The sequence below is a fragment of the Falco biarmicus genome, chromosome 2, assembly GCF_023638135.1.
Source record: "Falco biarmicus isolate bFalBia1 chromosome 2, bFalBia1.pri, whole genome shotgun sequence".
Lineage (NCBI taxonomy): Eukaryota > Metazoa > Chordata > Aves > Falconiformes > Falconidae > Falco > Falco biarmicus.
Genome location: NC_079289.1, coordinates 99729167 through 99801255, shown reverse-complemented (window position 1 = coordinate 99801255; position 72089 = coordinate 99729167). Strand labels below are relative to the sequence as shown.

The following is a 72089-nucleotide window of genomic DNA, read 5'->3' as shown; positions in this document are numbered from 1 at the left end:
CTCCCAAATGAATGTCTAATTATTAAGCAACAGGCTAAACTGGTTATGTAACACAGCTGTTAAAACCTACAGGCAACAATAATTCCTATTGCTGTTGTGGCCCCAGATCTGATGGGTTTTTTTGCTCACTGACCTTTTCAAAAAAGCTTTTTACAGCAAATCTGGGCTAAAGATCTGATAAGACAGGATTCCTCACAAGTCAAAACCAGCAGTTTGGTAAGACTTTGGTAAATGTCTAGTTAGTGCATGGGTGCATGTAAGACTGTGAGAATAAACAGCAACACATTTATAGGATCAAAGTGGAATCTTATTTGAGTGTCAAATACATATTACTATTGAGACATTTAGATTGTACTATGGTGGGTCCAGAGCCCACTGAAAGGCCAGAATTCTTAGCAACAAAAAGGGAATGGTTATAAAAATCTATATCTGGATCAAGTATGAAAAGAGTACGGAGGACTGGACTTGAGATTTCATTGATGAAAAGTTAAGAAGCACATTTGACGAGTTAAACAGCAAAATAAGCAACAAGTAATGAAAAGATTACTTCCATCTTTTTGCTTTTATGGTAGAATAAACACATCAGGCAGTGGAAATAGTGTGCATAGATATATTTAGATACATATATTGTTGGATTTTCTCTTTTTGTAAAAAGAATGGACCTCATTGCTAAAACACTGGTATAGCAGCTTTGACTTCAAATGGTAATTGTGAGGAAACCCCTGTATTAAATTTAAGAAGGTGATAGTGCCAGAGTACATTTTTGTACAAAATTTTTAGTGCCAAAGTGAATTCTTGTAAGAGATTGCTTTCTGGGAAAAACAAAACAAAACAAAACAAAACAAAATTAGATAAAGGTTTGAAGAATTAAAAATAGTTTCAACAAATAGAGCAGTTAAAAGTGCAAGATTAAAGTACTCAATCATAGGGGTGTTTTGGATTTAGTTTAGTATTCAGCTGCATATACGGGATCTAATGCACAGACAAGTGAGGAATATTATGAATGCCATAAAAATGTATCACAATATTTACTGGTTTCATCACTCTTTGCATTAAATGGAACTGAAGGATATTAAAAGAAGTCAGTATTTGAGATTACATATAAAGGCTGAGGAATTTGTGGGTTTTATACTTTTAGAAGTGAAAGCATTGGAAGTACTGATGTATCACAGCTCATACTTTACTGTACTAAGCACTATCATGTCTTTGCATTATTTGTTAAAATAAGCATAGAGCTTCTAATTTTGTTTAAGAAGAGTGAAAGATACTCCTTTTTGTGTTTTAAGTCTTCTGAAGACCTGTCTGACCAGCCAGCCTCCCAGAGACAAAACCAGACCCCCCCAGTGCTTCTGTCTCTCCACCTCTCCAGTCCAACCCTGCCAGCCTCCTGCCCTGCCTTCTCCCTGCCCTGGCTGTCCAGGAAGCAAATGAGGCTAGAGTAGGAACTGAAGTGTAAATTGAGATCTAAGCTTTCTCATGGCTGAATTGCTCCTTCCATCTGAACACAGAGAACCCACAAGTTAACAACAACATACTAAAATCTGAAATCTCTCTTCATTTGTAGATGGAAACCCCATCTACATGGATTTCATACCCTGCAATCCAGCACACAAGTTATAAAAGGAAAATGAAGCTATAACACACAGATGGCATTTTTTTCATTCCTGTAGCGTTTTGGCTAGGTTCTGAACATTAGAATCTTGCCAGGCACCTGTAAAATATGCCATATACTCCAAATAACTTTTTTATCAAATTTTGCAACTGAATATGAGGTGTTCCCTTTTTACCCCTGCCTAGACCTGAAAGCTCTGGGTGAAGGTTTTTTTTGGTTGAAATTGATATATGATCAGTCTCTGGCAAAGACTTAACTAAACAAATATTTCTAAGGCTGTGGTTTTCTTAAAAGACATAAAGCTTGGTTGTCTGTTTTATACATGATCCAAACTGATCCTTTATTCATTTCTGGTTTTCTGACCATTTTTACTCTATGAAAATACTTTGCTTCTCACCCCTTTGACTATGTTAGTTACAGCCTGCATGTTCAAAACCTAAGTAAATTATGTCAACTAATTCTACTTTAGTTACTCTACATTTATGTATTTAAAAAAACCCTAAAAATAAGGGTTTTTTTGAGAAAATATTGGACTTCTGGTCATCATCTTATGAAATATCTTTCTTTTTACATTATTCCAGCCACTTCAAAATTCCCATATATTCTATATTTACAAAATTTTTCTGCAATGGCCGCATTTAGAAAGCTGTGATGGATTTACGTAAGCATTTGTAATTAAAACAAAAGTCAGAATTCATTGTCATATTAAATTATACTCTCACACACACCTTTATAAATTAAGTCTTGAGCAACTTTAAAGAATGCAGCTGCTAGAATGTAAAACACATTTCATTTTTAAGTGAGATATTTTAGGGAAAGGAGACTTTAATTTACAAATTATTTTGATACCTTAGCATTTGCATTATGTTATAAATGGCAACACAAAGAAAGATACTGAAATGGAAATATGTTTAACTAACCATTTTAAATAATTCAAAATGTTATGATTGAATTATTTATTTTTCAAGTATGTCATATGCAGTTTTTATTCCATTGCATATTATGAAATAAAGAAAATCACAAGACCTAGTCACTATAAATGTAAACAATTCATCATTCAAAATAGTCACAGCTAAGCAATATCAAATATTTTTTTTTTATTTTATATCAAATTAAACTAGTGCAAAATTAACATAATTCAATAACCTAATTCAAGCTTTCAGTAATTGAACCTCATCAGTGTCAGGTAACGTCAGGCAAATGGTTCAGCTAAAGTTTCTCCTATTTATGTCTTTTGAATTCAACTACAAAATAAGAAAAAAAAACAGATGAGCACACACTAAAACCAGTAACATTCTGGTCACCCTCACTAACGTATATCTTTTACAGAGCTGAAACCCTATAAGTTGTAAGCCTCTGTCTTTTACATCCTGATTACTTTGCTGTGTAAAGCAAATTTTGTTGGCATTTTTTTGGTTACTGTTCCAGTACTTCCCAAAGTGGATTCTGTATTGACTGCACTAAATCATGCTACACAGATGCCAAAGTGATCTTACATTAATTCACATCACATCAGCTCCTTTCTATTTCCATTTACTGTTCTCTTACTTCTTCCTTGTATTTTTTTTTTCACTTTGAATGACTCATATCCTTTTTCATGTCTACCTGCATCTTGCCAAGATACAGCCAGAGTGTTTAGCAGTACAGATAGGTCAATGTAAACCTAATACACATAGATAAGAAAAAAAGTACATCAAGAAAAGACTTGGTCACAACATGATGAAAATACAGCATTTCTATTCATTATTTAGTTCCATTACATTTTCACGATTTTTACTGAAGAGACTGATCTTGTTTTGTTGACAGAAGATAAACACCTCAGCAGATAAAGAGGTGAACTTCTGTTTTGTTTTGTGTTCCCCATTTATTTTTCAAAACTATTGGTTTGTTGTGAAGTGGATCCGTTCCTCCTGGAATTAAAATTCTAAAAATTTTTGCTGTCTTGTTAATATATATCATTATTCTGAATTTCTTAGAGGAAAAAAAAATTAGTTTAAAAATACAAAATCAAAACTAACTTAGTAAGTGATCTCTTTCATATAAACTATACATGATTAAAAGAGCATATGATCTTAAGTATGTCCCAAAAACTTATCAGATTGATGTCAGAATTCTGAAATATCTGGACTCATTCCACCTTGCTTTAAGAACTAAATGAAAGTTATACCTCCCCAGACTTCAAAAGAGAATATTCCATTGCTACATGTCTTGTGACAATGAACTTACATTTTCTTCAGCACATCTGATTTTGAGAAAACCTCAATTAGTTTACAGAGCACCTGAATACTACACGAGCAGGGATACAATGCTAAATGACAAAAGAGGATAACAACAACAACAACAACAACAACAACAATAATAATAATAATACCACACCAAGGGAATAATGAAGAGAAAGGAAAACATAAAGAAGGGAAAATAAATAAAAGAGGAAAAAAAAAGCAAAAAGGAAAAAGGAAAAAGCAAAAAGCTAAGGCTTTTATGTAGAATAGAACAGAACAGAATAGAATAGACTATTTCAGTTAGAAGGGACCTACAATGATTATTTAGTCCAACTGCCTGAAAACTTCACGGCTGACCAAAAGTTACATCATATTATTAAGGGAATTGTCCAAATGCCTCTTAAACACTGACAGGCTTGGGGAGTTGGCCACCTTTCTAGAAAGACTGTTCCACTGTCTGACTACGCTATGTCAGTAAAAAACTTTCCTATAGTCTGAACTTCTCCCAATGCATTGTTGGATGATTCCTATAAGTGTTGTCGGTGGACACCAGGGAGAAGAGATCAGCACCTCCCTCTCCACTTCCGCCCCTCAGGAAGCTGTAGAGAGCAACAAGGTCACCCCTCAGCCTCCCTCTCTCCAAACTAGACAGCTCCAAAGTCCTCTAGCTTCTCCTCATAGGTCATGCCTTCCATTCCTTTCAGTAGCTTTCTTGCCCTCCACTTGACTCATTCAAAGGTCTGCACATCCTTCTTAATTTTTTGCACCCAGTACTCAAGGTGAGGCCAAACCAACACTGAATACAGCAGGATAATCGCCTCTTCTGACCAGCTGGTTATACTGTGTTTGATGCCCCCCAGGATGCAGGTTGCCCTCGTGGCTGCCAGGGCACACAGCTGGCTCCTATTGATCCTGCTGTCCACCAGCACCCCCAGATCCCTTTCTGCAGGGCAGCTCTCCAGCCACTCCTCCCCCAGTTTATGTCTGTGCCCAGCATTACTCTGTCACAGGTGCGGAATTGGCATTTGGACTTGTTAATCATTGTCCAATGGCCCAATCAATCTGGATCCCTCTGCAAGGCATCTTGTCCCTCAAGAGAGTGAACAGCACCTCCCAGTTTGGTATCATTAGCAAACTCGCTAATGGTGAATTCAACTCCTGTGTCCACATCATTGATAGAAATATTGAAGGGAACTGGCCCTGGAACTGATCCCTGAGGAACACTGCTGGTGACTGGTCACCAGCCAAATGTAGCCCCATTCACTACAACCCTTTGAGCTTTGCTCTTCAGCCAGTTCTTAGCTCAGCACACCATGAACCTGCTCATCACACAGCTGGACACCTTGTCCAGAAGGATGCTGTGAGGGACAGTATCAAATACCTCACTAAAATCCAGGAAAACTGTGTCCATCCCCTTCCCTTCATCCACTAGGCAGGTGACCTTATCATAGAAGGATAGGTAAATTGGACTATCCCTCTGTGAACACACGTTCACTGTGCTTGACGCTTGCATTATTCTTTAAATGCCTTTCAGTAGTACCCAGTAAAACCTTGACCATAATTTTCTCATGAACTGAGGTCAGACTAACAGGTCTGTAGTTCCCTGGGTCTTCCCTCACATGTTTTTTGTGCATTGGAATAACACTGGCTGGATTCCTGTCAGGAGGGACCTCCCCAGACTACCAAGACCTTTGGTAGATGGTCAAAAAGCATCCTGCCATAACATCCTCTGACTCCTTCAGAACTCTGCAGTGAATCCCACCAGGCTCTGTGGACTTGTGATCATTCTTCTGAAACAGCTGATCCCTGACAATTTCAGTGTCCACAAATGGAAAGTCACTGCTCCCACACTCATGGTCCCCTGACTCAGGGCACCAGGCAGCCCAAGCTCTACCAGTATTACCAAAGACTGAGGCAAAAAGTATGTTGAATGCTGTTGAATTCCTCTGCTTGTTCTTCATCCCTATTAGTCAGATGACCATCTTCAATAAGTATTGGTCCAATGTTTTATTCAAATCTCCTCTTGATATTAACATACTTCAAAAAAAGTCTTTCTTGTTATCTGACACAACGTTGGACAGTTTCAACTCTAAATGAGATTTGGCCTTTCTTGTCTTCTCCCTGCGTAAATGAACCACAGCTCTGTAATCCTCCTGCAAAGCCTGGCCTTGCTTCCAGAAGTGATACAATTTCTTTTTCCTCCTGAGCTCCTTGAGGTGTTCCCTGTTCAGCTAAGCCGGCCTTCTGCCATGGTTGCTTGACTTATGACAGAGTGGAATTGCTGCTCCTGCTTCTAAAAGGTGGTTCTTAAAGAGTGACCAGCACCTGCGGACTCCTAAGCTCTCAAAAGCCACCTCCCAGTGTGCTCTGCTAAATAACTCCCTGAATAGCTTAAATTTTGGTCTCCTGAAGTCCAGGGTAGCAACTCTGCTATCTTTTTTTCTCATTACAGCAAAAATGTTAAACACAACTATTTCACGATCACTGAGGCCAAGACAGCCACCTACCATTCACATCCCCCATGAGTCACTCTCTAGTCGCAAAAAACAAGTCTAGAATGGTGTCTTTCCTAGTTGGCTCACTGAGTACTTCTGAGAAGACATTATCTCCCACAAACTTCAAGAATTTCCAAGACTTGCTTGCCACAGCAATATGATCCCACTTTCTGCTTTCTGGTTTTGGCTGAGATAGTTTTCTTCATAGTAGGTTGTAAGGTTCCATGTTTTGGATTTGTGACCTTAACAGAGCTGATAACACTAGAGATGATTTATGTATTGGTGAGCAGTACTTGTGCAGCATTACGGCCTGTTCTGCCTCTCACACTGCCCTGTCAGCAGGTAGGCTGAGGATGCACAAAAGCTGGGAGATGACACAGCCAGGACAGCTGACCCCAACTGACCAAAAGGATATTCCATATTATATAATGCCATGCTCAGCAATAAATGATGGAACAAATAGAGAGTAAGGGGACATGTTCAAAGCTGCTGCATTTGTCTTCCCAAGTAACTGGTCGGTGTGATAGAGCAAGGCTTTTTTTGAGGTGACAGAACACCTGCCTGCCGATGGGAAGTAGTGCATGAATTCCTTATTTTGCTTTGCTTGCATGTGCAGCTTTTGCTTTACTTACCTTTATCTTAACTGTCTTAATCTTAAGTTATGATTTTTCTGATTTACCCTTCTTATTCTGTCCCCCATCCCACAGGGGTGGAGTCAGAGAGCTGCTGGGTGATGCTAGGTTGCCTACTGGGGTTAAACCATCACACATCAACAGCAAAACATTTTTCTATCGCTATATTTGTATTTTAATATTTATATAAGAGAAGACAACTTCTAATTTTATGCATATATTTGTAAAATAGAGATATGAAAAGGAAGAAGGAGAAATATTTTACAAATAACTCTATACAGGATTATTATTCTGCATAAAGATTATCCCGATTAACATCTGTTACTAAATTTTTGCATTTCAACAGTTACTAGCATCCTTGGCAGTACAAGAGGCAATGGGTACATAGAAAACATGGGAAGTTCTGTTTGAATACAAAGAAATACTTCTTTACTGTGATGCTGAGTGATTGCCTTAAGAGGCTGTGAAATCTCCATCCTTCGACATATTCAAAAGCCAGCTGAAAATGGACTCAGGCAGGCTGATCTATGTGGCTTTGCTTGAGCAAGGTTTGATATGATGACCTTCAGAGGTGCTTTCCAACCTCAACAATCCTGTGGTTCTGCGGAATCAGTGAGAACAGATAGCTAGGTTCTGTAGGCCAAACCTTTCCCTTTGAAAGCATCAGCACAGTGAAATTAGTCTTCTCTGTTTATTGACTCCGTAAGAAGATAAGACTGTAAAGGATGTTCTGCATTATTGGGTTTGAGTCCCTGTCTGCTGTAGCCAAATACATCACACAGCAATATCCATAAATACATTAATTCTGAGTATAAACTTCCTTACATCTTTACAAGCTGCTTCAATGCCCTTCTATCCAAAGGGTCAAAAATATTAATCTGATTTTCAGCCAAGATAATTCATTAAAACCAACTACTTATTTGTAACTTGTGCCTGTTTAATTTCTCCCCATGGAAAATTTTCTATTTTTAGTACACACAAGGCACAGCTATAGTAGTCTGCTTAGCTGTTATCTGGATTTGCACAGAAACAGTGGGAGATACTTGGGCAGTTGTAAGGATAATAAAAATCTTTCAGATTCACTGCTGGATTGCCCGGTGGAAAGCTGCCAGCAGATTTCCAGTAAAAAAGCTGTGGTTTAAGTAGTTTTTCTTCCTTCTTAATGATTATCTCTCAATGAATTTATTAAAAAAATGCTACGCTAACATGGTTTGCTAACATTAAAACACATCTCCTTTTTTTTTACCCTTTGAACTAATATGTCTTACAAACCAACAAGTTCAATAAAGAAAGGTAGGCAGAAATACCCCACCCATGTTTAGCAGGGAAGTGTCTGGGAATATCTGTCTCATGTGCTTCATGGCTGTCTACACTGAAATATTTGCTACCAACCTTTCTACTGTCTGACTGACGTCAGCAAGCAATGTAAAACTCCAGGTCTAAATCCCCTTTCTCCATGGAACATTTTTCTTTAAGTTACAGTAAAAACAAGCAAGCAAATGGAGTGTACACACAGGAATTTGGAGGTACTTTTATTAATGTGTATGCACACTCAAGAGTAAATTGATTTACTTGAAGCAGTACTATTTTTAGAGAGAACAATAAGCCTTTTACATAGGAATTCATAATAGCTAGCACCTTAAAAATTCAGGAAGTGTGTCATGTGCTGTTCAATGATAAATGGACAGAGAGACATATTCTGAAGTGAGCAGTCTCAGTGGCTCATGTACACTTTGGTTTCTTAGGGCCAGATGGAGAGAAATGGTAGTGTAATGACCTTCTCCCTACAGATTCAAACACCTGAAATCCAGAAGGCAATGTTGCTAATGTACTGCTGGCCATATAATTGCTGAACAGGTGTCTTCTAGGCAAAGAATGCAACAGGAACAAGCTTCCAGGGCAGCTGCATTATGGACATTTCAGTCTGCTCAGTATTAGGTTACAGAAAATGCTGAGTTTATATATATATATATATATGTGTATGCATGTATCTTTTAGTTTTTAGTTTTGTAATGGGAAGTAGTCCAGGGAGGGAAGAATTAATGTGGAAAGAAAGAAATCAAGAAGTCAAAATACAGATCATTATCTGCCCAATCCAAAATACAATGGAATAAAAGCCAGCTATTAAAATAATACAAAGCAGATGGTGAGCTCCCACTCTGCTTTTAACAAAACCACAGATTATGTTTATTTTGAATGTGATCCTTTGTTCTACTGTTTTTTTGAAAATTTCACTGCCAGCCTACATTTCTTCCCCTGTGTTATTTTCTACAGACATTTCATTCTGATTTTTGTTGTTTTGGTTGTCATCAGTTTTTATGTGGAAACTACTTTGGAAACTTGGAATGATGTTACCTTTAAGATAAATTTCTTACACTACTGCATACTTATAGGGGCTGTTTTTTAACTGTATAAAGATATTTTAGTTCAGCACAGTATAATGCCTTCATATGTACATATGTAGGAATGTGCTTGACCAACAATGTGCACTGCTGAAAGAGCAAGAACTCATGAAATCAAAGCAGTACCACTTAGGAATACTTACAAATACTGGGGACTTCCCAAACTTTTAATAACAAAAAAAAAAGTTTCATTACACTTCCTCTTACCACAAGGCACTCAACTTCTGAAACATAGATTTATGACAGTGAATTTCAATCTCTTTAGACTTGCTGACTCCTTGACAGTTACCCTTTATAGTTGTAAAACTCCTACATAACAAATGGAAACTTCCCGAAAGTGAAGTCTTTTGCACATTCCACAGATTGCTCAGAAGTTGCTGGACTACATATTTACTTACAGTGCAGAAAGTGTGCCACACATCATCTGTGACTCAGAATGAGCAAAGCTCCTTAGCAGCACACAATCTCAGAAGTAATTTGTGCACAGGACGGCTATGCCATGATAAAAATTGCCATGCTAGCAGACCTTCAAACCATTCTCAGTCACGTGGCCTTTTACATGTCTTCTAGGGCACAGGGAGGACATTGAACACATAGCTACCACAGGCTTATTTCTCCCAGGAGGGCAATTTTGAATCCTTATTCAGGTATGACTTCAGGGTTTGTTATGAGACTGTAGCAAACCTCCAAATTTCTCTCCAGAGTTCAGGAAACTGGAGTTCTGTGACTTATTACTTTAATACTCAACTGCTATTGTATCACTGTCCCCTTTGTACTTCCATTGCTATTATTTTATTTACATTAATTAATAATTACTGCTATTATTCTTATGTACCTATACAGAACCTCATTTGGCTCTTAAAAAAGTAAAACGTATTGCATATTCTCCAAAAATCTAAGAGGGGATTCTATTTGTGAACCTATCAAAATTATTCTACCTAACACCAAAAAACAATAATAAAAATGCTGTTAGAAGCTTAGGAACAGGTAGCGATAGACATTGTCCTGTTATGTGTCTTAAGTAATGCAGAATGGACTTATCAAAGAATATGCTGTTAAAACAGTAATAGAAACAGTATAACTCCTGTGTGTGATTTATATATATGGTCCAAATGTTTTCTTCACATGGAATTTATCTCTCCCTTTTGAAATCAAAGTCTATAGGTCCTTACAAGCAATTGTTCTTATGTTGCCATGTTAAGCATTTCTTTCAGAGTTCTTTGTAAACCAAGACAAAAATTTTCCGATGGAAAACCTAAGATCAAATTTTGGAAGCTATATATGCAGCATACTATCATTCGAAGAATACGTTTTAAGCAGAGTTTTTCTTCAAAAGTTTTCCCATTTTGTTGAAATCAAATCTGTTCAGTTTTCCAAACACTGTACCCTACACTTCATAAGACCTCCTAAAAACACCAAAAAAATCTTAATTCCAGGTTTCTGTGTTCTCAAGGACCCACAGAAAGAGAACCCTAATAATGGTAAGAAATGTGACCTGGTAAGATGAACAGTAGTAGCTCCAGAGGCACAGGTATAAAATTAATTATGTACAAATTAAGCAGAGGATATAAGTCCCAAATTTTTATTATCTTAATCAGAATTATTTGGAAATTGTACTGTTACATACACACTGATGGAAAATGAGAGCTTCCCCCAAGTATTCTTTTTGTGGGAATATACTAATTTGAGCATAATTTTAATTGGCAAAAGGATCTCACTTCCAGCAATTTTTCAGTAAAAGCAGTAGTCTAGTACTTAATAAATTCCAGTCAAATCCAGAATCAAACACCTGCCACAGTCAGGAGTGATACTTGAACTTAGCTTTCCTGCTTGTAGTGAGACCTAGTTCTTTTTTGAGGAAATGATGAACTTTCAGTTCTTCGCATTGGAACTGCTCTACTTTATGTAAATTGTCTCTGGGAGAAGGGGAGCAAAAGGTGTCTCTACAGGCCAAAGCTTCTGACACAAATCTGACAGTAGTCTCACTTTTGAAGTCCCTCATTGCAATCAGAAGAATTTGTCTATGTCATCCTATCTGAATAACATCACCAGTGTGCTACTAGTTATGGCCAGCAAGGTATTTTCTTGTTCTCTTTAGTAACAAAAGAGCACAACTATTTCAAATGTTCTAGAAGAGCTTGAAATTATTTATACTATAAATCTGTTTGATGGCAAGGGAAAATAATTTCCCATATTCACCTCTTGTCAGTATCATCTTTTTCTTGTTTAAATATTTACAGTTAACTGAACAAACAATCTACAACTAGCTGATGTTTTGACCAGCTATTTGATATGGGTACTTGTATGCATACAATGTTATATTTCATAATATTTTTTCATCACTGCTGTAATTTTTTTGATGTAATTTTTATTTCTGTTTCAAACATACGTAGTTACACAGGTAAGTGAAAGTGTCCCCTATCTTAAAAACCTTGTTATCCTCTGTATCTTCATAAACATTATTTTTTCCACTGAGATTTTAAACAAGTTCAGCATGCCATTTGTACTTTTAACAGATAGAATGAGCAGGAGGAATTTCTCAGGTGAATTTTATTGCAAATTGAAATGCTATTACTTTGTATTCCTTTTTGTTTGTTTGTTTGTTTGTTGTTGGTTTGTTTTGGTTTTTTTTTTATTCTTTTGTTTTACTTTACATTTCCTTTAACTTTATCTTCATGGAAATAAGCCAAAAAAAAAAAAAATCCAGTCGTTACCATGTTATCCAAAGAATACTGCTTTTTTTTTTTTAATCTGAAATATAGAGACTAGTATAGAAAATTGTTTTGTTCACTCCCACCAGTTTTCAACTCTGTGATTACGATTCTAGTCCATTCTTGAGATTTGTGCTTAAGGAGAACCTAAACAAGTCGGTAAGAGGAATACACTGCAACCTCTGCCTTAATGTTCTTCAAACTTCCCCAACAAAGCATATTTTAATTATAGAAATATGATCTGAAATATTATTTTTTCATTTCAATGTTTTGGGGTTTTTTTTGCTTCTATATACAAGCTCTATTTGCATCTCTTGACACCAGTTAGTAGTCAGTAAATTGAGGATTCCCATCTGCCTGAAACAGGACTAAACTGAGATTATCATCTTAGTTCCGAGATCATCTAAGTAAGTGCTACTAATGTCACTTTCTAGGGCTGCTATTCAGTTTCTCTGCATATGGCACAGTGCTTAATAAACCTGTTCTACTGCTCCTTAGGGTAAGTATATAAAATCCACCTGTTCCTTAGGGTAGTTATATAAAATCCACTACCGAAGTTCAACATACTGATAATCTATTCTATTATATTTGAGAGTTTTACTTACCGGCAGGAATTTCTAACCATGGAGGACTGAAATATAGTGTAACTGAGTGCTCCCATCTATTTTTGTCAGGACTCTTGTCCAAGAACTGAGTTCATTGCAAGGGAGGGGATTGTGCTGTCCCTCTGGCTTAAGCAGTTTTCTTGAGGTAGCTAAGTAAGCAGCTTGCAGAAAGGCAAAGAAACAGTAGAAAGAGACAAGATACGGGGATCATATAAACTGTCAGCAACTGGGTATATAAAGGAGTCAGGAGATAAGATATCAAGCAGTATATCTTGGGAGTTGAAAGCTAGTAATCTAGGAAATTGGAGACCACAGAAACTGGTTTTCCAATGGGACATGAGGTGGAGAAAAAATGTGATAGCATTTGAAAAAATCAATTAAAATATTTTATCAAAATATTTTCAAGTTTAAAAATGTAAACATTCATTTTAAAAATTGTTATTTAACATAAAATCCCTTACAATATGATTTTTTGCCTTTGGAACTCATAGAGTCCCCATGGAATTACAAATATTATTGGCTTAGGAAGAAGTCAGTCATTATTTATTATAATAATGTTTTCCTAGTGGATAATTCCATAGTAAGAGATGAAGCTCCCACTAAGAAAAAGGCAAACAGAAATCTGTGTTTTATAAAAAAAAAAAAAAACAACCAACCAATCTTAGAAACTAAGTTTGAAACAGAAGACAATATTTCTGTATGAATTCTGCTAACTTCCAAGGAAAAGGAAATTTATTCAGGTTCTAATGAACTGTGAAAAATGGCAATCCACATGAAAACTATGCCATTCCTTAGGAAAAAAAGAAAAAAGGGGAAAAAAATAATAATAAGAAAAGGAATTATGTCCTCCACCCCCAGATAACAACAGAACAAAACTGGGGGGAGGGGAAGTAATCTTTTCAAGTCTAATGAAGGTTTGGAAGAGTTAGTCTTTAAAACATGGCTTATGGAGTTAATTCAAGCAAAGCCATAGCTGTGAATGATGTGCATCAATTAGAAATCAAAGAGCTGTGAATGAGGGGCAGCTCATCAATTACTGAAACGGAAGTCTCAGAAATGTAAATAAAGACAACTAAAAATTAAAGAACCCAAAATAAATCCTCATGATTTAATGAAGACTGACAGGGTTCATCTGCACATGGTTAGCACAAAGCTTTTGAGACTGGAAATGTTCAAGATGGATTTGTGTTTGTTTTCTTTTTCAACACAGTACAATTTCAGGGAAATACATGCAATGCACACTGAAATCTATGTCATTTTGCTGAATAATGCATTGTCAATTGCTTCTGAAATTAATGACAGTACTTTGCAACTGATAGAATTATAGTTGCATATATAAATATGTTTTATTTCAAACCATATATTTATAGAAACAGTAACTTTTTCTCAGAGTCAATGCTTCTTCACTTACATCAATACATTTGTTTCTCAACTCCAGCTTTTTCCAGTCAGAAGTACTTGAACATCCAATGCATATTTCCACTCAACATATATCCATTCAAGCTAACACAATACAGCAACATCTACTATTCTGCTATGAATAAATATAACATACTTCTGTGGGATTGAATGCATATTACTGAAAACATATCTGAAGCTATCACACGTTACATTAAATCAGCATGGCATAACTGCAACCAAGACTTGTCTATTTTTCAGCTTCTGATGAATGCAGAATCCTCTACATATTGAATAGGCAGTGTTTTGCTGGACAAAACTCAGATCTAGTTGAATATATATTCAGGTATTTTTCAAGTGGAACTAAATGTTTTCAGTAGTAATGGGAAAACCAGTTCTCATAACCTAAGCAATTTTGTTTTCCTATAGTCTCTAATTCTTAGGACTGACAGGTGAAGGGCAAAAGATTTCAGAGACCAACTCCTCTAAATCTCATTACAACCTCTTTCTCTTCCTTACTGGCTGACAGGCTCAGTGGTTGTTTTGGGTGCAGATCCAGAAAGTATGACTAGAGATCCCTATTATCTCCATTCACACTATGGATCACCAGAGGGAATCTTTATCCAGTAGAAACTCAGTATTTTTATTTTTTTTAACATTCTCAAAAGAGCTCCTTCAAAGTAAACATGAGGTTGTGAGGTGGTGAGATACCTTGCTGTAGCTGCCCTCATACATAAGCATGTCTGTTGAGACTCTTTCTTGATTCCTTCACTGATGATCATCATTCTGTGTACCATCAAAGCATTTTCTGTTATTCAGATTTAAAGATGAGAAAAATTTCAGCACTTTTTCAGGTGAAGGTGCTGAGTCACTTATCAGTCATTTTTTTCATACAACTTTCATGTTTGAAGTAGTATTTGACAACGTTATGTATTTTGCCCTTCCCTCTCCCCTGCAGAATACAAAAAGTTGATAAACAAAGAAGTATAACAAGATTGCTTGTCTACCAACTCTGTTTCCAATTAACAAATAATTAGGACTATTTTGAGTATATGTACTATAATTAAAAAGAGGAAATTTTCTAAGTATATTGTTTATCAAAAATATTTTCATGCTACTTGAAATATTTTTATCTGACAACAGTAAACATGTAAAACAAGTATAGTGACAGTTACCAATGGATAAATGGATTTCATGTTAGGTTTGACTCACTATAAACAAATTATTTTTTCTTCCTTAAGCCTTGATCCCACCAAAAGTGACTGACTGAGGGGACTGTTAATAATTCTATGTAATAAGCCAAAAAAAGATTTCAATCATAGGGTTCTTCAAAATGGTTATGTAATAACAGGTTAAAGTATCGATTATATATACATGGAATGAGCTCTATCTCTGCAGCGTTTCTACAGCGGACAGTAATATCCAGGAAAAAAAACAATTACGTTTTCAGATAAGGATTTATATTTTCATTATACTGTTTGACCTTAGGCTGAACATATTTATTGAATACAACTTCTTATAACTACCATACCAAATGTAACCTTAATGGTGCGCCACAGTTTTGCAATGCAAATTATAATCTGTTTATGATTCCTGATTGTGCAAATTAAGCCTAATTAAGTCTTTTCTATTCAGGGAAACATTATGCATTGTAAGAGGATTTTTTTATTGGAAAAGCAAGGTCAATATAAACAATTAAAAAGAATTTGTTGCTGAACAGTCTGAAAATGTAATTTCAAATGCTGTTTATCAGATTCAATTTAGGGGTTCCCCACTGGTTAATTTTTGAAGAACATTTATGAGAACTGCAAGCTTTGCACTGTCCTGGAATCTACTTCTTCATTAAATTAAGATAAAATATAGAAGTAGACATACCTTAATAAACTATTGCACACAGACTTTCATCCCATAATTTGAAAGTTTTTTGCCAAAACAATCTTTTCTGCATTTGCCCCAAATATACTTATTTCTCCATAACAAAAGTGCACTGCGTGGTAAGGATTGGCAAAAAGGAAGTTAAAGGTACTGTCCCATAGCAAAGAGAGATTTATCACTCTGACTTTGGGCAGACCTTCTGAAGAACATCATCTAATGTGAAAATATTTTCCCAGATCACATTTTAGTAATAATTTTATTTATTTTTTATAATAATATTTATTTTCTCAGTATCTTATATACATTATTTGGACTTAAGACAAAGCTTGTCTGTTACCCAGATACGGTAACACTACTAACAGAGTAAAATACCCAGTGAAGAAATGGAAGCAAGGAATATCTTTTATTAAACTTCCCTGAATGGGCTCCAACATAACTTGGGCTGTGGAGAACTGCTACGATACAGATACCAAAATATTAACAGTAATGTTGACATTAAACATCACTGTTCTTTTTAAGTTTTTACTTTTTTAAAAAAAGTGTTTGCAAGATATATAACATCATAGCCATATGCATTCATGCCTGTATATGAAGATTTCAGCAACCGATTTTTGATGAGGATTATAACAACATTGTGGCTTCACTGCTTCTAAATCATACAATTTATCTGAACTCAGAAATCTAACGGTTACAAAGACCTTAAATAGTCTGTAATGATATTTTCTCGCCACTCAGCCTATCCTCCATCCACTGCAAATGCTGCAGTTGTGTCAGAAAACTTCTCACCACTAAGGAAAGGCTGGTGAATATTTTGTTCTAAACTGTCCTCCATACAATCCCATACAGGTAAGACCTTGAAAAAGACTTTCCCTCTCCCTTTCTCCCTTCTTTCTGCCTTCCTGTCCTACAATCTTTCTCTCTTTCTCCCTCTACCCCCCTCACTCCTTGCCCCTCCGCCCTTGCTTCACTCTCTGCCTTTTCCATGTGGTACCATCAGAAAGAAGATTATGTTGATCAGACAGTAACTTATGTTTCCAAAACACAAAATATGTGATATTAAGCAGCTGAGTGTGAGTGTGTGTGCACACATGTGCATGTCCACACTGGATTTATATCAACATTAATTAGTAGAGAGCTTGGTAGCATGCATGGAAAAGGGTCCTTAATTCTACTGATAATGCATAAGAAAAAAATTGAAATGCAATTACTTTTTCCAACACTACATTTGCTTTTCAGTGCTAAATATAAAATTTCTCATGTAGATAGCAGTGACTTGTATTTGTTACAGTGCTAAAGAGAAAGAGCATTGGTAAGAAGTTGTAAGTGTATACCCCAGCACTACCATAGAATTCTGTGCCTTGAAAAATTCTAACATTCCTACATTTTTCTGATTCATCTGTGGATTCCTACCAGAAATGCTTGCTCCTGCTGGGCTGCCTGTACTACAGAGATGCTATTATACGAGATGATATTTTAACAACTTTTTTATCCAAAGACTGGGTAATGTATTGAGAGTGAAGGAAAAAAATGTACAATATAAAAAAGTAAACAGTTTCAATGCTGTTGAGGTGGAACTTCAACTTCTATGTCAGCAATGATTTAGCCCTTTTAATTTCTTCTCATGTGATATGTCATTTTGTACACAATTTTCTCTACTACTTATATAAGCTTTTTTACAAGAAATTGTTTACCTTCAAGCTTGCAACCACACTGTATAAATAAGTATACAAAACAGTAGAGGAAGGATCCCCATAAAAGATTCTATAGGTCAGACAGAGAAGGCTTAGACGTCAGTTTTAGCTATCACAGAATCACAAAACCACAGAATGATTTGATACAGAAGGGACTTTTGAGGATCATCTTCCAGCCCTCTGCCATGAGCAGGAACATCTTTCACTAGACCAAGTTACTCAAAGTCCTGTTCAACCTGACCTTGAACACTTCCAGGGATGGAGCATCCACAGCTTCTCTGGGAAACCTGTGCCAATGTCTCACCATACTCTTCATAAAAACTGTCTTCTTGATGTCCAATCTAAACCTATTACCTTTCAGTTTAAAACCATTCTCCCTTGCCTTGTCAGTACAGGTGTCTCTCTGTCTTTCTTATACACCCACCCATGCCCCACCGCCTTTAAATATTGAAAGGCTGCAACAAGGTCTTCCTGGAACCTTCTCTTCTCCAGGCTGAACAATCCCAACTCTCTCAGCCTTCCTTCAGGGAAGAGGTTTTGCAAGCCTCTGAACTGTGAAGTAAAGCAATCTGAAATTTCCAAATATAAATGATCAAGATTGTAATAAGGCTGATGTGAAGCTAGAGGCATCTTTATGATAAGCAGGAGGTATTTGATAAGATACTAGATCAACCAGCCTGAGAGCTGCTGAAACATATTTTGCATGCATCTCTTCACCACAAGAATGCTTCAGTTTCTCTAAGGAGGTACACAGCTGGTATAAAACACTGTGGCTGTGCTATTTTTTTTCCCCATACTGTGAATTATGTCACTATCAGTTCAGCTTAGTTAGGTTATTTTCTTCCAATCACTGTCAAAAACATGCACTTTATTTAAAGAATTATCTTTCAGGTGACTTTTTTGTTTTTAATTAATATTGAAAGACAGTATCATTTGTCTGAAATACAAAGTTTAAAACAGAAAAGCATTTAGTGCTCATAACTCTGAAATTTCATGACCCATATCACAGAAATATTTGTATCATCTGATAAAAGGCTAAGGCTTGAAAATTCTGCTACCAGATGTGCATACATTTTTTATATATACATTTGCCATATAGGTAGTGATAGCCTGGAGTTAAACTGTAATCTCTGCCAGCTGACTGAACTTCACAAGGCTGAAAATTGAAAAATGAAAACTTCTCTTCTGTGACAACAACAAAAAAAAGCAATTATAATTTCTGCCCACACCATATTTTACATAAATCTCATTATGGCATCTGGACAGCTATTACTCTGGTTATTCAACAACCTTGATGAGCTCTCTTTTTAAAGAGGATCTAGCAGCTATTTTTAGTATAGCACAAAAACACATTTTCAGTACGCAATTTTAATGTGTTGCTGTAATTCCTTTCAAACTTTTAGTACAAATCACTAAAAACATGTGCGCCGTGGGTCTCATCCAAAACCAATTTTAGTTAATGGAAAGAATCTTTCTGACTCTAATGGGCTTGGATCCATCCTTTTGTCATTTGGGTAAGTTGCTAAATTCACCCCTTTTCCAAGAGTTTTGGAAAAAGAAAGTGTTTTCAAGACTGGGTCTGCATTTTATGTTGTTTTGTTTTGGTTTACTTCAAGGATGAATAAAAAAGTATCTTTCTGGGGAAATCTAGTGAGTTTATTTTCAGTTTCATTAGTATTTGTAAAGGTGATAAAGACATTCAATGAGTTTGTGCAGGTTTTTGTTTATACACATATGCACAGAGTAGTACATACAAAACCTCAAGTGCACACATACATATGCTTTGCCTAAATATTATACGAATAAAAACAATCTGTGTTCTGTTTGCCTCTAATGAATGAAAAGTTTTTACATTTATTTTTATAAATATAATTATTTTATAAGTATAATAAGTTTATAAATATATTAAATTTATTTGTATAATATAAAAGAATGCTTAATCTTAATCACATTAGATATCCAGGCTATCAATCTACAGTTAAGATAAAATTGTTTTATAATTATGATCCTATATCTATTACCGTGAACATAATTAACTCAGATCTCATGTACAGAGGAACAGGATACTAAACATTAAAAAATAAAAAAACATAATTCACTGTGGTTCCTGGATAAGAACACCTATTTGAAACTTGGCAGAAACTCATTTGTTTTGCAAGCTTTATCTCAAAATGAGAAAGAAAACAGCACAGTCCCTCCGAGGTAGTTAAAAAGGTGTTTTGACAGTGCAGCATATGCAGCCAAACCCTGCCAATGGCTGTCAAGTCAACATATGCCCAGTGTTTCCTTGGTACAAACTGTTCCTGGCAACTGTAGGGGATGTTATTGCTATCAGAACCATTTCATATTTATGACCTTCCTTATTTTAAAGTGCAAGTAGAACTGGTGAGTGATATTGAAGAATAAATATCAAGATTGTGTTTGCAAGAATCTAGAATTGGTCTCTTCATTTCAATTACTCCTATGAGAAGCATGCACAGTAATGGACTGGTTAGCCCTATTTCAGGGGCTCTTCCACATTAGGCTACTGCCAAGGTTACCACTCCAGACGATGTGCTAGAAAATGAGAAGGGAATAAGGTCTGTCTCTCAGAGAACAGCATAATTAAAGAATGAAAAATTTAACTAGGAGGTAAAAATGTCTGGTCACTGCAAGGGTAGAGCAGCATCTTCTACCTAATGGAAAGGTCTAGATGATACTAGGATAGATTGAAAGGGTGTTAGCTGTCAATATCCCTCCTGCATTCACTGACTTCTGTCGAGAAAAAGTAAGCATTACAGCTGACTTTCAGCATCTACATGGGTTCAGCACCGACAGTCTAAATGTATGCGTGTGAAATATATACATGCTAAGCACATTCATGACCCAAATGGAGGATTGATTTTGCAGTAATAACTACCAGCTAAGAAACTTCACAGTACTTTTTGATAATATTCCTGTACTAAGTGTGCGAAAATTCAGACTGCTCTTGCAGATTTCTACACCCATGAAGAACATAAGGCTGCCTCATGAACTGACAGGCACCGCAAACTAGAGTCAAACTGACCTTTATGCTCCAGGTATGAGCTTTTTTTCATTTACTGAGTTTGTTATGGATGTAGAACTTGCCACTTCTACTGAAACATGATATCACTTTGTGCAAAAGTACGCTGATATTCATCAGGCAAACAGCAAAGTAAAAAAAAAAAAAAAAAAAAAATCAATTTATATGTAATCTCTCTCCAGGAAGAAAGTGTCACTGAATTTTGTCTGTTCTGCTGCATATATCTGTGGCTGTTAAGCAATTACCTTATTTACAGTGTTGGAGTTTTCATTGATCTGGTTAATAATTAGTACTTAAGCCAGCTCTTTGATTTGGTGCCAGCTGTCCAAAAAAAAGAAAAAAAAAAAAAAAAAAAGATAACTTACAGCAGAAGTAGAGACTCTTTATTATGCTACCTGGTGATAGGTTATGTACCCCTAAGCAAGCAGGAGACACAAAGAAAAATGACCTCAGTGGGTGATTTGTATTTTTCTTGGAATGTGTTTGCATATTCTGCAGATGGTAGGGGAAAAAAACAGCCAGCACATGCTGATAAGTCTGCTGGAATGATATTACTGTTATTCAGATGGGCAGATAAAATGTTGGCCCTACACACTAAACAGGGATTTTTTCTGTATTGTGATCCTGTGTGTCTTTGTGGCATTCAATTACTTTATTCCATGTTTGACAGATATGTTGTCTTATATGTAGTTAAATTTGTCAGAATGTGCGTGTCTCTTTAAGAAATATTACTTTTCTATTATAAGCTACTTTTCCTTAGTAGCATCTCCTGGACCCTCCAAGATCCATCTTAGAAGTATGGGGGGTGGGGTGGGGTGGGTTTGCGGGGGGCGGAGGGGAAGACACACTTACAGTTTCAATTATGATAAATATTCAGATAAAAAACCCAATGGATTTAGTTTTAATGACACAAGTAGAAGTTCTTCAATGTGAATACAACTGGCAATCAAATGTTCTTAAGACCTGGTGAGATCTCAGGTCTTTTTTTTTTTCATATCTTTTTTTTTAATATCACATCATCAAAGATCAGTAAGTTAGGATAGACTTTGGGAAGTATCTAGAGCAACCTCCTGCTCAAAGGAGGTGTTCCAATGTAGTCCTGCATTCCAGTTATCTGAATTTTAACTGTACCACACAAATGGTTGTGTGGACTACCTCTTGAGAAAACCATTAAATCTTTTGTGTAACAAAGTCAAGATTTGAGAAGGTGTCTGTATAGTGCCACAGAAATAACAGGGAGGACTCAGCTTAATTTTTGTGAAAGACACCTAATGGCCCTCCCCTTGAACCATGACTTTTCATCCATCCTCAGCTTTTAGAAGGCAGCTCTTTTTCCCTTATATCACATCACCCTCCACACTATTGCCCAGAAATCAGGTGTAATAGAATGAGTTCATGCTCTAGCAGAAAACTATCCTGTTTATTTCCCCCACATTCTTTATTTTTTCCCAGACATTAATTTATACTAATTAAACTTTGAGGGTTTAAACAATAATTGTAACTTTTCTGTTGCATTTTTTCATTAGTTTGGATTGACATACTTCTACCGCCATATTTTTAAAGGTTTTTGAAAGACCCATACTCTGCTGAACAGCTATTTATATAACAGAACCATTAGAAATTTGACAAACATCTGCTTTGTTTAGTGTCCAAGTCCTTGACTTCAAGCAATTTCTAAATATTTGACTCTGATGAAAGCTTCAAAAGACTGTATTCATCTCCTTACTTCATGGGATGTATGTGTGATATTATTCAATATGTGTGGTAGGACAATGGCATTTTACACTGCATGAAGTAGTGACTGGCCTACCTCATATACCACAGCAGGTCAAGCAGGTCATCAGTTTTGTTTGACACCAATTTACTATGAAGGAAAACAGACTATATGGATCAGATAGAAAAATTAATAAGGATACACTGTTTCTAATGTCTGACAACATTACAAATTCATTATCTTCAGTACCTTTACTGTTTGTGTATTATATACTCTACACTGTAAAGACTACAGCTTAAAACAGTGAAAATAACTTTTATAAATAAAAGTTTGGTAAAGGAAGAGTAATATTTAAGTTGGATCACAAAAAGCAAGTGCTCTGTGTTATATGATTAAAAAAGTTAGGTATGTATATCCTGTATTTTTATAGCAATACAACACCAGAAATGAAATATATATGTACAGCTAGAAATAGAATCCTTGTCTTTTAGAAGTGCTCAGATATTGCTGGAACTACAATTGGTTTTGGGGAAATGTAATTATGTAACATAAATAATTAAATACTATAAAATGCCTAAATAGCACATTTATTATTCTAAATTTATGTAAATTCATACATTATTGTTATACAAAATAAGAGACATTTTTCTCATTCTCTTTTTTTAAAAAAAAGATATATATGATACTGTGAATTAAAAAGTACCAAAAGAAGCATTTAGTTATCCTTCTGTAAGGACTTAGGGGTTGAAGCAGTAATTTTTTACCCTATAGATGAAACAATTCTTTTTAAAAGTACAGATTTAATAAATCTTATTAGAGATCTGCTGAAAACTTAAAGGGGATTTAACAAGCACTGCACATAAAAGTGAGTCTTTATTTGTTGTAGTTAAAAATAAAGCATCTGCCATTGGTTTTCTAGCAAGAAGATCTTCCAAATAACCATTGGAGACAATTTAAGAAAAATCCAGTCTGTCATTCATTGCTGTTTAAATCGATTTATAGATGCTATTATCATGAGAACTAATTAATGAGTACATTTTCTTAAAATCGGCATCAGTGGCAGGCATCCAAGAATATGTTTAAAATGTGATTGCTGAGGGTACACCTTTGCTATTTTGAACATTTTATATACAACTAAGGTAAAAGGTTTCTCATCCAAAAAAATACTGCGAATGATTCATGTGTTTTATGGCTGTTTATTTTGGGAAATATTGCCTGCAAATCTTCAATGAATCATGCACTGGTTAACAATGTACTCTTTTTAGAATACAAAAGGTCTGCTACACAACTCCATAAATAAAACAGCTGCCTACAATCTGGAATGAATGATGACATGGCAGCCCCACAATGCTGAATAGAGTTATTAACTCCCAACCACTTAACAGCAGTAGTATTCACAGAAACAAAAATCAAACAAAAACAAAAGTTAAAGCCTCTGAGGAGATCCTGTAAGTTATTCTCTAGTTAAAACAAACTCAAAAAAATCTGCTAATAAGATATACTCCCTGGAGCTTACTTTGCATCTCTCTTTTGCTAATGCATGATGCTCCTCATCTGAAGTTGCAGCACTCCATGATGTTGAAAACCTGGATAAACAACCCAAAAATTCCCTTAATCTCATTTATTCCTTAATGTCTGTAGCAACACTGCTAGGATTTTCAGACTATGCTCTGAAATTTAAGAATCCATTTCCTCCTCAATCCCACTTTTTATGTTTTTGTGGATATGGTACCCAGGTTTTTTTCCTGTTATTTTTTTTTTCTGTCTCTTTATAAAACACCTCTTCATCAACAGTCAGAGAAGCAAATAATCTTCAGTACTGTTATAATGTTCTAATTCAATGAGTTCTTACCTTCACCTGCATACTCTCAAAGTGCCTTTCAGCAGACTGTTAAGCAATATGACAAGACAGGATTCCTGTGCTCAGAGAAACTGTTTCTTACATCAACATCATCATCATCATCATCATCATCATCATCATTTATAGGTAGTACAATTTTACCACCTGCTCACCCTGTTCTGAGAAAGTTCAGAATGGAAAGACATTTTTCCAAATTTAGCTGAATAAGGTGTGAACGACACCAGTGAAAGCCAATTATTAGGCTATAGTCCATCCCACTTAATTTACATAATCAAGTGAAATATCAACAGTAGACTTCCTTGGGTGAGACCGTCGAACAAGTAAAGTTAATTTTGCAGCAAGTACACAAACATCAGCTGCAAGTAAAGAAAGATGAATTTACATTTACATTTAAATGTCAAAAGTGTTGAGCAGATTACTTTGCAGTTTCTAATACTTAATTTAAATCTATACAGTAGTAATTCCTCTTAAATTTCTGGGAGGAAAAGGATTACCTTGGACACTGGAAATTCTCAAGGTTGGGTGAGGGAACCTGGAGGCTGGTAGGAAATTAAAAGGGTAATAGGGAAGAATGATTTAAGGTTAAGTAATCCAAAACTGGATATATTTTTCTAAGGGGGCGTGGGGTGGGGAGGAAAGTAACATAGTGTCAAACTGATTTCAGTTAAGATAGTCTGAAAGACTTCATTGCATGTAGAAGTGACTTGTGTTAAATCAAGACTAATATATCACTCATTAATTCCTTAATTGTGGAAGTTTTTGGAAGAGTAAGGCTATTAGTTATGCAAGTAGGAATGTCAAGTGAGTTCTGAATATATTTGTTTAGGAAGATAAATCTTTTTTTCTCCTAATGTTTCCTTTGTGGGATCTTTAAAGGATACTGTACCCCGTTAGAAAGTAAGACTCATTTCAGTAATATAATTCTTACATGGATTCTGGTAACTCAAGGTTAATATTGACAGACCCAAGAGAGATTTACTATTCATTTCAGAAAGGACAGCATGTTATTCTTGGGTTTTAGGTGTAAATTTTAAATATTTCATGAGTATTTGAGCTCATGAAGAGCCTGACACACATAATTCTTTGAGTTCTTTCAGTGTAAAGAAAAAATTAAATTAATCACGTTGTTTGATGTTCAAAGCTATAGAATAAAGCAGAATACTGTAAAAGTTGTCTAAACTGCATTACACAATGAGAATTCAAATTTAATTTTAAGAAAAAGAAGAAACTATTAAAGAAGTTGTACCAAGATTTAAAAAAAAAAAAAAAAAGTCAAATAGCAGAAAAGAGAGACAAAAAAAGCAAAAGACAGTTTAGCACTGTTTCGAATAGCTGCAATGCTTGCACAAGAAGATGATTCATACTTTGGTCAGGACCCCAAAATTAATTTAACACATAGTGACACAGCATTGTCATTCTAAATGTTTAAGCACCTGCATCTGAAAGTACAGGAAATGAACACTTACGTATGTACCTGGGTTTCAAGTGTATTCCCAAGAAAATATATTAGATGCAAGGAAAAAGACTCATAGAAACATGATTCCAGTCTGCTAGAAAATCTGGGGTAAGGAGACCCACTGTCACCCCTGTTACGTACACCACTGAGCAGTGATGGCAGCATGTTACTTTTCTGGTGAAGTGTTGGGAGATAGAGTGGTTGCCCCATGACCAGTTAGGCATGAATGGGAGACAGAGAGGCAGTTGACCTAATAATATTCATGTTAGGTGACCTTAGTTATTGCAATGTCACATTTCTGTTTTGATTTCATCATCATACCTATTGTCTTGCTGGTCATGTCTATCTTACGTAAACTTTGCACCAGATTCTAAGTATTATTTTTTTTTTCCTTGTAAGTGATTATTTGAAAATAGCTGCTCAAATTCTCTTCTGGCTGGTATTTCCAGCTGGAAGGTGTGAACAGTTTTAGCAAATCTTTTCAATTTATTAATAAACCCTGTCTTTATTGCTTATTTTCATTTTTGTTTTATTATTTATTCTATGCCAGTATTCCCTCAGCCTAGCTTACAAACTGTATAACAGCCAGAGAAATGCTGAACTCAAAACACATAAATGTGAAGGATTAAAGGTTTGTGTCCCCACAGATCATGAACTCATTTTAGAAAATGTTAGAGTAAGCTCGTGTTTGCAGATTTTGGCTGCTTGAAGAAGCTTAACAGGGACAGCAAGGGCAAGAGCCAGAAAGAAGCTGGAGACCAGTTTAGAAGTGCTCCTAGAAATGTCTTTACTGGTTACAACTCTCCATCAGGGTCTCACAGGACAAATTTATGAATAAATTATTGTAATGAACTGGCAAAAATCTGTAGTGTTGGATTAGTTTCATTAATACTGAAAATGTCTTTATTAGCCCAAGAGTGGATCGCATTCAAAATCGAATGAGTGCCACCAGAGCCTTACTTTTTGTGGAGATTCAAGAATAGTCACCTTATTTTCTGACAATGGGTTCTGTAATACTGATACTTTCTTTATATGGGTGTTATTTAAACGGTATCTGTTGAGTGTAAAACGGTGATGTATGTATATTGTAAGACTTGGCTTTACTGTACTGTGGGTCTTATTGTGAGGATGTTTGTTACCCTGTTTAGCTGAGGGAAGCAATTATTCCTGATAATATCTACCTCTCTAGTAAAATGACAAATAACTTTTAGGCATATATGTAAGACTGGAGAAATAAATACTTCCATTTTGTACTTGTCAAAGCCCTGAGGGCACCAACAGCTCTGAGTGTCCCTGCTTAGCCCCCAGTGGGGCTCCCCCCCACTGCCCAGGGCCCTGTTTTAGCCAGCATGGGGCTGCCAGTCCCTGCCCCAGCCATTCTGCAGGAATGTGGGTCTCCCAGCCCGTCTAAAGTGCCAGCAAAGGCATTGCTCTCTGTGCTGGTTTCTGCAGCCTTCTCTGTATATTGTGTGTGTATGTGTCTAGTGGCAATACACATTCAGCCTTGCTGCTGTAGGACCTAGGGAAAGGAAACTGCAGCAGCGTGGCTGGATGGGACTGGAGCCGAAGAAACCCCCTTGGCTTGACGAATGACCAACCCTGGCTCCAGTGGGGCTGGAAGGAATAATCCCGTGTCCCTAAAGACCACTGCATCCAGCTTCACTTGACAGAGCTGATGCCTTACCTTCACCCATATCATGTTGCTCTCCTGACTTCACATATGCATTTTAATTTCTGATTTGTTGCACTATTTGCATGGTTGGTACAAATGGCTGGAAATTCAATATTTTGTTGACAAAAGTGCTCAGTGGTGGAAGATCTTTTACCATGACCTGTTTCACCTGTGCTTCCTGCTTTGTTGCTTCTAGCCATTTGCAGGCTTCCCTGCAGCCCTGAGACTTTACACACTCCTCCAAGATATTACATGTTTTAATGTTGAAATTTTTCTTTGTACTGTAAAAGGCAATATCTAGGAAATCAAGAAAAATATCTTCATTTCAGAGAACTCATCTTCCAAGCTTTCAAAATGCAAACTTATTTGGTATCTTGTGAACACTTGCAAGTCCAAGACCTGGTTTCACATTTCTATTGATGAAATATTTTTTTTTTTTCTTTAGCAGTATGCTGCCATCAGGCAGGAGATATTCCAGTCTGTCTTCAGCTTCACGGGGGCCAATGCTGTTGAATTTTAAAAAGCTGAATGTGCTGAGTTTTTTTCTTACTGCATCGAGTTCATAAAAGAGACCTAAAAATCTTTCCTCATTGCAAAAGTCAACATGGTATCTTTGTAGGAAACCACTACTGCCTCTGGCTGATAGCAGCCTTGAAATAGCATCTGCCAGAGCCATTAAGGTTGAGAGAGACCCTCACTGACCAATCCATGTCTAGCCCTAAGTCATCCTCAGGCTCAGGGGAGCAAGATGGGGGCTGACTGTGGCAGGAAAGGCATTCTGACCCATCATCTAAATGGCTTTTGAAGACTTTTATTGAAGTTTCTTTATGTAACATGTACCAAACATGGGCCAACACAGAGAGCACTGAACAATTTTCTCACGCAGCACTATGCCATGACAGTTTCAGGTAGATATCCAAATACATACCCAGAAATATTGACCTCAACTGCCAATTATCTCAGTAGCATCCAGCTAACTTCCCTATATTCCACATGCACAGTATTACTTCCTCTTGGTAGCTTTCCAGTTGCTTTACGTGTTACTCAGACTCATCCAAGGGTGAATGAGATATGAGGTATTCCTGGTATCCCTGCCAAGGGCTTACTTTCCTTGCAGAAAATTCAGATAGTCCTGAGATATACCTCTTCCTGATCACAAGTTTTCTCAAATGTGTCCTTACATAAATTCAGACCAAACATTGGAAGTCAGTGTAGGAGTTGCATGACCACTACCCATTGCCTGCTGGATGTGCAGAAGGCATGTGGGAGTATCTTATTGGAAAGCACTGACAGGAATGGGATTACTGGAGCACAGTGTTGACACAGTTGTCTGACTCTAAACAGACTTTGAGGCCTTCACAAGAAAAAAATGTGGTGGGCTTGACTTCAGCAGGCATTTGTACTCTGCTATGGCAAACAGTATAGGCAGTAACAAACATGGTCATACTCACTTATATCAGGCATTGAATAAAGTGATTTTCAGCAAGAGTACAGCCAGCAACTTGCAGTGACTGTAACTTATAACTGTTTCTTTGAAACTAATTTTTGCTAGGCTTACATGTAAACAGAAAAACATTTGCCTGATACAAATCTTGCAAAACACAAATGAAAAAGAAATAAAGAGGCTTTTTACTGGTTTCCAGATGACTTTTCATTTCATTCTGTCTGAAAGGAATACAGTTTCCAGGAATACTTAGTTGTTAAATGTATTGGAGCTTTTGTGAGATGCCTTTCCTTCAAAGACAGGTAGGGAATCTTCTACATTAAGTTATCAGCTCTTTTTGTGCTGTTGTTGTTGTTGGGTTTTTTAATATGTTTTTCATTCCAGCCTAAATTCTGCAATATTCTGCATTAGTATTTTGCTGGTTTTGAAGATATTATAAATAATAAAAACTAGAATTGCAGTATGAAAAAGTTGAGCAGGAGTGTTTATGCAATATAGTTATGATATTGTATTTTTTCCCTTTCCTTTTTCTTTATTTCAGTGCTGATGATAGCTTTGCATGTCTAGTGTGGTTCATTTGCAGTTAGATGAAGCACTGCCAAATGATCCTGCTGCAGTCATATAAAACTTATGCAATAAACATTTGAGCATCTTTATCCCTTTTCTTTTTTCACATTAGCCTATTGCTTAGCTTTTTAAATACCCAGAAACACTTTCATCTGATGACATTGCACAGTTAGTGTCACAAAAGAAAACAGAAATATATTAGAATCTTTGCCTGCAAAACCCAACATATTGGCAAATAGTCAGTGTTCATTTTATATATTAATTTTTCTTTGATGCCATGAATTTCACTGTTTCCTGACTTCTATTAAAAATGCATAAACTTTCTGATTAGTTTATCACAATGTGGAACCAAACAACTGGGTATGACAAAATGTAATTTTGCTGCAGAAGAGCCATTCCCTTGATACAGTGGCTGGGATCACCCAGTCAAAGCCAGAGTAAAGGTTAGGAAATACATCACAGTCAGTATGGCAGGAAGCATTTGATAAAACCACAAATAACCTTATCCTTCCAATGATTTCAAAATGGGAGGGAGGGAAAGAAAGAAATTGAAACAGAAAGCTTGTTCAGAGCATGAAAGCTACTTTCAAGAAGCATTTTTTTTTTCACTTTTCTGCATCAATGCTTCTCAGTTATTAATTTTTTCTGCTTAATGAATGCAGACTTTCTGTAGGAAAAGAGAAACAAATAAGACTTTCCAAGATGAAAATTCCTTGATGCTTTGAGTTAAAAATAATTAAACTCTAAACCACAGATTTCCTATGCGTATACAGATAGTGACATATATGAATTGATTTTGATTGCACTAGCAGTGAGGTAAACCAAATAACCATAATGGTAAAAAATACTTTCCTTGGTTAAATAAAATGCTGCCAATAATAACACTACAGATCTTAAATACTATATTTGCAGTCCCACTGAGAAAGAAAATGAGTTTTCACACTTACATGTAAGAAATATGATCTTGTGTAGGACAAAGCTTGAGTTATGGGACATAGCAAGAGACAGTGTGGTTCTGCTGGCCAGAGGAATGTAGGAATAACACTATAGATTTAGGTAGAAATTACTGATGGTCAGCTGAGTGGCACAAGACTATTTGGACTGAAGAGTCAAAGATCAGATGTCATGCTAGCCATGTTGCTCCCTTCTCTGTTGTTGACTGCAGATTTTTAGTCACAATAGCCAAGTAACTAACCCTGAATCAGATGGCATTCTTATTGCTTAAAATCTATGTTTTTAAAAATATATACTGCAAAATATATTTGTTTCATGGTATACATTGGTTAACATTGCTTTATGGATCAGGGGCCTTAAAGGGGAGATCTTAAAGAAGAGATCTTGTACTTTTTTGGTCATTTTAATTAGTTTCTCAACCTTAAATTTAGCATCACCATTGCAGTAACACAGAGCTTTGCTTTTAATTATATCAAAACTTAGAAATTTCATCAGATGGCCATAAAACACAAATACTGTTGCATGTGACTTATTTCCCAAAGTAGTAATAGTGTTTGTTTCTCTCTGAGTCGCAAAAATAATATTACAGAGGACATAATGAATAATTCAAGAAGTCTGATTTAACACCAGGATTATTTCTGGCATCCAGTATCTGTGAATAGCATATTAATAGCATATACCAATTTTTATGATTGAATGATAGAAATAATGAACTGGCAATGAGCCTTTGTAATTCCTGGCCAAAAATGTGTTCTGTTCTCTAAGTCTAATAAATTTTATGTGTAAGATTAAGCAATTCAGTGACTTGGATTGCAGGTTAAAACACTGGCTTTTGCTTTATTTTCAACTGCTGTGTGAATTTACATGAGACTCATGACTGGTTATCATGATGGCCATAAGGAAGTAAAACATTCCTTATTTTATAATTATACACCATGTAAATGTAAAGTATATATATGTCATAAAAATGTTATGTGACATTCAGAAACATGGTATGAATCCTGTAGCAGAAATAAAGCAATATTCTGGCCTTTGTCTTCCCCAGGTTTGACAGGTAGGACTCAAGACTTTCAGAGCTGGTTCAAGTTTATCAGCAGTATGAATAACAGAAGAGACTACCAGTAGAGGACCCCTGGAAAACAAGATTTGCTGTTGCTATTTTTCCTTCATTCCACACCATAACATCCTTCCTTGGAAGTAGCCAGCCTGGCTTTTCCTCCTGTACAGCTGGAGGAGAAACCATCTCTGTTCTGCTGGTGAGTGCCAGCATGGTGCCCAGAGTAACTCTTTTCGTGTGTCCAGATCTGAAGACAGTTTGAGAAGAAAGCCGACATTCCTTAAACCCATTAACTGCACCATATGCATTTCTTTTTAAAATCATCTCTCAGCCTTATGTACTACAGTCCCGAAATAGGGTTACAAATGCAGAGCTAAATCTTTTCAAAATGTTATAAATATTCCTACTAAACTCTACAGCAAATACAAACATGAACGCAGCAGAAGAGATCAGTAGATGCAAATAGCTGCTCCTAATCAGTAAGCTGTTCTTGCATTTAATTGTATATCCAAGTAAGGACCAAACCAGGACCAGGACAAATTTAGGACCCCCTGTATGGTTAGCATTTTTTGATGTCAGATTATATCTGGATCTGTACTAGGGTGAATTTCTGCAGTAATTTTTGCCTGTTAAAGAAAGAAACAAAGACTGCAGGATAGTCAAACAGACCTGCCTCTGAAGAATTAAGAAAGCCAGAAAGAAAATTTTAAAACTTTCAGCCTATGTATACAGTTTATTTTTTACTTCATGTAACTAACAGAAAGCCATTTCTGTGCTAATCTGTTCATCAGGTGCAGTTTGTTTAGACCAGAACAGAAGCCTGTTCAGTTAGTTATCCTCACCATTACTGTAATTATCATTAGAAATAATAAGATTCTATCCCTATGCTGAGACCATACTTACATGTGCACACAGTGCCCTCAAGAAAGAAATAATAAGTTAACAGGAAATAATTATTTAATATTATAATTTGTATAGGGACATAGCAGTTAATGCTTAAATGTGTGAAGATGATGAGTCTCAACTACGTGTCATATCAAATCTATAAATTAATTATTACTTGTTATGCTGCTCTACTCCTCCATCAAGCCTAGTATAATTTAGGGAATATGCATGACTATTTTCCATTAAAGCAGTAATTCATGAGGTAGATCTGAGGCATTCAGTAGTGTAGCCAATTCATTTACCCCAGTCCTTAAATACAGGCCATGTCTCATACCTCTCAGGTCTCTCACTGATCTCACCCCCAGCCACTACGCTCCCAGGAAACAATTCTAAAAAGCATGAAGTGAAATGTACAGCATTACTGCTGTTTGCCATAGTTCACTGAAAAGGAACAAATAATAATAGAGAATTTCTTTAGAGGTGTTATGTAGTTCCCATGCTAAACAATATTGTTTTTAAGATGTATGTACAACTGGGCAAAGTGTGACATATGTTTTATAATCACTGCAAAACAGAAAATTCCTTTATGTGAAGGTAAACTGGTTTCTTTCTCATCTTTCCTATCCATGGCTGATATGAAAGGTTGCTTCTTGGCAATGCTGTGAATCCAGAGTACGTGAAAATAGAAATTGTCCACATGTCCATTAGCCGATATCTAAAAGAGTTTTATATTTTTTTTATTATTTTGATAGTTCTCCAAATAAGAAACTAAACACATGTGGTAGAGATCAAGTGTAACTATACCTAAAAGAGTTTACTATCTTTAATCCCCAAATGCCCAAATATTTGAATGTTGGGAAAATTTAAATACACGGCAGAAATCTAGTCTGAAGTTGGGCTTAGCATTGATTCCCACCTCTGTGAAACCTTTTTCTAGGCCATTTTCCTCTGAACTTGATTTCTGTTCCACCATACACAGATAAATAACTGCTTTCATCCACAGCAAACTAGTCTTGCTGAGCACAACTATGGATGAAATTATTCTATATTTTCTCTCAACTATGCAAGGAAATCATGACTCTAATTAGAAAATATCTCTCATTTTCAGATTTGTCCATTTGATTGATGCTTTTATGTTACTTTTTGCTGTTTATCATGTTCTGTCATGGTTACTCTAAACATTAGAAATTTGTCTTCTAAAAGCTGTTTGGAAATCAGAAGGCATTATGTGCTAAAGTATATTTTTACTTATGGGGAAAAGCCACGGAAGAACAACAGAAGAAAAAAAAAAAAAAACCACCACCAGCATATCTGAACTTGAAGAATCTACTGCTGTGGACAATTTCTTATTGTTGAAAGCACAAAGCAGTAGAATTTTTTTTATTTTTTTTTTTTTTTTTTTGGTTATGCAACTGAAATTTTACCTGTCTTGTTTTAGCAAATAGGGTGGAAACTGTTATTCTACCCTGGCCAGTCCATGGACTTTCCAGTGGACATTCATATTGCAAGCTAAATTTAATTTGCCTATGACAGACTGGATCCCCATTCCTCCTTGTGAGAAATCTCCTATAAAAATAACAGCTGTAAGTGTAAGTGCAGTACCTTAAAACTTATACCTGTAAAGTCCAGCAATGTGCACAACAATACACATATAAAATCTTCAGAACTCAGCTTTAATTTCCCTGGTTTTCTCAAAGATTGCAAGGGCCACTCTTCTTTAATATGAGATCCTTTTTTATTTTCTTCTAAATCACAGCTCTCTTCACTTTCTCAAATTGCTAATTGATTCTTACATTTCTTTTACAGCTGCAATTGCTTTTTGCCACTTTACACAACTCCATCCAAGCCAAGAATCCAGCCAATCTATCCTCCCACTTGGAAGTAAGAATCCAAAAGGGATGAGAATAGCAAGCCTTTGCTACAAGATATGTTCAGTTTGTATTGAAAATACTTCCCAAACGGAGACATAGACGTCACTGTGCTACTTCTACTAGTATGTAGCCTGATTCTTACCTTCGTACATTTCTGCACACTCAAAAAGCTGAAGACTGATTTTTGGCACTTAGTACTGGACTGCAAAAAGTTCAGGAATACAACCATATATTATACAATATTATACATATTATAAAATGCGTCATTAGTCTTCATTGTTATTATTACTATTTTAATACTATGAGAGAAATATCTATGTTACACAGACATTCTATGCCACTATATCATTACTAAGAATATTAAGGTACCTCTAAAGTAAACTGTAAAAGGTCATTTTTCACATCACATTCATTTCTCAATATTTTAGCAAGTGCGTTTTGAGCTCATGTTGCCATTCCCCAAAACATCCACACAGGAGATGTAAAACATTCCAGTATATCTGGTTGTTGCTACCAGATGCTCTGTGTGGGAAACGTAGAATGTTATTTAATACTTCCTCAGAGATGGCAAACAGATGGTTTAATGCACTCTTGAAATGTTTGTGCTTGAGATCCAATTATTTTTGTTCAGTTAACTGTCAGCTTTCAGGGTAGAATGATGTAACATTCCTCATCTTAGGGCCATAGACTGTAGCAGTCTAACATATAAACACTGTTATACAGCTTGTTTAAGATTTTAACTTTCCCTACCCAGCAACTCTTTCTTACAGAACTCTTGAAGTTTTCTTTTTTAATTGTATGCTAAACAGTTATAGTTGCTGATACTTCCAACTTGATGCCTTTGGATGATGCTTACATTAAGAGCAACTTGATAAACCTACCATTTTATCAAACTGCCCCTGAACACAGCTCCTGACAGGGCTGAAGGCTTTCCCTGAGCATTTTGTGTGGCATGTCCTATGGTATTTCCCCTTCAGTTCATCAGTGTGAGTTTGGTCTTGCACCTGAAACATCGTTCAGATGCTTGGTCTCCACTCACTGCTTTACCAAGTGCTCTGACAAGCCATTTCTGGTGAGTGGTCTGCTGCCTGCATTGTTTGTGAGACCCAGCCGGTGACATCCAGCCAGCTGACTGAGCTGTCAGCCTGTGTGACACCCACTGGTACCGCAAATCGTGGTGACACAGGCAGTGACATGTATGAGCTTGCAGTAAGGAAGCATGCAGGGTTTTGAATCTGACAGCTTCTTTGAACAATGATTTTAATAGTAACCAGTTTCTGGTTTTATAAAGTCAATAGTCAATAACAACATATTTCTGAGTATGAGTTTTCTTTGCCAATAACACGAGGAATTTTCCTCATGCCATCACTTTGTCCTTTGTACAGCCACCTTATTGATTTTATGACGTTTCATTTAGATGAGAATTTTTGTGTTTCTTTTCATAAAATACAACAGTATATGCATAGATGCATAGAATTAAAAATTCAGAATTATATGTATAATATTATTGATATGTTAATTGCATGCCAAGACTATGCAAATAGCAAAGTTCATAGGCTATATTTGATCACTTTTAAGATTTCTTCACCCACTTGTCAATGCAGAAAATACCTTCTTCTTTCAGTCATGACTTCAGTAAGGTCACATTTAGTACGACTTGTGGCAACAAGGTTTTTATCAATTGTTGTGTACTTTTGAGACTCAGGTTACTCCAGGCAGTTATTCCAACTCTCCTTATCACCACCCTCACATTACAGCAGAATTTAGAATAACCAAAGAAGATAGATGAAGCACCATCCTGATAAAGAAAGTACACAGTTTGTACATTAGGATGTGAAATGTTTGATTGGCATTAGACCCACGGTCTTGTATCAGTATAGTGATGTACAGTAAAGGAATAACAGTGTAGGATGCAGATCGTGAACCAAGCTGTTATGAAGGTGTGTGAACTGCCTTCTTTACTGTTGGAGGTTTTGATGAGGAAAACTTGGTTTTAGAGGGACACTGCAATAACAGTGAACAAACTCAAGTTGTAGCAAGCTAGATTTTTTAAATTTTTTTTTGTTAGTTGACCTGAAGAGTTAGAAACAAAAGATAACCTGTTCAAGGTAAGTTTTTGAGAGACTCAAAAGAGGAACTTAGACATGTCATCTTCTTCACTTCACTTCACTTCACTTGCCAAAGACAAGATAAGCTGTCCCAAATTATTCTTGACAGATGTCTGCCAGTCTCTTAAAACCTTCTAACGCTGGAGACAGCATTTTCCTAGGCAGTCTATTCTACTGCCTGGCCATCCTTCCAGTTAGAAAGGTTTTATTCTCTAAGTTCTAAGATAAATACATTTTGTATGTTCAAATGCCTTCCTCCCACATTTACCTGACTGCATGTATAGATGTACATACAGTAATTATATTCCTATACAGTCCCTTTTTTTGCTCTCTGAGAAAGCGGGTCATTTAGATCTGTAGCCTGCATTCACTTTCTTGATTTTTATTAACTATGAATGATAAAACGGTAGAAAATATTACAGATGACATACTACTAATGCCTTGCACTCAATACTGAAAGTACTATGCCTGATATGTCATCTATTCACTCTTTTCTTGGCTGCAGAAGAATCACATTGGTTTTAGATAACATAGATAACATTAAAAAATATACTTACAAATTTATTTTCTGTTTTTTTCTAAATTAAGAATTCATGGGTTTAGCACCATTTTCTTTCATAGTTTGCTTTTTCTGCTGTTGAAAGTATTCTCATTTATATGATCAATCCTCAAGGCAATCATAGTATTTTCAGTTTTTTGCAATCTGTTATCAGTCTGTAGTGGCAGTACTTCCTTTAAATTTGTGACAGCAACAAATAGAGTAATATAATGTTGCTTTTCAGTGTTGTGGTCGTTAAGAATTGTTTTCAAGTTTTTTCAAGGTTTAATTTTTTTTTAGGAACTTTACTAGCAACCTCTCTCCAGCCTTATCTTTCCTTTTTTTTAAAAAAAAAAAATCTTATTAATTTTATACATTACAAATCTTATGCAAATGCTAAAGCTTTCTAGTCTAATATTTAGTACTAAATCCAATGGTTTAGTAAAATCTAGATAGTACTACTGGCATTCCCTTGTTTAGAAAATCAGTTGTTTTATCAAAGTGACATATCAGTTTAATGTGACACAATCTTCCTTTGTTAGCATGTTGCTTATGGAGGAAGGGTGAAATCAAGTGATTGTCCCAAAACAATGATGAACATGACAGTATTTTACATAAGTCTTTAACACTCAGAACAAAACCCTAATAAAACATCCATTAAAGCAAGCATGAAAATTCAGATTTGTTAGGAGAGAACACACAGCACTCAACACAGTTTAAGCTACTTATTACAAGCCATTTATTAGAAACTATGTAATTCTGTACATGACATCTATGTATAACTAGCTCAGTGTGAGAATCTTCAGATTTCTGAAATAGCTATAAAACACAGGGCACATTCAAAGGCTGATACAGCAACATTAACATAAATATTCTTTTACTATATTCTATTGTTTCATTCAGTGATCTACTTGTTCATTAGAAACATGATTATTTGGCTTCAATGATGGGGTGGGGAGTGTTTCTCCCAAGTTATGCACACAGTATGTCTTTTTTGCGTCCATGCTCAGAATATCAACACTGACTGAAATTCTATACCGAATTTGGGTTGAAACAAGTTGAGCTACAACTTGAACAGCTAAAGACAATATGATGCCTTTTTCTAGAAAAAAGAACAAAACAAAATCCCTCATACTGATGGGCAACATTTTCATAGCAAATCTAAAGACAGGGAATATATTTTGAGAATGTAGAGAATGGAACCTTGCACAAAATTTTACTGTTTGTTTCTTATCAAATGAGAGAACCAGGGAGATTGAAAAGAAGTGAAAAATTTCATGGCACTTTATCATACCTCCTTTAACTCTGATATAAAACATTGTTCATCGTTCTGTGATCTCTTTTTTACAGGTTTAATGAAAATAAATTAAAATAAAAAGCAATTTTAAAAGAAGAAAAAATAATTTTAAAAATACCCCACACTTACTCTTTTCACTGAAAATTTAGTTAAATTCCATCAGCTGGATCTGAGAGTGGTACATTATTTCATCTCTATGCAGGTGGGTTTTGATTATTCTTTTTCCCAATGGAATTTAGCTTTGTTCTTGGTGACTTGAAATTTGTATGGAGAATGAGATTAAGAATCAAAATAAGAACAAGAATGAAAAGAATGAAAAGAAAAGGAAAATAAAAATCTGATTTGCTATTGGAAATCTTCAGTTACAGTCTATTGGAAGAGTATAGTGATTAACAAGAATTATTCTCCATACAAGTAAACAAAGAGGAGTTTTTGTTATTGTTTACAATAGCATCCTCATTAGATAACATAAACCAAATGCTTTATAAGCCTCTTCAAATCAAACATTTTTACCAGGTACTTTAATTGCTGATAGTTAGGAAACCATGAAAAAAATTACAAGTTGCCCTAGCATGATTTAAACTTGTTATGAGATTTGCCACAAACAAAAGAAATATTTCTCTGCTGGATTTCTTTCTGCATCATTTACTCCCTGCAGTTTAGTGCAGATTAATGTGTTCAAAGACTGATTGCCGTAATTACTCTGCCCTGCTGCTCTTCTGTATTATGCAAACAAATGCACATGATGAAAGAGAGAAAATGGACAAGAATAGAGAATTTTAGGCTCTCTTAATTTCCAACTTAAAATATCAGATCATGAATAAAAGTTTAAACTTTCAATCAAACTTGAGTGTAGTTCACAAAGATGATTATACATCTCATTAGTTCTTTTTTCATGTTTTTTTCAATGACATTTTATGTAATTATTTTCCATTAAAATTACTTTTTTTGCAATTCATTCTCTTAATTTAGAAAACTTGGAACTCTAATGGACTTTCAGTGTTGGAAATTTTTAAGTTATTTTGAAAAACTACCTCCAAATATTTGCTTGCTGTTAGCAATAATCAATGGAAATTGTTCATTTACATTTCAGTTGCAGGAAATTACCATAATAGTTTATTGTTGCTTTTTTATTCCAAGAGATAGCAAAATAAGAAAATGTTTAAAATCTGAAATAAGGCTGTAAAATGCATCAGGAAATTTGGAATGATAATCCCATAATTCCTACTAGGAGTATGCTGGCATTTTGTATATTGCATGTGTGTTTATAATCTTTGTGTCCATACACCCTAATGAAATCACTGATACCTTTTTCTGACTACATCTCTCTAGCACACTGTAAGAAATCTGATCTAACATTCCCGTTTCAGGCAAAAGGCTGCCGTTGCTGACCTCCAGACATCTCTAACAATGTTTCTGTGGCCCTATGAATCCTTGCTTTGTGGAAATCAGCTGAAACTCTCCCACTGACCTCTTTTTCATTTTTTCATATGGGTTACAATCTATTGTTGTTTATGGTTTACATAAATCTGATAGTTATGGCAAGGAAGCAGCTGACAAGATGTATGCTTATTACTGTTTCCCCCTACCTTGTAACTTTTCTGAGTCTGAATGAAGATAGGAACATGAAGTGGGGATTTTTGTACTTTCCATTTCTTCTTGTTTGTATGTTCTTCCTTGGGTAATTATCAAAGAACAAGGTTTAGTGAATTTTTGTAGTAGGCATTAGGTATCCTGTAATTATAAATTCTCCCGTTTCCATGATACAAAAGACATCCTTTTTGGGAGGACATAAAAAGATCTTACAGTTGAAAGCATATTTGGGATTAAATTTCAAGTTACACATGGTAGAAAAATATCTTTTCTTCATTTCTTTTGTAAATATTTTTCACTATGTTTGTGCACTATGTCATTGAAATTTCTACTAAATACTGTTTTCTACTGAGCTTTTAAATATTTTTGTAATTCAGTTACAGTACTGATCTTTAAAAAAAATAATACAGCACAAACTAGAAGTTAATATATCATTCAAGAAAGAAAGAAAGAAAGAATAACAAATCAGTAAAATTTATTCTTGGAGCAAAGTACTGAGAAATCGCAAACTTGTTTTTCTGCCAGAGGGAGCTGTGTGTTAAAATCATTGCCAGTCAGTGTGGACTCAGATAAGGGCACATATTGTCCCTTATAGGATTAGGAGAACACTATGTCTGCTTTATCGAATTGCTTCCTTTGGGACATATATCTGACTTACATTTGTCTCCCCTTTCCCATGCATTAAACTGCAAGACCAGATTATCTTCTTGTGTGTCTCAAGTAATTTATGGAAAATGTGACAAATTCAGTTAAAGCTTTCTACTTTTTTTTTTTTTAAAATTGTACAATGATGTTTGTTTCGTTTTTGTACTAAGGAAACAAAAAACCACCACAAACCAAAACAACCCAAACCCAACCCAAAACACTACAAAACAAAAAACCAAACCAAACATAAGTACAGAATTTCTATGAAGCTGTCAGTCTGATGAATGTACCTCACTCTGTAAATGCAAAATGAATATTTGGGGTGCAAGTCTCAGGAAAACAGTTTGTTTTCAGAAATCCCTAGATATTACAGGCCCTGAATGCTTCTAGCAGACATTTTCAAACAAAGGTGAAAGCCATATATCAGTGGCCAAGAAAGGCATTGAATAAATCAACTGGACTTATTTTGCCTGTTCTGTCTTGCCTGCTTTGTAGCCCAAAGTCTATCTGCACATAAAAATAACCCTTTTTATATTTTTTTCAATAATGAGGGGGCTTACCACTGAAAATTCACCTGTTGGGAAACTTGCATCTCAACCAGAATACCAATATGTTCGGAGTCAGCCTGCAACAGGTTCATGTGAGTTCAGTTAATTTGCAAACAATTGTTAGAATGAAAATTTTCAGCGTCTTTATCTGATTTTGGATATGGTTAATAAGTTGTTAAAACCATAGCATGTTTTTTATGGTTATGAAAATCCAAATTTTATTGCACTGTTTCCATTTAAGGCAAGCCCTTTGCTGTGAATCAGGATGCAGCAGTCAGTACCTTGTTTTTACCCCTGATGCCACCCCCCTTTCCCCCTACCCCAGTCTCAGGCCAGGTACCAGCTATCCTGCCATTCTTGCTGTCATACCTGCACCTCGTCTATGTTAATCATTCGTTTCTGTTTGCCTCGGAAAAATTTATCTATTCTCTGTCTTGTACCAAAACTTTTCACCCTTGATTGTGTTATCACTTAGTAAAGGTGAATCAGTTCAGGAGGGAGATGTTAAGATATTTCTTACTTGCCTTCATCTATTAATTACAGCCTGCCATCTCAGACTTTTTAAATAACAGTATGAAAGATCCTAATCTGTCCTAGTGTATCTTCAAACAGTTTTTATTTCAGCTTTTTTTTTTTTTTTTTTTTAATTTGAGCTGAAAAGCTCAAACAGGATGCTGAGGTATCAGAAAATAATTTCTGTTGAGTCCAATTTATGAGGGCTTAAGCCATCACAGTTCAGTTGCATACTATAACAAAACTGACATTCACATTCTCACTTTGACTTCTCAGAAGACAACTAACAAGAAAAAAATCTCAAAATACCTTTCATTTTTAATGGACTATATGTGCACATCTGACCCATTACACTATAATGAAGCCCTATTCTTTAGTGAAGACTAGTAACAACAATGGAAAACTAGATTACCTGACCTCATAGTGAAACCAGAATTCCAGAAAGAAGTTTTTCTCTTTCACTTTAACAAGCCTCATTATGCAGTTTGTTGTGAAACCTTGTTTTCTTGGGTATAATCAGTAGGGAAAGGATAGAAGTCTTATGCAATTCTACGCCTAAACTAAAATATTAATGGCAGAAATTGCAGAACCAAATATCACAACACCTACAGTTCTTTCTTGGATGCTTGCTCATCTCTGTTTTCTCTAAGGAAATAATAAGTACAATTATTGTTTACCTTTTAACAAGGTTGACTAAAATGGTAGAAGCCAAGCCCAAATACAGAGACTCAGAAGCTCAGATCAATGGATATTGATAATCACTACATGACCTTACAGATTTACCTTAGATTTACCATGGCATAGTAGATCACATATTTATACCTTAACCAGGGGAACAACTCTGCTGTTCCTTGGTACCATTGTTTCTTCTAGTCATGCTATTAGTGACATTATACACAATCTTTTGACTCCGAAAACTATATGCAGTTATTACATCAGAGACAAAACCCCTATATTAAGTGCAAGAATATACAGAACCAAAAATAATAGAAATAATTCTGTAAAGCACTTTGAAATAAACCAAACCAAGCCAAAACAAACAAAAAAACCCCAATAAAATATCAAATGCAGATTATAACCAATGGCACAGTTTTCAAAAGGAACATCTAGTTTTGTCTTTTTTTTTTTTCTAAAAGTATGGATGGCCAATTTCTTATCAAAATAAATCTGTGCTCTAAGGAACAGACTTAACATTGTGGTCTTCAAAAGCAAATTGGAACCCGCCCTACTGACCGCTTTAATTTGCATTTGCATGTTGTGCTGGGAGTCAGTGACTGATTACTTTGTTAAGAGCACATCAGTGAAATCAGGTAAAAATATTGAAAAGCTTAAAAAAAAAAAAAGGAAAAAAAATTAGCCATTTGCTCTGCTACTAAGTGTGCCATAAATTACAAATAACCCTTAGACAGAACTCACATCTAATCAATATCACCTTGTTTCCCATCACTTAAACAATAAAACCATTAGATCTAGTTCACTGTTTGATTGATTTTCTCTTTGTATAACTATATCAGTCTTTTGAATGGTTTGAATTTTACCTGGTCTCATTTACAAAATCCCCCCAAAATAAGACTACTTAAAGTTAACAATGTTTTGGTTCAGTTTTGAGTTTGTTATTCAGTGCAAGAAGGACTGAGGGCAGAATTCAACCTTGGATTTTGCAAGAAGCTTTTGTACTTTTTCTCAATTTCTTTATGAGCAGTCTCCAATTACTTTTTTTTTTTTTTCCTGTCCCTAATAACAGGAATTTCCTCTGAGTTGGTCATCAGTTTTATTGCCTTATCTTTAGTTACTGTCCCTGTATCATTTTTATATTATGATATATAAAACAGAACAGAAATATTATGGTCAGTGACACAATATTAATAATTATCATAGAATATTATGTACTTGTTCAGGCAAAAGGCAATCAGGATCAGGACTTAATCTGATTCCAGAGAGGTTAAACAAAGCATCATGACAAACGATGAAGAAATAAAATCTCAGCCACAGTTTTGAGGGAGAAATCACAAGTATCTGTTTATTTCATCGCCTTTTTGTCCCCCTTGACACTGATGCCCAGATCCAGCATCAATACCTTCTGTATCTTGGTAGAAAAGGATGATGTTGCATAGTCTTGTTGCTCCTGATTTTCTGGATTAACTCTTAGCAATATTGTGATGCAATTCCGAGAGCCTACAAGATTTGGCTTGTGAGAGTTGAACTGCCATTTTGTTACGAAAAATGTTTGCTGCTAATCCAAGTAATGTCAGTGATGAGTGCATGTACACCTGGAAGACTGCAAAGAAACAACAAACACATTATTATGAGAGGTGAACTGTTCTGTCCTTGAAATGCCTTATATAAAAGAATCAATATCTTGTTAAATTAATGTATTTATCTCAGTTTTCTTCTCTCATTTATGTGTATATCCAGAGAGAGATTAATTTATATAAACACCGTCTAATGTAAATTGTTTTCTTTCTTTTCTATTCTTTTCTAACCCAAATTAAAATCAGTTTTACAGACTTTGGAAAGGAATTTTGATTAATGATACAATAAGTTATCCATATGTTTTTTGTTTTTATTGCTTTCACATAATTTTTTAACCTGAGGCAGAAATGTTCTTCAGCATATTTTAAAGGGTTTGTGTTTTTAAAAGTATTCACTATTTACTTATGGGACGGGGTTTTTTTCTTTTTGCTGTTGTTGTTGTTGTTGTTGTGTTGTTGTTATATAAGTTTTCTTAAGATGAAAAAGATGCTATTTTGATTTCCCATTAAATGATTTCTATTTATTCTGACAGTTTTACTTCTATAATAACAGATCCATGAGTTAATAGATATGACTTAACAGTGCTTCAGCCTCCTGTCAATGTTAAAGAGGGTTAATATACTTCTGACAAAGATGCATCAGCTTGAGGTAAATCATACTTTATCAAGTCAAATTTTTCCCTCACTGGCTTCTTAAGGAGGTAACAGACACTGAGGAATTGTTTTTCAGTGCTTTTCAGTAAATCCTCTCTAGGCAATGTAGGATAAAAATCAAAATACTCATTTATAAAACTTCTGAACATGCTGTTTCATTTGAATATATACAACAAGGGTCTTTCAGGGCAACAGAAAAAAAATATTGTTTTGTCATACGATCATATTATCTAATTCTGTGTACATACTTTAAACTATTTAAAATTTGTAACTACCCAACACTTAGTAGAAGCTGCTTCAAACTTAGAACTCCAGCTTTCTGATGCTAAGTTTCTGTTTTATTCCTGTAGTAATCTACAATTATTCCTTGTTAGTTTAATATCCCTTGTTAGTTAGACATTTATTGATGTATTGACAGTTTCTTTTAATATAAATATTTTGTGTCTTTTTTAGATGCCTAAAATAGTTACCAAGTATTTAGAAAACTGTGTTTCCTCCAAGTTTTAATTATTATGTCAAACTATTCTCGTTTGAGTTTGACAATAGTTGACAAACTATTGTGTCTACTCACAAAACAAGGTCTTTTCACAGGCCTTTTTTCAACCAGTTCAGTTTGAGCAAACCTTTCCTGAATGTAAAGATCAGCATTTATCACAATGAGTATTCCATACAAAATTTTATCATTGAAGTCCACATGATTTCATTAATATTTTCATATCTCTTTTCAAAATACTTCAAATTAAAATTTCTTTTGCTATCCTGTAACTTATGCCAGGAATAAACTAAATCTTATTTATGACCCACAGCTGTCCTGTGATTAACTAATGCATGTAGGTCTATCTGCTCTTCTCTTCTGCTTTAACATAAGGAATGCATAGGTCTGCTAGAAAATCTTTCAGCTAGCTGCCAGGTGTTTGATCTTTCAAAATTTCATGGGGTTTTTTTCTTCTTTTTTTTCTCCTTATATTCAATATAATATACAATTTTATTAACATTTTATTGCTGCTTCTCATGTATAGCTTCATGTTGTCTGAAACTGCATCTCCTAGAACATTATTCAATAAGGAGACTAAATATTCCAGACTTGATTATGAAGGTAGCCACTCAAAAGATGGTACTGTGCTGTGATTGTATCCTATTTTACAAGGGAGCAAGGTGGATGTCACAGAGTGTTGTACTGAAATTGTGGAGTTCTGAATTAGTTCAGTAACACAGAGGAACATTTTTAGACACATACTCACATCTAAATATATAGATATATCCTGACTAGCAGCCAGGAGCCACTTGGTACAAAATTTTTCTGAAGAATATTTGAAGTGTGAAGTCACCAGCAGCTCTCAGTTGCTGGTCCGATCTTATACTGTGTAAAAGACTGACACTACCATAGCCCAGGTTCAGCTCTGTGACCCAACGCTTAGTTTGGTGTAGCTGTGCTATCAGGAGATCAAAATTATTCCTCTCACAAAAAAAGTAAAAAGGTGCCTTTACATTAGATCATAATTATTCTTATTTTCTGAAGTTCTGTGAGCATCAAGCAGCTTTACACTTATAGTAATATTTTGGCAGAGCCCAAATAGTTACCTGTTTTCATCTTTCTGTTTTCAAATGCTTTGTTCTATTCCTTCCTGGAATATTTGGGGTTTTATTATTTTAACTGGTGAGCTTCACAGCATATCTAAAAACACTAAACAAGCTAGTCTATATGGAATTTTGCGACACAAGAAAATGTGTCCCAAAAACTTCCCAGCAAATGCCAAAAAATATAGCTCTCCCAGTGTATCAGGAATGAGACAACTCAAATATTTTTCACTGTCAGTGGCAATATAGCAAAGCTTAACAACAGTGTTTCAGAAAAGCTATGAAGTGTTCTATAGCTGAAAACCGCTGTCTTAAATATTACCTAAACTTCTCATGCTGCACAGTTTATACGCTGCTAGTATACTCTGCATTTGAGAACTTACAGGGCTTTATATTAAATTTGATTTTAAAATCTACTTGCTTTTACCCATCTGGCAGAAAACTTTTTTTTAATATACTCTGAATCTATATATATTCAATTTCAGAACATTTTATATATAACACTTCCTCCAAATAGAAGATTTTTGTAACACTGCCCTTTGCTGAGTACAGAATGATCTCTTTAGGGGTTTAAAATCCAACAAAAGTCACCGACTGTTTAGAAGGAATCCAGTGCTTGTGACAGCAAATACATGCAGACTGGCAAAGCAGGAACAGAATGTCCCGTGATAGCTGCTCCACGGTGATTGATTCTTTATAGTCTCTTTTCCCATTAAACTTGAAGTTAAAATAAAACCTTGACTTTAATATGAACCTTTCTTGCTTATTTTTTACAGTGTTGCCTATTCTTTTTTTTTTAAAACTACTGGTGTCTAACTCACTATAGCTTTTCTAATTATATTTCCAGATCAAAATACATGTTAAGCAAATTTTAGTGAAAAACCAAGGTGGAAAACGTATAAAGTGACATCTAAAAGATCACTATATGAATCTGTTGTTTTGACGTAGACAAAAAGTGTTACAGCGTCAAAATTTACACATAACTGGAAAAATGATCAGGTACAGACTCAGACATTTTATATGAAAACCAAAGAGTAATATCTTTGTTTCACAGTCCGTGTGTCTAAGACCCTAATGAGGAGAAACAACTAAATAGATATTTTTGAAAAAAGACTGAGGATAAAGTGTATTAGATATATATTTAGGAAATGCAGAGAAAAAAAATACAGATAAGTATCAGGCCCATCAGTGATTCTCAAGGTGCTTGACAATAGAAGAAGTATTATTATTCCCATTTCAAACATGTAGAAATGGAGATACAGAAGGTGGTAAGGCTGGGAAAAAGGCCAGATGCAAACCAGCTAGGAACAGCTTACAACTTTGAGAAGTATTGTATAATTTCCTGTTCAGCATTACTGTCTTTTGCAGCAAAAAAGTTAAGAAGCGAATGAAAGAAGAGGGGTTAATCAGCAGGCAATAATTTTTAAAGTGCAAGTGGAGGGAAAAGTATAATCATAAGAATTCTTGAAGATACAGAAATTTTGCATTTAAATTTAGCTACTTGTCAGAAATCTTTTAAGAGAGAAGACATTGACTCTTCAAACCAATATCAACACTATATTCTGTAACTTCTTCCCTAAGGACTATGTGCTGTCAAGTTAACATTTGAATTGGACTGATAAGACATTCCAATGTTTCTTTTTAATATTTGGTTCATATATTCAGGTAGAACACATAGCAGTAAGAAAGTACAATGCACCAAAAGCCACACAATGGCAGATAGTTGATTTTGGTGCAGTGTCTACCTGGGTTTCCACTGCTGTTGCACATTATAATGATACTATGTGAGGTCATTACTCAGCATATGAGAGGTGAGAGCAAGCCTCCTACATTCAGAAACAATTGCTTTTATTACTTTCACAAAATTTCTGTTGAATAAATGTTTTACAATTAAATATCAAAATACTTCTAAAATGATGCAGAATAAAGCAAAGAGACAAGACCTTACCCACACTCACACTTTATGTAAAAATAAGTAATTTTTTGTGGTTGAAATCTGCAGAAAGCAAGAATTATCAACTTATCAAGGGAAGAGAGAAACTGGTAACTGAATTTTATGTGCTTGTTTGTTACAGTTGTGACAAGATCCTTATAAAATAGTAACAATTGTCATGCTGGAAACTAGAATGGGATTTCTGAAGTTTTTCTACTTCTTGTAATTTTGGGTCCAAGGTGTCTCACAGAAATAAATAAGTGTAAAGGAGTATCATGGCTTCTTTGCATTTTCCATTTTTATATACCTTCAGATAAAGATACATCCTGTTGGGCTCCAAGTAGGACATCTGGCATGTGCACAGATGTGAATATGTAAGTTTTAGTGCATTGGTATTCTTCAAAATAGGCATGCCTTCAGTAGATCTTCATAATTCCCTTTTCTGTTAGCTGCTGTTCTATCTCTTCAGGAAAAGCTGTGGAAATGTGAAATGATCTATGACTACTCAAGTTAAATTACAACTTAATTTTTGAACAAGGCTTTTGTTTGTTTTCCAGGGGAATAGAAAGTAAGTTTTGCTTTGCTTATTTTCTTTTGGTGTGTACTGGGTTTGGCTGGGATAAGGCTAAATTTCTTCACAGCAGCCAGTATGGTTCTGTGTTTTAAATCTCTTACCAAATCAGAGTTGATAGCACAGGGATGTTGCGGAGCAGTGTTTGCACAGCATCAAGGCCTTCAATCCTCATGCTGCTCCCACAGCAAGTAGGCTGAGGATGAGATAAAGGTTAGAAGGAGGTGAGATAAAAGTTAGGAGGGGATACAGCTGGGACAGTTGGCTGAAACTGACCAAAAACTATTGCTGAAAAGTGACGCTAAGCAATAAATGTTGGTAGGGGAGGGAGGGGGAAGTTCTTCCAAGGCAGCCGTTTCTTGTGGAATGGCTGGGCATCTGTCTGCTGGTGGCAAGTGATTGCTTTTGGAATCACTTTTTTTCCTTTTCCTTCCTTCCCACCCCCACCCCCCCCACCCCCCCACCCCGCCCCCTTTTCACTTACTAATCTGCCATTATTGTGACCCATGAATCTCTTGAGGGTGTGTGTTTGTTTGCTTGTTTGCTTGTTTGCTTTTCCCCTCACTTTGCTCTTCTGATTCTCTCCCACATTCTGCCAAGGACAAGTGACCAAGTGGCTGGGTGAAAGCTGACCTGCCAGCCAGGGTCAGCCCACCACAGGATGATAGAATAGGTCCTCCAGAAAAGGTTTTCCACCTTTGGAATATAGCTATTTTAAAAGAAACACAAAACTAATCATGGACTGCATTTTCAGGGAATGCCACAGCAAGTAAAAGAGCTGTTATTCACAGGTATGGACTGTTATTTGTATGAAGTTATTCATTTGTATAGACTGAAATGATACAAAAAACCCCAAAGGTATCACCTTAACAGATTTAAGGCAGTGAAACTGACTTTGCAATATCTGCCCTTAGCTGTGATACTTATAAAGTTTACATCTTTATATTGTTTAATCTAACCTAGTGGAAATTAATAATATAGTACCGTAAAAAAATACCGTGAGGGAAAACTTTCCAAAGATACAGGGAAAGTAAAAAGATGATAACTATACACTTAGCAGCCCATGTTTCCTCATCTTATTCTATTTTATAGGCTAGGGAGCTTGATTAAATCTCCATTAAAACAACTGAAATTTGCCATAGAGGTCTTCATTTACTTATTTATTAATAATATAGCACTGTCAGTGAGCATAAGGTGACCTAATTGTTCTGAACAATTCATAGTCACTTTCCCAAAGAGATTATGTTCTCAACTTGTACTGTATCGAAATAAAAACCTGTATAATGTGTATGTTCTTACAGAGAAGTTCTTTATATAAGATTGTCTGAAAACAAGGCCCAATGGTGGATGGACAGTTTTGGGTGTGGATTAATGCACTAGTTTTCCTTTCAGAAACGTGATGGGCCACAGTTTTGGCCACAGCTGAAAACGTGTCTGATGTCCTCAGCTTTATTCTTGGTGTAGATATGCATATGGCTGAAGGCAATCTATAGTTACCTCTTTGGGCCTGATGTGTGCCATGGGAATTCTACAGTTCTGTAGAAGAGATTGCAGTGACTATGAAAGACAGAATCCTGCAGTATGTTGTTTGGGAATGTTTTTTTCATTTAGAAAAGTTTGCAAAGTATCTTCTTTTCCACCGGTTCTGAGTGTCTGAAGAGCTAAATACACATAATTCCTTTTTCAATGTTTTTGTCAGACTGTCAGATTACATTACCAAATGAAAAATTGACTCCTGTGTAAAACCAGTGACAGCATAATTTCAGCTTTGTGTTTTAGGGTGAGAACTCTACAGAACAGGGCAGAAACGTAGTTACAGAAATAATTTCATGGTACAATACTGGTGGGCTTTCAAATGAAGCTTTTTGAATGTCATAATCTAGTGTAGATTTGTAAAAATAGATTTAATACAGATGAGAATATGTTTACGTTAGCTCAGCTCTCTTGCCTGAACAATATATGTTGATGTATGGTTTGTTTTTTAACTTGTCATAGTTCTGAAATTATAGATGTGCAATGTTATGCTGAGTTGCACTGATAGCTACGTTTATGCTCAGTGCCACATTCAGAGACACCTGAGAGCATTGCAGGAGACGACGTCATAGGTTTTAACAATGGCAAGAATGTGCAGATCAGGAACATCTGAGCTGAAAAGGGGCTGCTTTCATCTTTGTGGTTCAGGTGCATATCTTCATCACAGTTGTTAACGGTGCCTCAGATATGACACCAATCTGAGAGGCTGGTTGTCTCTTGAGCATTCAGCACAGCGTGCTTAGCTATATCCGCTCACACTTGATTTTGTCTTTCTGTCCAACTAGAAAAATTCTAGTTGGCTGGTTCAGCAGAGCGAATGCTCGGTGCAGAGGTTTGTTTTTCAATAGCTTCTTTTTCCTAAGAAAAGCCAAAACGATATTGGCTTCATCTGTTTTCCCATTTAAGTTAAATGTCTGGTTGTTCTACCATTTCAGGCCTCAATGTCTTTTCAGTAAGGTTGATTGTTCTTTCAGACAGCTCTAGGTATGACAGGTGTCTTTTAGTAATGGATAAAAATGTGTGAACTACTTCCAGCAATGGGAACCAGACAGATACGGTAACTTCTGACAAGATATGACAACGTACAACATATCATCTGTCCCTTGTGCTCAAGGTACTGTAAAAATCCGTATACAGACAGATAGAAAAGTCAACTACTTTGCAATATCTGCCTGTGTGCAGACAGTTGGTAAATACAGTGTGATTTGAAATACATTAGTGGTCAAAGAAGGCTGGCCTATCATATATTTATTGTAGGTTAGAATGTGTAGAGAGATAGCTGGGAGTTTGATAGTGGATAGCCATGATAGTTTGCATCATTATGCAAACTTGTTTGTATATCAGTGAAGACTAGTAATTTTTTTATGTATGAGCTTTGCTGTGTGAATCTAATGTGATCGCTGCATTATAATTCCACAAAGACTGGAAAAAAATCTCATGTTGTTGAATAGTTTATAAAAAATATTGTAAACTGAATTGCATGTCAGGTTTGTATATGAATGAATGAATCCTAAAAGCCACAGTGATGATTTATTTTACTTTTTCCAGTGCTGATTGTTTATCAACTTTTGTTATTTTTTCAACACTAATTAGTATTTGTAAAGTAGTGCTATATATGAACTTGCAAAACATATTGCTTCCTGTACAAAATCAGAATATACATACGTGTATAAATAAAAATTATTAGAATATTTTCAGAACTAAAATATATTAATGCTGTCCATGAATTTTAACAATTTTTGTGTTCTGCATTCACTGTAAAACTATTCAGAAGAGCGAGCTGAAAAACTATTCATATGAATACACTTTCATGAAAACTTCTCCTTAAATTGCAACTGAACAGATATGAAATTAAGACACACTTGATTTTATGTTTAGAGGAAAATAAAACAAAAATCCCTCTTCAAAGTCTTCAGAACCGGCATTTCACACCCTTTCCCTAAGAACTGGTTTACTCTCTGATTTATTTCATATTAGTTGGCAAATTATTCTCAAATTGCAGTGTTTGATGCAGTTGACTTGCTATAGTAAGTAAATAAATAAAGCTCCCTACTTTGTTACTAGAGCTATTTAAAATATAATAATGCAGGCAATGATTCTCAGGATTTAGCCTGACTAGGAAATCATTTGGAAACAGTGGTATTTTTTTTCTCTGATGGTCTATTTACTATTATGTAGGGTGGAGAATGAGGTCTTCATTTGGATAGTTCAGTGTTCAGTGTTCTGATCCAAAAAGGCATAGTTAGTTTGAACTGTTTATTCAATTTATATTGAAGTGCTTTCTTTACTACAAAGGGCTAAACCACTTATGACTCAGGAGATAATTAAAAATATTTGGGGTATTTCGGTACACCATGTTTGCATTGGCTGATGAGTCTCAAAAAAATTAAAACAGTTTATATAGAAGTAGCTCATTTTAACTCACTGAAGAAAGATTTATTTTGCTTTTCCTCTTCTTTTCTAAACAAACATACAAATACAAGCCAGACCTTGAAGATCAGACAAAAGTCTAAAAAATAATCACATTTCCCTAAAGAATATTTGTTTACTAATTTTTATTTTTAAATATGGAGTTCGTTTCTTAAAAAGTAGGCATAGAAAGTAAAAGTTTGTTTGGAGATACTTCAGAAAGATGTGCAAAGGAGCCTTTTAAATGTAATCTGTGTTGAAAAGATACTCTATCGTACTTTTGTCTATCATGCTATCTAACTGCATTCAGTTCATTCAGTCTTCGTATCTGTTATAATAGTATGTCTCAGAAGAAATTCAAGCCATCTACTCTTTTTTTCATGTATTCTTAATGGAATGAAAAAGAGGAACAAAAACTACAATGAAAAGTAGTTTGAAATTGTGTTTTGGAATACAGGTTTTCCTAGAACATGTTAAGACGTAGGATTCCACCACATCTAATTAATTCAACTTTGCTTTGTATGCAGCATATCCATGCTCTGCCTTTTATGCTTTTTAAATCTCATGAAGTATCTACAACAAAATATTTGCAGATGATCTTATGGGCTGTGTTTTACTCTGCTTTCAGTGTGGATCCTATTAAATCCTCAGAGCAGACACTAGCAGTTGCACTTGAACAAAAGCATTTCCCATTTATTTTTCTGCTTCTGTGCATAACACCAACTCTTCACTTACTATATTAAGTCTGTTTAGCTTTTAACTCAAAGTCTGTCATTCTGTTCTAGTTAATGAAAAGGCTTATTGATGTGTTAATCGTATAAAATGTTTGCCTCCTTTTTAAAAGTGTAGTTGCACAGATGTGTTAGGTTGGTGGCTCTTCAAGACATAAAGAGTAGTCTGTGGTTCAAGGAGGAATGGTGTGTCGTAAGCAGGAAAGTGTGGTTTTAATTAGTGTAACCATAACTCCAACCACAGGACCAATAATTAAATCAGTATGGTCCAATTGCTATTTCAATCAGATTCAGATTTTATAGTCTGCTGTCTAATACTGTAGCAGTCTTACTTCTTTTAATCATTTAAATTGCATCTTATAAGCAAAATCCTATTTTCACCATTTATGACAGCACTGCAGAAAGGTTTGGTGTTGTAAAGCAGGATACAAAGGGCTGTGTCTTACACAATCTTTAAGTCTGTAATGCAGCACTACTTGCCAAGGCAGACTTTAGGTGGGGCAGCAACAAGACCAGCAGGACACTGGCCAGTGATGCAGAAACTGGAATTACTCAGCAGGATGTATTTTTCCAGCTGTTCAGTAATTTCTGTTTAAAATCACATATGCGTGCATGCATGTGGGCACACACACACACATACAGCCCATTGATGCCGCCTGCCCGTGCAGCACCACGTGGACACCCATGAACTGGGCACTTGCTCTGACCACTCAATCTGTTGGCCCTGACTGGGAGCCCAGCCCCTACAGATGTAACCACTCCAGCACGGGCCCAGCCTGCTGCACCATGCCTGACATCCAGGGATATCTCCTGTCCCACACTGAGAGGCTATTGTTTAGGTGAACTTTGGAAAAGATCTGCTTATATTCTGTCCAAAAATTATAACTGAGTTATTCTGCAAATGAAACTGGCTTGGTTTACCTTTGAACAGTCTCCTTATATTTGTGTGGAATCCAAGAGTTACTTTGCTATGGTTGAGATTATAGTCTTAGTAGTGACTTAGGATAATATTTCATTCCTAAGGTTCTGATGTTGTTCCTGATATGTATACTTCCCTTATTCCATATACAAATCACCACCTCAACATTTTTATGTGACCTTTTGAGAGCTATTTGAGTTTCATTGTGTTGAAATCCACCACATTTCTGATAGGAAAAAACCAAACCAAAACAAAAAAACTCCAAAAGAAACGCTAAATGGAAAGCTGGAGAGAGAAAATTCTGTGGCAGCATATTTTTCCTTCCTGAAAATTAGGCACACACAACAATGAAAAAAAAATTAACGAAATCTTTATTTCCCTCTTAGTGTAATTACTTCCTCTATAACCATCATGACAGTATTAAACCTATTAAATGTAATGCTGATAGCTGGAAAATAGATGATTCAAGGCACTGTGCAGCAAATACCATACAGCTTTAATTTTTGCATAATGCTTCATTTATCAACAGTGCCTTGAGGACTTTTCCTGTGCTGAACTCAATTTTTCTGTTGCATAAGATGAATTAGTTTTCCTACTGGTCAAAACTGTAATATTTTGAAGAAAGAGGTTAGTAGTATAGGATCAGCATGTTTTCTCAATAATGATACCTCTTGCTTGAATGAGTTACAGGTATTTCCCATTTACATATTAATTTCTAAATAAATAATTAGAATATGAGTGCCAATATGAGACCAAATGTGTTGACAATGAGAGACATTAAAAATGGGGGATTTCAGCTATTGATTTTATCACATAGAGATTATATTCCCTAAGGTACAGGTAAACCTCCGTGCAATTTCAGGAATATTGTTGGACTAATGTATTACAATAACTTGAAAAAAAAGTAAATAAATACAGTGCTCTTAACATCAAAAGACTACATTTTTAATGAGGATTAAGATATATTTTTGTTTACATTTTATGTAGGTAAAGGAAACCTTAATTAAAAAGTAAGTGCTAATTATTTTTTTTAAAGGCAAACCAGAAACTCCATGGAAAATAATGAAGATGGAATTACCTATTTCAAATTGGACAAGTTATTTTTAGGCAGAATGGACTTCCCATCTTTGAGCCTAGGCTAGAAGTGTATTTGTGAAAGAACAGATAGATGTGTCCTTCATAACTATTATAACAGAATAAATAAGTGGTTGCTACTGTCAAATTATAAGTTTTAATTATTAGGCTGGACCTTAATAATGGTAAGTCAATGTTTAAGTCTTTGTTGTGCACAAAAGCAGCTTCACTAATGAAACACAAACAAATCACCCATGTATTCCAAATGTTTTTAAAATAAAGATTGAAGTGAGAATAAAGACAGCCTATAAAAAAAAGCCTTGAAAATGTGGAAAGCATAGATAGAGCTTATCAAGGTAAAACCAATCATATTAAAAGTTTCACTTCATCTGGCCAATAGAAATTGTAAAAAAAAAATAAATGCATTTTTCTCTTTGTGATGCACCTGTCATGTTGATAATCAGAGCTGTGTAACTCTTTTGCAGGTAAGACAGACCATTGTCATGTCCAAGTGCACAAAGTACGTGAAACAGTTCCTGAGACATAGATACTGCTGTCCCGTTTTGGATTTAATATCAGTGCAGTATTAAATTGTCTTCAGTTCCCTACACTTCTTATTTTCATATAGGCACACAGCATTTCTCAAACACAGAAACTCAGAATTCCATCTCTCTGGGGCCACCTTTAGACACAGGTAAAGTAGCTGTTATGGGTGTCTGGACCTGCTAAATTAAAACCATAACCTTCCTATTTCCCTCCCAGCCAAAGACAAAGAATTGGGCTGGTGAGGGCAACATCAGAAGTGTGCTGGGAACCAATACAGACCAGAGCAATATCAGGTGCCCAGGGCAGCCCAGGAGACATTGCTGCCACTGCTGTCCTACTGCCTGTTCTCCAAAGTCGAGTAGTGCCTTTTGCTGTATTTCTCCAAGCTATATGGCTAGTGCTTGCTAGTATGTAGCAGTCCTTAAATGAATTATGAATAAAATGGAAACGATTTTACTAATCTTTTGGATTTTGAGACTGTAGGTTGAAACTAGGTTGCATTTTCAGACTGTTCCATGCAGTTATGAAAGCTAAGGCTAATACATGTGTCTATGTACTTCTGTGTCTTTATAAGTATGTACGTTTGTGCACAAATTGGTGACCCCGACATGATCCGTTTAAGGATCTGATGTGATGGGTTTATGAACCGCCAGGCTGAGTGGCAGGCTGCGAGTCCCACAGAACATTGAATGAGCTGCTGAAAGGAAGCAGGAATTGAAAAAAAAGTCCCTCTGGAATTAAGAGGTGAGCTGTGGGAAACTTGGGAATCAGGTGTTCTTCCCCTATGAGAGACGTATATGGACTCATGAAGGGTCTTCTAGTCAGATCCGGGAGTCCGTGCCTCAGTCTTCTCAAATGGTGACCCCTATGGTGGTGTTCCAAAGCCTTGGAAGAATAAGGACAGAACTGATCGATAAAAAAGACAGCTCGTGGAAGAGGGCTGCATTCCAGAGGAGACGTCTTGGCTGAACTATCGTCTTGCTGGCTGGATCAGGCGGACAACCTGCATCAAGACAGGTGAGCAGCCAAGAAACTTTAGAGACTTTGAAAGAAATGAAAGTGTGTTCATACAGCAGCCAATTGTATGATGCTGTCGCGGAGGGGAACTCCATGTCGGGAATGCATTTAGCACCTTGGTGGCAAATTCTGACTATTCTTTGCCAAGTGTGGACTAATTATACTAACGGTGCTAAACCAGAGGAAGCTGTAAATTCCACCGACAGCGTGACTCTTCTCAACACACCGTCAGCAGTGACGATTCCGTCCACACCTCCTCTGCCCCCAAAGCTTCTGTCACTGATTGCAGTGACCCTCACAACACAGGACCAAGCATGGGAACAGGACAACTCGGACAATGATTCCATTGACACTGATAAACCTTTTGATCCAGGTCCTATAGATCTGGAAAAGGAGCTAAGACCTTTCCCCCACCCCCTTGTCTCTCCTGATGCATTGATTGTATTTTTGGGGAGGGTGAAAGGGGGTCTGAGGGATTGGTGGCAGGAATGCAAGTGGGAAACGCTTAAGGGAGGGGTTTTGGGAGTCGCTATGGCATAATAGGTTAGTGATAAATAGCTATGTAATTACATGAATGATTTTTGCCCTGAGCCTGGTGGTGCATACAGCTGTGGTTTGTGTCCAGGCTCAGAGATGTAAATATGGGCTTCTCTGTTATGACTTTTTGACTGAACCAGTTCTTGTTTGGTGTGCCCTTCCACCTATGTATAATGTTAATCCAAAAGAAGTTGATATTGTTTATTGTCTTTCTGTAGATGCTAGTGTAGTAGGAGGCTATGATGGGAACGTATTGCAGCGGTTCTTCTCTTATAAATCATCTTGTTTGGTAGGCAGTTCAGAATGTGAGTCAAAATTGCCACTGCTTTTTGTTGTTGGTTCAAGGACACGGCTGTGAGGATTTTGATGGTATGTGCTGCGTGGATTTTAGGTGCCCCATTGCAGCAACATGTTACCAAAATCTGAGAAAATGTCAGCCTTTTTGGCATCCATTCACTCAATTGACAGTATTGTTTGTTTGCTGTTACCTTGGCTGCTGTCATGTTTGCAAGGGCCCTGCAGAACACGGCAAACCTGGTACTAGCTGTTCAAAAACAAAAAGGGGAAATTGTAAAAATGTACAGAACAGAGACAGTGGGTTGTTTTGACATTGATAATATGTCTTAGTTGCTTTTTTTATTTGTTCTATTACAAAAACTAATGACTCGTTCGGTTTCAAAGGTTCTTTGCGTGCAACAGGAAGGGGGAGATGCAGGAGCGGGCTGGAAACTAGGACCATGCGTGGCAATCAGTTAGCTGAGGGGAATGTGCTCCAGTGTGTATAGGCACATCAATTAACATGATGAGTCATGCTGAGAGAGCATAGGGGAGTGGGGGACGGATGGCGCCAAGTATGGCACCAAGTAAAGATAACACCTTGCTGCTGATTGATGGTAGTTAACCACCAATCGGGGACTGCCTAGTATGCAATGCTTAGCTCAAAAGAACTAATCTGTTTAGAATGCGCAACTTCTGAAAGTATATATATCCATGTTTTTATACAATAAATTGACATTTGCTTGCATCAAGCTGCGTCCTGTCTCTCCATCGCAGCACTTTTGCTTGGCATTCTCAGATAATTACTGGTTACCAGGAGCTGTCCTTTTAATTAGGCATGTAGCACTACAAGATTCATAACAAAATTATATGCTTTAGCATTTTCAAGCATCATAGGGAAATAGTCCATAAATAAGAGCTTGCTGCCACATACTGTAGACATTGCATTACAGGGATTTTCACTAGGTATTTACTAGAGGTCTTTTAAGATTCATCTTAATAGCAAGGTGTAACATTGATCCAACAGAGACATCCTGAGAGCTAATAGACTCTTTATAGGCAGACTGTACCTATTAATTTATAGTGAAGGTAATTTCTATCCTCACATTGAATAGAAAGCAGCTGGGACAAAGGAGAAGAAAAGCTTTTGATAGCCACTGCCCGCCTTCCTGCCAAAATTATCTCATGCTTTGTAGATCCTCTCTCTAAAACAGATCATTGAGCAATTACCTGGTTCTGCTTACACTTTCAACACCTTCTAAAGGCACTACAATCTTCTCAGAATGAGACCCCATGCACAAAGGTGAGCAGTGTTCTTGTGCATTCAGGGCTAATCAGAGAGTAAAGAAAAAGTCAAATTCCTGTGCATCAATTAATACCACTTCAAGTTAAAGGTGATTTTCTTTCAGTATTTCCACTTTATGGTATGCACACTGGCTCCCATTCAGCTAAACATTTATGCTAGACCAGGTTATTACTTTGAACAGAGAAAAAAGATTTGAAATCAGAAGCTCCTGCAGATTAGGAAGCAGCTGTGTTCCTTCAGTGGCCATCAGGCCTTTTTTGCTTCAGCAGTACTATGTTGATCTCTTTTTTTTCCCTCTTTCTGTTGAAGATTTATCCCACTTAATGTTAGATGTTGAAAAGAAACACCTTTATCAGGAGAGAAATTAGCCTAGGCTCTTGAATGCAAATAATGAAAAATAAGTACATCCTTGCTTTGACTGTAAAGGGAACCCAAGGCTGCTTTTCTCCCAAGTTAGATAACTCCTTCAATAAAGCTTCCCATCCTACACACACACGCCCACGCCCGCGCACGCACGCACGCACACACACAAACACACTCTCTCTCTCTCAGGGAACTTCTGCCCTTGAAAACACTTATCTCCAAAATCAATAATAATTGCTAATAACAGATTGGAAGGAATTATTACAACAAAAGGAAATTTACTCATATTCAGACAAACTACTACAGAAAAAACATAATATCCAAGTGTTCTTATGTTACTGTGCCTGTGAGGCTATTGTACCTGTTATGCTCTTTACTTAATCACCTTTCTCTTTGCCTTCTGCTCAATACATTTCCCAATACTGTTAGTTTCTTCTTTCTTCATTCCATCACTAAATCATATCCAGTTTATTGGGGAAAAAAGGAAAGGAAAAAAAAAAGAAAAAGATTAATTGTGTGCTCCTAATATTTACCAACCATTTTTGCATGACTTCAGAAGGAAAATCTGGGACTTACTATCTCAAGGAAGCAAGTTTCTGATATTTCCTCCTGCCAAAGCTTATAGATGCGGTTAATTATTTGCTCAGAGACATATTTAAAAGAATGGAGCTACTACCACAAAGTTAGAAACATGCATAAGACTTAGCAGGCTCAGGGCCTAATTAAATATGTATATTTTCTCTCTTCTCATTTAGTTGCAATAAAGAAAACTGGAGAATTTTAAAATATTGTACATGGCTTGTCTTATTGCATTTCTACTGTGATGGTGCAATTTTAATCAACCTAGCGATGTATATTAATAATGTTAATGGAACATGTTATTATATTACTATCTTTTACAATTAACCTAATTTTTAGGATTCTGGTATTGCATAAGTATGAGAAAATATAAACTTAAACACCTCAATTAATAAAACAGTATCAGATAACATTTAAATATTACTAGTATGGAAATAAGCAAAGACTGTTGCCATAAAAGTAGTGAAATACATTACTATTTCACTCTTTCAATTTTTTTAAAAAAATAATAGAAAATGATCAGGGAATGATGAGGATTTCTGAGTGAGCCCTGTTACTAGGACAATATTTTTTTCAGAGGTATTTGGCTAGAAATGTTAGGGTGTTATATGAGTAGGTTACTAGTAAGTAACTGAGGTAAGAATGGTCATTTATTTTCAATAGCATCTTTCACATGAAAGCTAACTTAGAGGTTTTAGAATGATTTACCTTTAACTGAAGGTAAATTCTGTGTGAGTGCCATCCTGAAGTTATTTGCCTTGTCTTTTCCCCATAGCAAAAGCTATTAGCTCTGATAGGATAGGTATTATGGAAAAGAAAATTTAAGTCAGCAGAGCAGTAGTTGTTGGAACATTGTGAAGAAAAAAGTATAATATTCTCTTGTGAAAACAAAACAAGTCCTCCATTTCTAGAATTTACCACTTGTCATTATTCTGTGAGTTCAAACTCTCACTAGATACCTTTACAATACTTCAAAAATATTAATATCTTTTGTACTTGTTGACAGATTAGTTTCTTATCTGTTTTAAAAGCTAAAATGGCAGAATATTTGTGAATGCTATTATTCATCTCTTGATGATGACAGGTTTCTTACAAATCAAAAGAAAGTTAACAGGAGACAGAGAAGCTCACTAAAAGGTTTGTTTGGCGCCTTTTTTTTTTTTTTTTTTTTTTTTTTTAAGGGGGGGAGGGGTGTCCTGGAGAAATAAGATAATATATCATATTTAGCTGGTTCTAATTTGAGAGATCATTCTAGGAGCAACTCAGTAAAACCCAAAATTATATTAAAGGGTGGAAAACATTATTTAGATTAATATCTTTCTTTCCATTTTTGCTTGCTGTAGAATCATATTAGATGTTTATACAATATTCACAGAAATATAAAGAAAAATATTGGAAATAACAATAAATTCATCACTAAGAAGACTAGGAATATAACATTTCTCAAAACATAAATTACTGGGCTTTAATAGGCTACCTTCAGAAGGCTGTATTGGAGATAAGCAATCTGAAGTGAGAAATGTGTTGAGTAGGAATGTTTATGAAATTTCTTGAGGAAATAAATGATAATCCATTTGTTTCATGTAGTGTTCAAGAACTGAACCACACAAATTTTTCATAATGTCTCGAGTCTCAAGAGGATTTCTAAACTAAATCCCGTAGAGGAACAGTATACTCAGGATGACTCATGCTGTCAATATGAGATCATATAACGGCAAGCAGAATCGGGGAAATGCACAATGGCTTGCACAGAAAGAGGGAAGTTTTTATTTTGTTCACTTTCCCTGACACATTAGAAAATAAAACGACCACCATCACCACCCACCCCCCTTCATCTTTCATTGATAAAGGGAATTTCTGGCTTAAATTCAAAAATTAAGAAAGATGAATTAAAGTGGATCTTAGGTCAGCTGTTCAATCAACCCAACAGGCTATTTCCAGCATGATCAGAAGACAATGTGTTTTTCTCTACAAAAGCTGTGTTTGAGGTATGAGAGTGTCTCACCTAATTTTACAAATACACTGTGCAAATATCTGCCTCTGAAACCATCATCCTAGTCTCATTTTATAAACAGTAGATAAACCAATATATATTCTAGGAGTGAGCTCTCAATCATTAGGATAGGAAAAAATATTTCTGCTCCTCATAATTTGTATGGTTACACTACAGTATAATATGCCAATTAATGGTAGATGATTCACTTTTGCAGGGTCTTCTTAAAAGCCAGCGGAAGCCTGAAAAACTGTCTTGTTATAGGGCAGGTGAAATCCCCTCAGTAAGTTGCTGGTTAAGTGTTTAGAAAGAAAACTAGAGGAGAAGCAGACAAATGCAGAAAGGCAACCAAGTTGGAGGGAATAATTTAGTGAAGGTGAAGCCATAGAAATTGTGAGTTCTCAAGACACAACAAAAGGCTCCTGAAAAGATAAAAAATATGGTCAGAAACAGATGAGAGTATATTCAATGGTTCAAATCTTGCATGAGATTTTCTAATTTTTTCTTTCATGAGAAAGCAATGCATGGGAAAGCAATTTGTGGTATATTCCATAAATACACATATGACATGATATACACTATAGGAAAGGCAAAGTAGATGCCCTACTGAAGAAGTGGAATTATATGATAAATTAAATGCTGAGCTCAATAAAATATTAATAAATAGTAGAGTACCTGTTTACTTAAACTGCAATATGGATTGTATCAAGCATTAAAAAGAAAAACTTAGAATATGGATCGTATCAACATCATGCTGTCCATCCAAGGTGGAATTGGCACTGTGACCAGCTAAGGGCTATGGTAGATTCAGTGTAATGAGGGCAGAAATCACTGCCTTTCTGAAACCTACTGGTAGCCTAGAACAACACTGTAATGAAAAAGCAGATTATTTAGTCACAGTGCCTTCTGGAGAAACTATCCAGAAAACACACAAACAAAAGGAAAATAAAATATTTATTTCTTGGGCATGCACAGGACATGGTTCAAAACTGACTGTTGCAGTCACTAATAACAATAATCTAATCATATTTACAGTAAAAACTACCCTAAAAAAAAGTTTCTCCCAGTAACTCTCCCAGTGATTTCACTTCAAAATCAGTATAATACCAAAAGAAAACCCAGGCAACCTTTTTTGTTTGGTTGGATGTTTTTTCATTTGTTTCTTTCTTTCTTTTAGAGGGATGATAAAAGAAATTGTCAGAAGGACATAGCGTACTTTCACATAGTACAAAGCTGTTTAAGGACACTATGTTAAAAGGTCATATTTAATGTCTGTAACCTATCAGAACATATCCTTGACAAGGCAGAAATTAGGAAACTGTGGCAAGATAATGGATAGCCACAACAAGATGGCCAAAAAATTTAGAAAAACAACTTATTAAATATATTTAAACAAGTAATATAACACAACAGAAACATGAATTTGACAAAACACCCCTGAAGAACCAATGATCAATGTGCAAAAGGATCTTTCAGGATGATAAAGCCATAGCCATCAAGCTACATCAATTCTGTGTGCAAGTGTTCAGGTGCTAAGAAAGTTTCCACAGTGGTGCCATTTTTCATGGAAGAAAAATCACAGTTAGTGACTCAGACTGAAGTGTCAACTGAGAAGTTTTGAGAATAACCTTATAAACTGAAAAAAAGAAGTTTCTTCCTCTGCCTTTTATTCATTAAAAAGTTCTAAAGGAATTAAAGGGGTGAAATACTCCCATTACTAATTCTAAGAATGTACGGTTTAAATACTGTCAATACTAAAGTAAACAACTTCAGTAGAAGAAGCTATCATGAAAAGAAGAATGAGTAGGAATGTGGGTAGATATCTACATAAATCTGGTACAATGGTGAAAAGTAAGTGAAAAAATAGTAAATTACAAGGAAAAAGTTTTAGAACAAAGAAAAGGCAACTGCTTTTCAGACAACACATCATTAAACTGTAATTCAGCACCAAAATAGATTTCTAATGCCAACTTTGTGCATAACTGCAGGAAAAAAAGTTAGACAATGCACTGGTGAAAAACTCCAAGAGCTAATTAAAAACACCTCTGGAGAGATCCTTAAACTGCAAGTTTCTGAAAGCTAAGAGGGTATAATGGGGGAAGTTTCACTGTACATTTCCCCACTCTTGTATTCTTTTAAATATCCATTTCAAGCCAGTGTCAGCAAAGTACTGGAACAAACAGACACTTTGTCTGACTTAGTAACAGACATGTTAATGTATATCATGGTGTTCATGTATAAATATAATACATAATAGATACACATTTGAGATATGAATTATACATTATTACCAAAGAATAAACCATATAAGAAGAAACCATCATAAGAAACCTTTATAATGGCGTTTCCTATTTCATTTTCATTTTATACTTGTGCTATTTTTAAAGAAAATGGATTTTGTAGGTATGTCTTTGTGATTTTTCTAAAGAAAAACTTATGTAATACTTGGTTTATAGTAGCTTTTAATTACTTTTCAGCATCTGGTAAAACTGTTCTAGGAAAACACTAATTTCCATATTTACATTTTCCTTTTCTGTAATTGTGCTTCAGTGTCAGTCAAACAAGACTTCAGCAAAATTAAAACCAAAATGAAGCAAAACTCTGAATTCAAGCACAATAATTTAGATCAATTAAATAATATGCATGTAATGAAATTTAACAGTCTGAAGACAGAAGCTGATAATTAAAGTACATTTTTACTATACCTACAATGGCACAAACAGCATAAAGAAAAAATGACACTGATAATATATTTGTTTCTAACTGTTAATGTAAGAAGAATTATACTAATCAAGGAAAATTAATATATGTTAACTCAATTTTTATATATAAACATAAAATATGGTATCAAATCTGCATATGAATAAGAATTAGATTGTTGAGAAATTAATCCATATTTGCATAAGTTAAATAGCTGTTTAGATTCATTACAAACATATACATATTTCTACATAAAGACATTTTAAAGACTGGAGCTAACATTAATTGGCTAATCATCTTCAAATAATATTCTGAAATGTGTGAACACTCCATTTCAAAATTACAGTCAACATTTAATTTCAAAGTCATGGTAGCAGCATTTTATTATTCATTTCATGCTAGTAATCATCATGGGAAAGGCTTTAAGACACCAGACAAGACTGGGGCACCTCCCACATATCAACTTCCAGCAGAAGTTGCAAACATTAAAATGTCCTCTGTGCCTTTGTTTCAAACCAGAAGGCCAAAATTATAGTCAGCTGTTGTAGCATCAGCTGATATCTGTAGAAGACAGATTCTTTTTGTTTCCTTCGTTTCTTTTTTTTTCTTTTTCTTTTTCTTTTTTTTTTCTTTTTCTTTTTCTTTTTCTTTTCTTTTTCTTTTTCTTTTTCTTTTTCTTTTTCTTTTTCTTTTTCTTTTTTTTTTTTTGTGACTGGAACTCAAACACCTTAGATCCTGATATTACTTCTGTTCTTGTCCTCAGCTTAATATCAATAATTTTACCTGAAACAATTAATGGCCATATAATTACTGAAAAGCCCTTCAGCTTTAAAGTTTTCTCAAACTATTATCTTTATTTTATAGGATATTAGGTGAAAAAATAAAACCTCTTTATTTTCTGTATTATTGAGGACAGTCAGCAGTGCAGCATATTGCCCTGAGAGGCTATGCCATCCCCATCCTTTGAGGGATTCAGTTCTCAGCTGGACCAAGACCTGAGCAGCCTGGTCTGACCTCAGAGGTGGCCCTGCTTCTGGCAGGGGGTGGGCTACAGACCTCCCAGGGTCCCTTCCATGATCTGCACAACTTCTCTATGTCATGTCAGCACAGAGAATAAATAATATCCTCTAAATAATTTTAGTCATTTTACCTCAGTAACAAAGATCTGTTGGAGTTAGCGAAGTCCCTTCAGGTCACACTAGGTGAATAAATAAGAATGGGGATGTTTTGGACAGTTGGATTGTTGCCATCTGCTGTGGTATCTGGAATTGATCACTCAAGTTCTTCATGGAATGAAAAAAAATTTTAAAAGACTATTAACCTTGTAATTCTGTTTCTGTTTTCTGAGGAGAGTATAGTGTGCCTGAACATAGTCCTACAAGATGCTACAGGAAGATTAAAACGGGCAAGAATTCCATATGAAACTAAGATTAGATTTTCCTTGCTTCAGAAAGCACTTGTTGTAAAAGTATGTTCAGAAAGAAAGTTTTCTTGGAATCAGGGGAGGATCTTAGAATCGCAATGCATCAAGATTTAATGCATTGGTTCATTGAGATTGTTACCCTGGGACTGAGCTAGTCAAGTAAAGGAGCAACTAGGACCTTGAACTCAATGCATAAGGAACAGGGTAAAGAATATTTGGGGTTAGAAAGCTGAACAAGAAAACTCTGACGTTTGAGGCTGCTGTGGTCTCATTTTTCTGTGCCCACAAACACACTGAGTACTGAACTTTGTTAGACTGAGGTAGCTGAAGACGAGAGATTTGTGATTATTTCAATATATCTATAACTTCTAAGAAAAAAATAAAACAAAACAAAACTTCAACTGCCATTTAATCAAAGGAATTTCGCTGATTCATTCTTGATGTCCTGCCTCTACTCCTTTACTGCCCTGTGCCTTGGCACATGTACGCAGTCATTTTAATTCCTGGACTCCATGATCTTAAAAGTCTTTTCTAGCCTAAATGGTTGTATGTTTCTGCACCACAGACTGCACAGGTGGATTTTCTCCAGTGGAATTTCTCAGCTATCTGAGAGAAAACAAGCTTCAGCAGCCTGGGTGGCCTAAGGAAGTGACGACTTCACTAGCTTTTGCTGTAGAAGATAGGGATGTCCAACAGAGGTCTCCCAAGCCATACAAACGGGTACTGCCCTTCTGAAATACTACATATTCTTCTGCCTCTAGCGGAGTGCACAGATTTAACGTCTGTTTTACTCTTAAAATTGCTGTCAATATATACAACATGGTTTAAATGGAACTTGAGAAATAGTTTATGGCTTTTTTCTGTGCAGCATCTTGTAATCATGAAAACAACATCAGGAAAAGTGTAGGTAGCTGGTCTAATTTGCAGTGTTTGTGTCACGTGTTAGACGTGAGTGGTATCGTTTGACCTGTTGCAGCTGCTTTCTGTGGTTTGTTGTTTTCAGTCACCTAACACCAGGAAGGCTCCTAGTCCTTGCCTTTCTTTCACATATGTGCAGCATTTCTTTCTAGTTTCTCGCATGCTTTGTTGAAAGAAGTCCTTGTACAGACTAATTGTGATATAATTCGTAGAATGCCGCTGGAAAGTGGAAGGATCCCATTTAATCTCTGAGAAATGTAATCATAGAGCCATAGAATAACTCAAGGTGGAAGGGACCTATAAGAGTCAAGTCCACCTCCCTGCTCCTTGCAGGACTACCTAAAATTAAACCATGTAACTAAGAGCATCATCCAGATACTCCTTGAACTCTGACAGGCTGATAAACTAAAAAACCTCCAGATTTTATTTTAGGCAAAATATACTAAGCTGAAGGTTCTGATGGGTTAGTGGGAAGCCTGAAATAAAATTTGATACAAGCAGTCCCACATTTTTTTCTTGGCAGTACCCACACTCTTTTCATCTATGGATATATTTTGACAGTACATTGCATGAAAAGCTAAGTTATGTTTCCTTTCATTTAAAAGGTGCAAGAAAAATTGCATAATACTTAAAAGGTATTTGCTGCCACTGATAAAAATGTATTCTAAATTGCCCAACCTGTTCCTATTTTCTGTTCTTTTCTTGTCCCCTTTTTCCATCTTGTAATTAAAAATCTGTACTTAGCTTGCTTAATAAATCTTCTGTCTAGGAGATAAATCTTTTTGTGTCATTAATGCAGTTCAGACATTAGCTGAAGAGACAGAAGGAGAGGATATGAAGCTCTCCTTCTGTGTAATGTTTTTTTTTTTTTTTTTGAAGAGGTGTAGAAAGCCAATCATAGAGGTCTGGGTAATGGATTTGCACCAGAGAGATGTTTAAGGGTGCTGCAGACTGAGAATTAGTTTCTGACAAACAGCTAAAAGGCACTGTGGGTATTAGTGTGTTGTGAAGATGTTTAGTTGGGTTTGTTGGGGGGTTTTTTGTGGTTTTGGATTTTTTCATTTCTGCATGATTAAATGAACATTTTTTATTTTTGCATACGAAATTGAGAGAGAAATACTGGCCTATTGACATAGGAGAGATGGTTACTCTGAGTGAAATTCATCTCCCCTAACTCTAGCTGCCTGAAAAATGGGCACCCAGTCAGAACTATTTGTCTAGGCCTTTTCTCCCTCCCCTTTTAGTCAATGGAAAGGAACAGATAACTGCCACAGACAATTCATCCCCCCTATCTCAGACACACAACCAAGATGGGATGAATTACCTTCCGGGAGTTGCTTCTTTCTCTTGAGTAACTACATACTACATGGCTACATTTCTAGCTCTGAGCAGCCATTTAACTTTTAGACGGCTGGCTGAGCTGAAACACCCTCTCAATGTACATTTGTAGTGCAGATTTCTGTTTGCAAACAAGGAAATTAAAAACTTGGCAAAGCTATTCCATATGCTGGAAGCAAATACTCAGTGTATGTTACCAAGAAAACAGTATTTGCATGGAATGCACTTCGTGTCTTTCATCTACTTCTGTGCCAGTGAACTGATGGGTCCAAACAGATATTTTCAAGCCAGAAAGATGAAGGGGCTGAGGAGCAGCAGGACAGAATAGGCATCTAAAAATGTTTTTGGATAACTTTTCTGAGAAATCAGTAATTATAGGTGCTTTGCATAGCTATAGATAAGCAAATTGTCACTGACTTTCAGCTTTCTAATAACACATCATTCAAAACTCTTCAGGGGGTTACTTTTAGTGTTTGAATAGTGAATTCAGAGCTTATGAACTGATCAACCAATACAGGAGCTGAGAACTGTTTTGTCCCAGGTCAGCTGCAGCAGAATCAGTGAAAGATGTAACCTACCACAAGGGACTGTGCAAGGGTAGTACTATGCTAGCCCACATAAATTGTGCAAAGGGATGAACAGAAGTTGTATCTTATCACAGAATCATATAGCATCATAGAATCATTTGGGTTATAAAAGACCTTTAAGATCATCAAATCCAACTGTTAACCCAGGACTGCCAAGTCCATCACTAAACCGTGTCCATAAGCACCACATCTAAACATATTTTAAACACCTCCAGGGGTGGTGATCCCAACACCTCCCTGGGCAGTCTGTTCCAATGCCTCACACCATCTCAGTGAAGAAACTATTCCTAATATCCAGTCTAAACATCCCCTGGCACAGCTTGAGGATGTTTCATCCTGTCACTTGCTGTCCGGAGAAGACACCGATACCCACCTGTCTACAGCCTCCATTCAGGTATCTGTAGAGAGCAAGAAGGTTCCCCCCTTGAGTGCAGGAGCAGGCTGGAAACTAGGACCATGCGTGGCAATCAGTTAGCTGAGGGGAATGTGCTCCAGCTTGTCTAGACAACAATTAACATGATACAGAGCATAGGGGAGTGGGGGATGACGGATGACGCCAAGGATGGCACCAAGGAAGGTAACCCCTTGCTGTTAATTGCTGGTAGTTAACCACCAATCAGGGATTGCCTAGTATGCAATGCTTAGCTTCAAGAACCAATCTGTTTAAAACGCGCAGCTTCTGAAAGTGTATATAAACTCGTGCTTCTGTACAATAAATTGACATCTTGCTTGCATCAAGCTACGTCCTGTCTCCTCATTCGCAGCACTTGAGCCTCCTCCTCTCCAGACCAAACAACCCCAATTCCCTCAGCCATTCTTCTTAAAACTTGTGCTCTTGCATGCTTATTTATAAGCCTCTACATTTTGAAACATCAGGCCAGGGAAAAGAGGGTTCAGATCTCAGGCTTCAGCAATTTAAAAACCAACTGAAGTAAAAGTTAAACTCAAAGTTTTGACCTGAGCACGATGTATGCACCTTGCCAATATATTAATAAAAACATAATATAAGCTCCTTCTCTACCTTCCAGATATTTTTTATTATTATTATTTGTAATTTTTTTTCTGGTCAACATGAGATTTCTGTGTATATGAGTTATCAACCATATTACCTATAATTTTTAAAAAACTTCAGTTACACCTCCAGTGAAATTACAGAAATGTCAGGCTTTCTTTTAAGCTCTACTTTGAAGTCATCTTTCCAATTGTATGTGAATACAAATGCTACTTTGATTATTGTCTTCTAAGCAAGGAAGCAGTGGGTATGTCATGGTAACTTTCATGTCATCTGTCAAGTGGTGAATCTGACATCTAACATTACACCAACGCAGCTACATTTTTCTATCAACCAGCAGATCTTTTGTGTGCACCCAGTGTCGCAAACACTCGGATTGTCCTTGAATCGGTCACTGTGAATCAGTTTCTCATAAGAGCTGAGTTGTATAATACAGATGTATGAAATGTAAGGAGAGGATATACAAAAGCTATATGAGTTTTCTGCAATTTCCCTTCTAGCCCAGGTAGATACCGAGACAAGACTGAGCTCAAGGGCTAGAGGCAAGTGGCAATAATAAATGACAATATTATTTTGTGGTTTTGTACAGAGAAAGTATATTATCCTTCTAGTTTCTTTACAAATACTATAACATTGATATAACGTGCTGTATTGAGTTTGTGCGGTTTTGCCAGGTTCTGGTATTAAGAGTCTGTATGGTGAACTCTGAGAAGAGGCCAGGGGCTATCCTGTGTCTGGCACAGTCAGTTCCACTGGCTACACAATGCACTCAAAATGTATTTCACAGAAGGACAAAACACTTCATTGCAGAAAGAACAGTGAGAATAAGAATTGTGAGAGAAACCCCTGCAAACACCAAGGTCAGAAATGGAAGGAGGGAAGGAGGTTCTCCAAGCGCCAGAGCAGAGGTTCCCCTGCAGCCTGTGGAGAGGACTACAGTGGGGCAGATATCCATACTGCAGCTCATGGAGGACCGCACTCCAGACCAGCTGGGTGTTTGCTGAAGGAACTGCAGCCTGGAGAGATGGCCCATGCTAGAGCAGGTGAAAAGTGTGAGAAGAAAAGTGTGAGCAGCAAAAAGGAGCTGTAATGAACTGACCTCAACCTCCATTCCCCATCCACCTGCACCACGGGTCAGGGAAGGAAACAGAGAGGTCGGGAACGAAGGAATGAGGCTGAGTCTGGGAAAGGGTGGGGAAAAAAATATTATTTTAATATTTTTGTCTTTGCTTCATAGTACCCAGCTCGCTTTTAATTGGCAATAAATTAGAATAATCTTCCCCAAGTAAAATCTGTTTTGCCTGTGACAGTAACTGGTATGGGATCTCCCTGTCTTATCTCAAACCATGAGCCTTTTAAGCTTATTTATCTACCTGCCTTGTTGTGGAGGAGCGAGAGGGCAGCTGGGTGGGCATGGGGCTGCTGGTCACGGTTAACTCACTACGCTTGCATGTCTTAATCATATTTTTCCATTGAAAGAAAATTTCTTATGATGAAGTCAATTTAAATAAATAACTGGGTTTAGATTGTTACAGTTTGTATAAATTCTACCTTGACAAGTTCTTTAAACTTTCCCTAAACTGAAAATGCTCTTTTTCTTTAATGCAACCAATTATTTAAGACTACTTTTCCTTCTGTGGAAGTAGAAGAATTCATAGCTGTGAATTTTGTCACATTTATGTAGTGTGGTCCTGGTAGACAAGTTTAATGTCAGTCGGTGGTATGCCCTTGTGAGGAAGGTAGACTGCATGCTGCATGAATAAAAGCAAAGGCAATATATCAAAGGAAGAAGTTATTCCCCTTTACTGAGGATACAGAGGTCACAACTAGAGTACTGTGTCCACTTCTTCACCCCTGCCCCTCTACTTCTCCCAAGCAATTTTGAAGAACTGAAGAGATTTCTGTGAAGGACCAAAAAGATATCCGACTGCTAGAATGTATGACTTACAAGGGGATACTGAGATACAACTGAAGTTTGTTTAGCCTGGAGAAGAGAAAATAAAGTTTGGATCTAATTGAAATGTTGCACTAAATAACAGTGGTTGGTTGAGATCTAAACTCTTCTTAGAGGTGTATGACAGAAGTACAAGAGCCAAAGATTACAATAATGTTGCAAGAAAAAAGATGCTGATTGTCAAAAAAAATTTCCTCGTAATAAGAATTGTTGAACTGTGAACCCAACTGCCCAAAAAGGCTGTGAAAACTCCATCTTTATATGTTTTAAAACTGGTGTGGAAAAGTCTTTACGCAACCAGTTCTAACTTGGAGGTTAGCTTTGCTTTGAGCGGAAGACTAGACACAATAGTTTTCAGAGGTCGAAATCAACTTAATTATTTATGTAATTCCAGGACTGAAGTACTGTATTTATCTTCAAAAAACCCAACAAACAGATTAAAACATTAATAGTTAATGAGACGTTTGACTTTTGAAC

General features: G+C 36.0%; 2 long non-coding RNA genes across 3 annotated transcripts; both read left to right on the top strand.

The window, feature by feature from the left end:
- The first annotated feature begins 16692 nt into the window (after positions 1-16692).
- LOC130145147 (uncharacterized) lies at positions 16693-34905 on the top strand. 2 transcript variants are annotated; one of them, XR_008820385.1, is made up of 5 exons: positions 16693-16798; positions 19047-19157; positions 20618-20702; positions 31409-31610; positions 34103-34905. It is a non-coding gene; the product is annotated as an uncharacterized LOC130145147 (long non-coding RNA). The 2 variants fall into 2 exon arrangements; XR_008820386.1 differs by lacking the exon at positions 31409-31610.
- A 14036-nt stretch (positions 34906-48941) lies between these two features.
- LOC130145189 (uncharacterized) lies at positions 48942-58187 on the top strand. Its single transcript, XR_008820402.1, has 2 exons — positions 48942-57930; positions 57990-58187. It is a non-coding gene; the product is annotated as an uncharacterized LOC130145189 (long non-coding RNA).
- Positions 58188-72089: the final 13902 nt, after the last annotated feature.